This window comes from Anguilla anguilla, chromosome 14, assembly GCF_013347855.1.
Source record: "Anguilla anguilla isolate fAngAng1 chromosome 14, fAngAng1.pri, whole genome shotgun sequence".
Classification (NCBI taxonomy): Eukaryota; Metazoa; Chordata; class Actinopteri; order Anguilliformes; family Anguillidae; genus Anguilla; species Anguilla anguilla.
This window is the reverse complement of record NC_049214.1, coordinates 3,307,532-3,368,479: the sequence shown is the minus strand read 5'-3', so window position 1 is coordinate 3,368,479 and position 60,948 is coordinate 3,307,532. Positions and strand designations below refer to the sequence as shown.

Genomic DNA, 60,948 nt, shown 5'->3' with positions numbered 1-60,948 from the left:
AGCCGTGCTATTGCACCACACACAGTTACAGTGTATGTCACTAGTGTATGTCACAACATTTTATCAGATAAACAAACTAGATTTCTTGTATGATCTGATATATGTCATATACAAATGGAAAAAACATTAATCGCTTAATTTATCATTGAAAAACAGCACTTACCAAAGAAAACTACATAAAATATAAAAACATAACTTTTTTTCCACAAGAATAACTCTCAATGTCAGCAGTAAATCATAAAAGTTTGATTACTGGGCAGAATATACCTTTTAAGTATAAAGTAAATGCTTAAATCAAATTCTCTTAGATTTCTTTATGTGAGTCTGGTGTCTTCCAGGCAGTGTTCGAATTGACTAATGACTTGGGAGGTTCCCTACAAAATGATTCCAAAATACTGAGGGTGTCCCATACCTTACTGAACCTGTGTTTAGCAGTTGTCTATGACCATGAAATGCACTTTTTGTACGTCGCTTTGGATAAAAGCGTCTGCCAAATGAATTAATGAATGTAATGTAATACTGATGGGAGGTTGGATTTGAGAGCGTGATGTTTGAGGTATGGCTATTCTGTTAATAAGCCTTTCTTGCCGTCCTATATCAGTGTCTTCCCCATTCCCGATAAATAAGAACAAACAGCAGATGGCACTCTTGAGCCCTGACACTCTGTTGGAATGTTTGGGCATGACAGAAAATGAGATGAATTTATCAAATAATCCATGACAGTTCTTCACATTTAGGCAGTTAGGCAGATGCTTCAACACAGTTGGCACACACAGCTGGTTCTGTTAAAGACACATTATTAGGACATCAACTGTGCTTTGCAAGATGACAAGATCTTTTATGTAATCTACGACATACATTATACAAAATGGATATTTCAATAATGTCTAAATATCCTTCATTCATATTGTAAGTTATGATTTGGATGGGAGGTGCACTCTTATATATACTGCAGAGAGGTCAGCAGTCTTTAAGGTATCTTAGAGAAATAACTGCAATGACCAGAGATCCATACTCTTCCTCTGTACCCTCTGATTTCATGTAAACACACAATTGAGACACAACGTAGGCTGTTTATTCCTGTAAAAACACAATTCAGACACAACTTAGTCTGTTTATTCTTACTTCTTTACTGTTTCAGGTGGTGTGGTGGTGCAGTGGATAGTACTGTTATCTCACCACAAGACATTTTTGTGTGGAGTTTGGATGTTCTCCCTGGGGTCCCTTTGGGTACTCCAGTTTCCTCCCACGGTCCAAAATTATGCAGGTTAGTTTAACTGGAGACTCTGAATTGGCCGTAGGTATGAGTGTGTGGGTAAATGGCATCTGTGATATGGACTGTTGACCTGTCCAAGGTGTATTCCTGCCTCTTGCCCAATGCATCCTGGGATAGGCTCCAGCCTCCACACGACCCTGACCGGTCTGCAGGCCGAGTACAGGTGAGTCCAGGTGAGTCCTGAGCTGTGTACCTGCTGCTGTGATCCCTTCTCTGTCTGACCCCCTCCCAGCATCCTCCCAGGCTGAATAAAGCTAAACCTCAAAAAAGGAGGACAAACTGTCTGCTCTCCTTTTAAAAAAAATAAAATAAAATAAAATAAAATAAAAATAAAGTAGCTTCCCCTCCCATGGCACCTCTTCCCTGGGGGGTACTGTGAGTAGCCAGAGGGCTGGACGCATTGTCTGCAGGTTGCACGTTTTAAAAAAAATGCATGCTTCTGTTTGCAGAGCCATTCTGGGCCAGGAGTACAGTCCCCTGAGGCGTTGTTTGGGACAGACAGCGTCCCGGGGGGGGGGGCTCATCACCCCGAATCTTTTCTGGGGTGACCAAAGCACCAGGGGGATGGTGATTACCAGAGCAGTCATCCTGTACAGTACTGCTAACACAGGGTGAGTCTGGAAATAAGACATTAGGCCCTGATCATTTGGCTTTCCTCTTGTAGTGTGGAGATGAACTAGATTTGAATTAGGGAAAGTATGGATTTGTTGCAACTGATGATTCTTTTAGGCACTGAACCCAGTGTGCATCTTATGAGCAGACGTTCGGTCCAATGAAGCAATGAAACCATCAAAGCTTCTTTGGCACTTCTTTTGACACAAAGCACCTTTCTCAAAAAAAAAAAAAAAAATTGCTGGATGGGCCAAAGCAGGTATTAAAATCTATCGCCTTCACAAGCTTGGCCTGCAGGGGGGGGGCGGGGGGGGGGGCGGGTTAACCCGGTCCGCTGCAAAAGACATCTGTCACAAGCTGCTGGGAGAAAGAGCAGCTAGCAAGGTCAGGCAAGTTCCCCTATCAGACAATATGGTCGCTAGGAGAAACAATGACATCGCTGAGGATATTATGGGGTAGCTGTTACAGAGAATGAACAGGTTTTTTTGTGGTTCGCAATTCAGGTGGAGGAATCTATAGGTGTGGGATACGGGGTGATGATGTTAGCATACCTGTGATTTGTTTACTAAGATGACTTGCATGAACACATACTACCTGTACGGTGTGTACAGGAGGGCATGTGAGGTCAATGACCTTTCCCCATACAGTACAGGACCAAAGGTGTCATAGTGAAGGAGCTTGGGTAATGTAGTCTCGTAAGGGAATAGGGTAGAGCCTTATAAGTGAGGAGGTGAGGACCTTGAAGTCAGTTCTGTACTGTAAGGGGAGCCAGTGGAGAGGAATCATAACGGGTAAATATGATCCTTACTGGAGGTGTAGGGGAGGACTATCCTGCCTAAATTTAATCCTGCACTACTTGTATCTGTGGAAGAAGTCTGGATGGACCTCCTACAGGTAGAGCATTACAGTAATCCAGGCGAAATGTGATAAAATCAGGGACAATCAAATCTGGCTCTCGGTGGCTAGGAAGTGCCGCTGATTTTTGTTCCTCCCCTCTGATCATAGATTGATTTACACCTGACGCACCAGGTGAGCGTAGATCTCTGGCCAATCAGTGACATTGGCTGGACTGCGGACCATCGGGCAGAAGAGAAAACCAGAAATTTAACTGACTTTGAGGGCCACGATTTCCCCGCGATAAAGCGCAGAACGTTTCCCAACATCTGCGAGGGTCAGAAGCGGCCTGACGTGGAAAACTACATATCAGGGCCATGATTCTGATTCATGATTCTGACTCATGATTCCGATTCATGATTCTGACTCATGATTCTGATTCATGATTCTGACTCACGATTCTGATTCATGATTCTGACTCACGATTCTGATTCATGATTCTGACTCATGATTCCGATTCATGATTCTGACTCATGATTCTGATTCATGATTCTGACTCATGATTCTGATTCATGATTCTGACTCACGATTCTGATTCATGATTCTGACTCATGATTCTGATTCATGATTCTGACTCATGATTCTGACTCATGATTCGGTTTCATGTCAGCGGTTAGCATATCCCTCGAGGACAGAATAAAATGAGTTCTAAAGAGTCTCGAGTCTGGCGGAGAAACACGTGTAATCTCTCTCTATCTTCGGGATGATGTATTCCCCAAGGTCCCCCGGGATTAATGTCATTAATAAAATGTCAGAGCTTCGGATTCATTTTCCCGTGATCAGCTACGAGTCAGAGTCAGATCTATATATATTTTCGGACAAAGAATGGCATTCATCAGCGTTCAGTTATCACCGTATGGTCAGATAGGTTAAGTGGACTCCTGTTGACAGATGGTAGTGAATCTGTACCATAGACGTTCAAGGCATAGCCTGAGATAAATGCAATTTTCCTTCCATGTAATGTTCCACGTACATTAACAAATCGACCACCCCTTTCTCTACCGCTGGCCCCTGCTGTGATTGGTCAGTATGTGACGATGTGAAGGATGTGATCGGTGGGTTACTCTTATGAAGCAACTCCTTTGGATTTGGATGTGTGAGAAGTATGAGGCCAGCAGCCATCGTGTGATATTTTTTTTTCTGAAATGAAATTCCTTAGGATGTTTTTCTTCATCTCATGGTCCCTGGGAAGAGAAAAGAGAATTAATAAATACAAAATGAACGCATATATTACATCCCATTGAGACTGCCATCCCTCCCCACTAACCCACGATATTACATCAAAGGGCAGAAATGTAAATCCCTTCCCTCCTTCTTTCCCTGCCTGGTTAAGCCTAAATCTGAGACTAAACTCAGGATTGGCCATTTTGGCTACTTTAAAATCCAAACCTAGTCCCGTTCCAGTGTAAGGCTGCCACTCTTTTCTCTGGTTTTGAGAATCAACCTGGGTGAAGTGCTATATCAGGTAGGTTAATTCCGTAAAATTGTCGGTTAATGTTGCCGTTAACATTACCACCAGTTTCTAAAACCGGCCAGGATTAAGGCATCGTTGCTGCCACCATGTGGCCATTCAAAGGAATGGCAGACAATTTGGCTTTTAATGGCTAGCAGTGAATGATAAGGCACATTAATGTAATTCTCTCCCTAGTTAAGAAAAACGTTTGACAAAGCTTTTATTTTGGAATGATGTGACCAGCATCACCTATGCGTGCAGCCTGGATCCGAGTGGCAGGGTCAGGTGGAGGGGTATTTTCACTAGCTTCATAGAAACCACTATGTATTATGTAGAGGAAGCACAACACGTGGTCTGAATACAATGGGTATCATTCACGAAACACGCGTACGATCATATTTGATCATAAACTGTGTGTAAGAACGTTTTGGCATTCATCATTTTTTTCTTACCTGTATTTGTTCATGGCTGTTTCTTTGTGCTAATCGCATGAACAGGATTGTGCATAAAATTTACGAACAGTCAGCATGCACAAGAACAAAGGTCTGCACGTGTGCCATGTTGTTTTTTCGTAGAAACATTTTTAACAACAAAAGTAAGAACAATTTTAGAAATATTTTTATGAATGAGGCCCATTGTGTGCTGGTGGGTGCACCACTGTCTGTGAAATGGACAACATTTGCATCCTTGCAAATGGTGTGTGTGTGTGTGTGTGAATCCATGTAAAAGTCACTAACCATATCGGAAAGAGTCCCCTCATTGTCTGGGGACACCATTGCATCATTCTCATTTTCCCATGTCTGGCTGTGAATCTAATTTCCCTTTCTTCTTGAGAACATTGAGTCCCACTCTTAATGACTACAGCTATTTCACCACATTACACTAAAATAATAGCTAGGTTTTATTTGTCATCTCGCCACTGTGCACTCCAAAGTCTGTTTTCAGTTATTTTTTTTAAATCACAGAGGCCCCCCCCCCCACTGTAACCAATGACATGTAAGACAGCTAACAGAGGAAGCCATAACAGGGCCATGGACACAGGGTTGCCAGGTCCCCAGTTTTTAACCAGATAGAATGTCCAGGTTTTCAAATGATTTGTACATGTCTGGTCTGTAGTCTGGACCAGACTGTATAATGTCCAGTCTGAGCAATTGATTAAAATACATGACCATTAGCTTGCAATTAATTCTTGTCTCGACCACCCCCGGTCCACGATTTATTGCAACATGTATGCCCCTCCTCCAAGATCTGTGAAAGGTTCCAATAGCCATAAACCTAAAGCCCCCCCCCCCACCCAGACTGCCGTTGCTTCTGAGAGACACCCCCACCCCCCCAAGTTCCCCGTCCTGTTTCCAATCAAGCTTCTAACCAACTGTGTATGTTGTCTGGTTTTTTGTTTTTTGTTTTTTTACAAAGGGCAACCCTACCGTAGACTTGGTGAACAATACAATGGAATCACAGCAGTGTTCCGAAACGATGATGCATGGATGGATGACATCACAGTCATGCTCATTAAACCACTGTGTGGCTCTTCAGACCGGGGGGGGGGGGGGGGGGGGGGGGGCAGAAGACACGTCCCCTCCGCAGGAAAGAATGCTTTAATATGGGGATTACGACAAGTATCGACCCAGCATTTGAAGGGTAGGAGTGCTCCAAAGCCCTTTAATGGTGGAGCTTGGAGCACTTTCATTTCATGCCGATTACCTGCACAGAAGCGAAAGAGGAGTCTCGGAAATGCCGTTGATGAAGCATCGCATCGCACAGGTCTCGGGTCTGTTCTTGGCGTCGTAATGATTCAGTGAATCAGAATCGCGCCTGAATCATTTCTCCTCATCCTCCTCCTCCAGGGCGTGTGTTACCCTGAAATCATGCGTCTGAAGACGAGGCGTTTTACGCGCCAGAGCGTGTAGTAACAAGACCCGCCCGCCACGTCATTCCACACATGGCCATGAGTCAGACCTCCTGCGAGCCAGCAGCATTTTTAACAGCTTTTTTTTTTTTTTTTTTAAATAAATAACACTTAAACTGAGCTTAATGACAGACATTCTTCACATTACAGAATCCCACGCAAACATAAGAGTAACACGACACTTGAGTCACACCTAAGGTCACCCATGAGTAAATTATATAGACAAGACACAAATAAAGATATAAAAAAAGGAAACAAAACTATAAACACCCTGTAACAGGATACTGGGCTAGCACGCATGGCTAGCGCCACCCGTATGTGCCGTGGCATGGAGTCCAGCAGGGTATGAAATTCTGCCGGATGAATATGCCACTCTCCCATGGGAGAGCCAATCAAATCACACCTAGCTGATGAAAGTGGGGGAAAGACCTTTGAAGGCTTGATTCATTCAAGAACATTCCATGCATGCTCAACTGAGCTCCACAGATATGGTGACCGAGAGGGAGAGGGACTCGTGGCAACTGTCACCATCACGCTCTTCAAACGTCAGGCGCCGGTGGTGCTCCGTGAGCGGGGACATTTCGATAGCCATTATAGTCGGCAGGAACAAAATACTTTAGCCAGCACTACCATCTCTAAGGCATGAGATCTCAGACTCAAATCATACAGGGCCGCTGTGTGGCAGCTGGTTTTTGATGTTCTCCTGCACATAAGTGCTTAATTTAAGTCATTGATTAACTAAAGAGTCTGCATGCCTTGTTTCAAAGATCTAAATCGGATGCTGATTGAAAGAAAATCACAAACACCAGCAGAAACCGCTTACCCTCGGGAATGTAGTTTGAGACCACCGATTAAACGGGAGGAGAATTCCATCCCTCAAAACTCCAACTACCAGAATCCTTCAGCGTTTGAACTACTTGTACGCTTCCTGTATGTCCCACCTTGCCCATTCACTGATTGCAGTCACGTCGCTTCTCGCACAGAAATTAAATGCTGTAACATAATGAACACCCGTCAGTCCAGAAGCTACACTTTCAAAAGAAAAGCAAAAAACATTTTATTGAATGAATTGACCTGCATCACTGAAAAGAGAACAATGTTTTATTCTAAAATGCCTTTTTACACATACATACAAATCTGACTCTTTTTTTTACAAAAGAAACAAACCAAATTTAAAGCTGGAAATATTGCAAAACAACTAGTATCAAATGTTTCAAAAACGATTTTAAACCTACCACATTCAGCACCTTAGTCGGTTTGTGTCCAAATACAAGATTTACAAAAATACGACAACCTTATAAATTACAGATGTATGAACACATACAAACTAAAACAACAGCAACATATTATTCATCCTTTGAAAAACAATGAAAATAAATACATTAAGGCTTGAAACCCATGGTAAATTTCCTGATCGCATTCTTTTCAAGAGAAGTTTATTATATTGCCAATAAATACCAGTTTCATTGGTTACTAAAGGCAATTTCCTTTACTTGTCTGTCACTAAGTAACTATACACATATATGAATAAACATTCATGTTTGCATTTCCATACTAGATATGTACATTCTCCTGTTCAAGATCCCCGGAAAAGGGACAACTTCAAAATTTTACAAAGATACAAAGACGACATGTCAAAGTGTACACTGGCGTTTCTGAGGAACGACGAAACGTCAGAAAGTAAGCGGACAATGAGGATGACCGGCAGTGTAATGCCCTGGCTGTGAGGACGAGCTGGATCGCCAGGGCTTCGTATAATTGATATATACAGTTACTTGGTTAAATAAAGGATCGACCTGCATTAATCAGGTTGACTTCGCGTCTCCAGCTCGATTAGAGCACGCGCAAACCAGCCCCGGAAGCGCGGCTGGACTGCGTTATAATACTGAAGGTTTGCTTTTAATAAGCAATTAAACGTGTAATATGAACCGTAAAAAACTTATGGTTGCAAGTGCATGGACATCTTACACAAAAATGAAAGGTGCATCACTTACGACAAAATGTCCTCTTGCCTTTTTGCGTAAGCATATTTCTTAATATTAAGTTACATCGTCATAAAAGGATACAGTTTTTTTTTTTTTAATCAAGGCAAACATTCAACAAAGTATTAGCTGTCCCGTATTTTACTGTTAACTACGTACTTGAATCATAGAATCTGCGCATAGTTTAAGTGACCGTGCGGAACTTACTATACGAGTCGCTGTAAAATTGGAATCAAATGCACAGGGGTCCGAAAATGGCATTGGGGCTGGCGTCCCGCGTACGCTGGGTCAGCAGTTACATGATGACGTTGCTTCACACAGGGATACATTACGGTTAGGCAAAGTCCTTTTAAAAAAAAAAATCCAGTTATGATCTTATCATTTTGCTTTTTTTTTTTTTTTTTTTTTTTTTTTTTTAAATTAAAAGTAGCTGCACAAACGATTTGTTCCAATGGTATCAGCTGTTACATTCGGCAGATAATTACAATCCAAGATTTGGAAACTGAATAAAATGATCTGTCCAGTGAAATGCTCATTAATGGTTTCAAGTCGAAATGGCTCCCAGAAATAGCGTGTTGGATAATCAGTGGTTCTTCTTCCCGACTTTGATAAATACAAAAATAATTGATGCCCTGAGGCCTAGAGTTGCCAAAAAAGTACAGCATTTAAGTTCGCACAATACAATCTTTTGAAGAAGCGTCAAAATGAAACAAAAGTGAAAGTAATATATCTTTGGAATCAATATTAAGGACCCATTTTCTCCACTTGAAACATCCAGAATACATTCTCTAATCTCTAACACACCACTGAGCATGACCTGAACCTTCCAGTTTTCTTCAGAGAACTGCCACTAAACCCCTTGTTGAAATCTCTAGTACCGTGTGATCAACGACACCATTCCCAAAAAAAGACGACCAGGCAGATACACCAACATCTGATTCACAGCGAAACATTCTCAATATGCTGAGCCAGTTTAGAAAATAAAAAAAAGCATTTAAAATCCTATTTATTACTCAGTCCATTTGCTGTACCTTATTTCCATCTGTTCAGTCCGTAACAAGGCACACTCTCTTTTTTTTTTTTAAATATAAACTTCAGGCTACTTTAAGTTTCAGTCGTCCGTATATTGCGTATTCCACATCACTCAAACTGTCAGTACGGTGCCGTCCCCCTTGTCTTGCCCCGCCCCCTGTCCATGGCTCCGCCCCCTGCCTATGTGGCCCCGCCTCCCCTATCCAGCACTCTCCTCTCTCACTCGTGCGCAAAGAATGCTACGTCGCAATGTCCAGAGCCCCGCTTCAAAAACAAAATCCAGAGTCCAGCCAATCGGCACGCGGGATTTGGCTCGGGGGGAGGGGTTTCGGGGGGGGGGGGGGGCGGAGCCTCAGGGCCGCGCGCACTTGGAGGTGGTCAGCTTGAGCGCGCCGCGGCTGTGCAGCGTCTTCAGCGTCTTGAACTCCAGCGGCATCCTGTGCGGGCTGGCCTTGGAGAAGTAGCGGTACTTGAGCGCGTCGTAGTAGTGGTACTTCACCGGGTTCCCGCCCAGGTCCTTGGGGAACGGCCAGAACCCGTACAGGTGGATCTCGTCGCAGAAGCGCGTCGCCAGGGTGTACATCAGCAGGCCCGTGCTCGGCCGCTTGATGTTCACCTTGTTCGTCAGCCAGTACCTGCAGAGCAGACGGAGTTTACGCGGGTGCTCAGCCACAGTCAAACGCTGAAACCATAAAACCACACCCAGTCTTAGTCTTACTCTGCCATTACCCACAATGCTAAAGTGCTAAAACCACACCCTTCACCTTCCAGTCATGCACCCACCCCGCATGGCACGCTGGATTACTTTAGTCTTACTCTGTCATTACCCACAATGCTAAAGTGCTAAAACCACACCCATCACCTGCCAGTCATGTGCCCACCCAGCATGGCACGCTGGATTACTTTAGTCTTACTCTGTCATTACCCACAATGCTAAAGTGCTAAAACCACACCCATCACCTTCCAGTCATGCACCCACCCCGCATGGCACACTGGATTACTTAAGTCTAATTCTGTCATTACCCACAATGCTCTGGTCTAGATGTTCTCTTTAATAATGCATTAGTAATCTGTAATGTAGGAGTCTAATGCATATAAAACAATGAAGGGAGCTCATAACAGAGCAATTAGCTTCAGTGGATACACGCTCTGCTCTGTAGTGGGGAATGGGCGGCTTTGATGGTCTGTACTGAACACTGGCCCACCGCATTCGACGGACATGGCCGGGTCTGTTGTGTGATGTACCGGCTGGATACCCAAAGACACGCCTTTCACATTAGTCGTACTCAACCCGGCATCCATGTTTATTTTCATCCCGTTCACTATCCCTGTGTCAGGTCGGCAGCAATTTTCTATATAAACACCACTATTAGCCACTCCACTTAGGATATAGCACCGTACAGGCAGCCATTTTTTTATATAAACACCACAATTAGCCACTCCACTTAGGATATAGCACCGTACAGGCAGCCATTTTTTTATATTAACACCACAATTAGCCACTCCACTCAGGATATAGCACCGTACAGGCAGCCATTTTTTTATATAAACACCACAATTAGCCACTCCACTTAGGATATAGCACCGTACAGGCAGCCATTTTTTTATATTAACACCACAATTAGCCACTCCACTTAGGATATAGCACCGTACAGGCAGCCATTTTTTTATATAAACACCATAGTTAGCCACTCCACTTAGGATATAGCACCGTACAGGCACGCCTTTACAACATATTAAACATCCAGCATCACCGTCAGGCAAATAAGTAAAAAAAAATAATGACATTGTGGACATTTCACCATGACAACCACATGTTGCCCAGCGGGCAGACCTCATTTGCATCCCCCAGCGAGGAGTTGGCGGTGGGGGTTGGGGGGGGCAATTAAGTGGGTCGTCGTCACGTCGTTTCTGGGACGTGTCACAAAGTCCGAAATGCGTTCTCGCCCCAGCGTTTCCGCGTGCCGCGCTCCTGACGGCAGTACGTATCGGGACACGCCGGAGCCGCCGGGCCACCGCTCCGCTCCGCTCCGCTCGTCTATATTTAGCCGCCGGAAGGCCGGCTCCACGAAGACGCGATCGAAAGGGGGCCTGACGCCCGGCTGCCATGACAACCCCTAAAGAGGAGATGCATCCTCGGATCCGAGCTGCCATCTTCCAGGCCTCCGGGGAACCGTCCGGATATTCCCAGCGACCGTAAAATAAATCAAACTGTACGCCCGCCCCCTCCGCCCTCCCCCCCCCCCCTTCAATTAAAGTGTAACGCCTCCTAACGGTGACGCTGCTGTCAAAACGACTGCTCTCGAAGAGCCTGTTATTAAAGAAAGACAGAAAAAATCAGAGGGTAATGTAATTATCGGAAGATCAATGAAGGCGTAATAATGTGTACGCAAGCGGCTGAAAAAGATGAAGAGCGAAATAACGGTGGCAAGAGAACGCAATCTGGACAAAGTCGCAATTACAAAAAACAGCCTTTAAAAATATGCAGGCTGACACATAAACAGTATTATTAAGTCCTCTCCTATTCCTCCCGTGGAAGGATGTTTCATGTTGGATTTCTTTTTCCTCCCTTTTAATGCTTTCTGTCCTTTCTTTCCGCTGACCCCCCCCCCCCCCAACCATATTTTTATCAGCGGTCATTGCCACAACCTCTGCTGTCAGCCCCCCAAAAAAAAAACCCCCCAAAAAAAAAACAAACGGGCATGTGCCGTCCTCTGAAGCATGTGATGTCGGCCACTGCTTCCCCACCGCAGACAGGCTCACACAGAGATGAGTCAGAGGAGCGCGTTTTAAGTAGGCCGCGCGCATCTGGTCGACCAGCAGGGGTCGCTGCCGCACAATCAAAGTGCCAGCCAATGGGAAGCCCTCTCGTCCCTCGCTCTTTGAAACCGCGGGCCGCAGTATCGCAACGGTAAAAACAGGGAGGCAGGAAGGGGTTAAGTTTTTTCGCCGAACCTTCCGGTAAGGGCTGGGCTCCTTAATGCGCGGAACGGCCGTCTGGCCGTTAATGATGATTAAAAAAAAAAGACTGAGCCTTAACTGTGTGCTGGAGGCAGTCGACAGCATTACACAGAGAGGAAATGGTCACAAGCAGCCCCCCAGTGAGGGGGCGGGGGGGAGGGGCGAGGGGGGGGGGGGGGGGGGCGAGGGGGGGGTTATAATTTGTAAGAGGCACTTTGTGTACTTGCCAGACCCACAACTGCAGTGATGGTTTATTACAGTTTATTATAAGGATCTCTGTTCAGGGAGTCTTCCAGGGATCCACAATAAAATTCAATGCAATTACATTCAAATATGCTAATGCCAACACAACATACACGCTCATGCCGCACACAACATAGGGGGAAATAAAATCACTGAAAATGGGCCTCCCTTGGTTCCTGAAGGGGGACGGCACATTAATCTACAGGACATGCTACAGTGCTACGAACGGAAAGCTTGAGAATGCTAAAGCGCTAACTGTAGCCCACTCAGCTTGTGTGTGTGTGTGTGTGTGTGTGTGGCATTGGAAGGATGCAGCTGATGCGTTTCGAGTGCTGTTCAGCCTGGTCTACCTGCTCCATCCGAACCTCCCAAAATAACGTGGCTATATTTGACTTCATACAGAAAGCCTTAATGGGGACTACATGCGGGGGGGAAATTATCCCAAAGTTGCAGGCCTTGAAGAATCTTTTGCGCATTTAAATCACGTTCATACACTGAAACTGTCTCACACCGAGTCATTTTAGACACCCCTCCCTGGATGAAACCCTCTTTAGCCACTTTAATCCAGAGGTGTCCAATCTTATCCGAACAGGGCCGGTGTGGGTGCAGGTTTTTTTTTTGTTTTAACCTCGCACTAAGACACCTGATTCTACTTATCACTGTCTTGATTGAAGACCATCATCAGTTCATAGTGTCATTGAATTAGGTGTTGTAGTCCTGGGCTGAAACAAAAAGCCTGCACCCACACCGGCCCTGTCTGGATAAGATTGGACACCCCTGCTTTAATGGGACACCAAAAGCCAGTTTTCTGCATCGGGCTGGGTTGTGCAGGACGACACATTCAAAATTATGAAGCTGGCAACAGTACTTCATCGCCCTTTACATTCGGAGCTTGCCTTCTATGGTAAATATGAGCTTCTCTGGACCTTCACTGAGCTCCACAGCACTCACAGCCATGAGACGCAAATCTCCTTTCTCACATGTCCTCTCCAGGCCACCGTAGTTGGTGGCCCGTCGCTTCTCTAATTGTGGTCTCAGATGTAGCTTGTAACAGGAAATGCTTTCCGACCGCACGGCACGATAATCAACTCGTTTGTCACGGGGTCAGTTTCATTATCCGTGTTGTAATGGAACCGTAGACTTTGGTGTAAAAAGAATTACATTTTTAACTGATTTGACCTTCAAAAACGCATGCATGAAACCACTGGGTAAGTGGCAAAACATGAAATCAAGGCCCTTTTCTTTTTTTTTAATCTCTTTTTTTTTTTACAAATTACAAAGAAGGTGGGTATTTTTTTTGTTTTTGGGCGGAGGGGGGTTAGATGGGCTGAAAGAGGTCCACACCCATCATAGTGAAACGGCAAGCGTCTGCTCAACAGGAAACACATTTATGTTGTCAATGACGACATCTGAGTTGAACTCCTTTTAAGGTGCATCGTTGGATGTCATACTTTCACTGCTGAAAGCAAGCACTTTCTTTTTACAACGTGAAGGATGTGGCATTTTATAACCCCCTCTTGTATTCTTGCTCCTTGCTCGTGGTTTTTTGCTGATGCTACTGGCGCTCAGAAGTGTATCTCCACAAATCAAGAAATAAATTGTTCTGTTGAGCATTGCCACACACTTGTGAGAAATACAAAGAGAGAGTGAATGTCCCACGCTCCAATCTTCGAGAAAAATAATGAAAAAAGGGAAGGAAAACAAAACAGTTGTAAAAGTGTTGATGTGTTTTTTTTCTCTCAAGAATTTCTGCAAACTTTTATTTTGAACTTGCTAATCGCTTGCCACAGAATTCTTTGGTAATCCATCATGTACTTTTGTAGTAGTGCATTGAGTAGTTTTTTTTTTAAGTTATCAAAAGCCAAGTAAAAGTAAAAATCCTAAGTAAAATAAAAAAAAATTTAATTCACTTATTTGTATTGAATCAATATTTCTGCCTAATTAGTGTTCCTAAATATAGGTTAAGTTAAAATGTGTACATTTTTTTAAAAATTGTCAAACTATATTTTTTTAATCATTTGCTACAAATTAAAATTTATAAGATTTTTTACTGCATATCGCCTAGTTAATGCAGAAAAATGGGGCGACATAGCTCAGGAGGTTAAGAGCGGTTGTCTGGCAGTCAGAGGGTTGCCGGTTCGATCCCCCGGCCTGGGCGTGTCGAAGTGTCCCTGAGCAAGACATCTAAACCCTAACTGGTCCCAACGAGCTGACTGGTACCTTGCATGGCAGCCTCTCACCGTTGGTGTGTGAGTGTGTGTGTGAATGGGTGAATGAGAGGCATCAATTGTAAAGCGCTTTGGATAAAAGCGCTATATAAATGCAGTCCATTTACCATTTACCATTTAATTTTATCTAGAGATCATTCTGACCGGACTACTTTGCTAGGTAAAGAGTGGAGGGATATAATCGGATGTGAAATGGTGATCGATCACTTATGTTTAACAATATAATCGTAGCTTCTTTTTTTTTTTTTACAAAAAAACGCATCGTTCAATTCCAATACACACAAATTCTGTATTTCTATTAGATTTATACAACTGTTTGTATATTTAGTGTTATTTAGTGAGATATTTTGTGTTATCTAACTGTTTGCATATTTAGTGTTATTTAGTGAGATATTTAGTGTTATCTAACTGTTTGTATATTTCGTGTTATTTAGTGAGATATTTAGTGTTATCTAAATGTTTGTAGTGTAATTTACCTCTGGATGAAACTATGCTGTAGGTTAAATACAGAAACGGAGATGTGTTCTTTCTTCATAATGTCTGTAATTACCACATTAGGACAGCATTCTCCACAGAAGCGCCAGGTTTAGTAATGAAAGATTGAACAAATCTGAACAAAAGCGTGTTAGACTGTGCAGACGTGTGCACATTTTCAGACTCTGTCATTGGAGAGGGCAAGCCTTTTCCCCTCTCCCCCCCCCCCCCCCCCCAGCCGTTAATCCACAGTGGGTAACTCACCCGCTGACCACGTGCACAAGCCTGAGCAAGGGGTTGGCTGTGTAGGCGGGGCGGTGTGGGCAGGGTCATGTGAGAGGGGCTATGTGGGCGGGGCCAGTGGGAGGGGCCGTGTGGGCGGGGCCGTGTGGGAGGGGCCAGTTGCTCGTCCACGGCGGCTAATTCACCCTCTGACCGCGTGGACGAGCCGGAGCAAGGGGTAGGCCATGTGGGGGCGGGGCATGATGGGAGGGGTCATGTGGGGGCGGGGCCAGCCATGTGGGGGCGGGGCATGGTGGGAGGGGTCATGTGGGGGCGGGGCCAGCCATGTGGGGGCGGGGCATGATGGGAGGGGTCATGTGGGGGCGGGGCCAGCCATGTGGGGGCGGGGCCAGCCATGTGGGGGCGGGGCATGGTGGGAGGGGTCATGTGGGCGGGGCCAACCGTGTGGGGGCGGGGCATGGCAGGAGGGGTCATATGGGGGCGGGGCCAGCTGCTCTGACTCACCCTCTGACCGCGTGGATGAGCCGGAGCGAGGGGTAGGCCGTGTGGGAGCGGGGCCAGCCGTGTGGGGGCGGGGCATGGCGGGAGGGGTCATGTGGGGGCGGGGCCAGCCGTCTCTGACTCACCCTCTGACCGCGTGGATGAGCCGGAGCGAGGGGTAGGCGGTCCGCACGCGCAGCCTGTGCCGCAGGATCAGGTCGTTGACGCACTCCACGTGCCGCTCGCCGCCCTTCACCATGAAGGCGGGGATCCACAGCACGCTGTCGTTGAGCGCGCCCAGCCGCCGCACGAACCGCTCGCGGTCGCTGTCGTTCCGCAGACCGCCGTAGGCCCGCTGGATCACCGACGGGTTCATGGTGGTGAAGTCCGACCGCAGGCCCACGTCCTCCGCGAACTCCTCCAGGGGCGCCAGGTTACACCTGCGGCGGGACGAGCGAGAGAGAGAGGTTACACCTGGTACACCTGGGCGGGACGAGGGAGAGAGAGGTTACACCTGGTACACCTGCGGCAGGACGAGGGAGAGAGAGGGGTTACACCTGGTACACCTGGGGGGGGACGAGGGAGAGAGGGGTTACACCTGGGGGGAACGAGGGAGAGAGGGGTTACACCTGGGGGGAACGAGGGAGAGAGGGGTTACACCTGGGGGGAACGAGGGAGAGAGGGGTTACACCTGGTACACCTGGGCGGGACGAGGGAGAGAGAGGTTACACCTGGGGGGAATGAGGAGAAGAGGACAAACAACAGGAAAGGTGGGCAGAAAAGGAAATCTGTCACTCAGTTCAGTTCTGTTTTCCGTTGGGATGCCGTTGGGCTGTGGGACTAGACTGAGGGCTCCTCTGTGAATCACCTCAGTCAATCTTTATTTTGCTTAACGTTTGCGTTCAGAATAGAATTAAGTCTGTCACACATTGCATGTGAACACCGATGAAATAGCAGTGGTGGAAAATCCAGGTTCAGAAAGTCGAAGTCCTCCCCAGTGTTTTTGTTCCAGTCACCTGGATTAGCACATTAGCATGAGGCAGAGCTAATTAGCGATATCAGCTGGCTGAGGTTGTGAGTGGGAGAAACACACGGCAGGACTTTTACTTTCTGACCTCTGGAACGTTCCACCTCTGAGCAAATGTGTCGCTGTTTCTCTCGCAGGGAGACACCTCCTGACAGGTGGACCGCCCGCCCCCCCCCACCCCCCCCCCCCCCCCACACCACCGTCTCAAGAATTTACAGCCGGTCCATTTCCGCCTGACGTGTTTATGTCTGAACATTAGAATGTTTCCGGTCACAACGCTCCGCTCCTTTGCGCTGTGATTGACAGGAAGGCGTCTCGTTCATGGAGCCAGAATGGAGCCCGTTAAATATCAGGCGAAAGTTCAGCAGGCGGGAATGTTAAAATGTCAGATCGTTTTCGGCCATTAGAGACACGCAAGATCGCGCATGTTTTTAAATAAAATTACAAGATACAAAGTTAACTTTTTAAAAAGAGAAAAAAAGAGCGCGCAGACAGTCCTCGCTGCTTGTGAAATTCTTCTCTGCTGATTCAGACGGGGGCGGAGCGGACAGCAGTACAGGTACAGGTGGGATCACGGAGCAGAGCCACGCCCACAGGGTTGGATTGGCAGTCGAACAGCCGGACACCCCATGGACAGCCGCCCCCCCCCCCCCCCCCCCATGGACAGCCGGCCCCCCCACGCGCTGCGCCACACGAGCTCTCTGTTCGTTTATAAGTGGCCGTGCAGCGCTTCCTCTAATCACTGCAGGCATGGGGCATTTATTTAAATAATTAATCACGGCTCTTCGGGGAAAACACAAATCACAAATCGTAATGCGGAGAAGAGAAGAAAACAAGCGACGTTGCCGCGGCGTCGAGCGGGCGGCCCGCGTTCGGCTCGGCACCGCCACGAAGAGAGCACTCTTCAGATGCCTCCTCAAAAGCCCCCCGCTAACCCCAACATGTTTAATAATACACAGAGCCCTCCAAATTTATTCACACTCTTGAAGAGGATGCGCCGGGAGAGCTCTGTAAATATAGGCCAGTACTTGTATTATTTATTTCATACAGTCTTTTTTTTTCCTTTTTTTTTTTTGTTCGTCATTATCAAAAGGTGTGAATCATTTTGCGAGGACTGCACTTCGCACAGCAGGCACCTTCAAAAACACTCATTTCTGCAGCACAGCTCCGGTACAATAGTGTCTCCCACTGTCTAGCTTTTCAGCACTGGAAATGCACTCTTGTGTGGCTGCACTGAGTAACATGATGCGTGTCTGGTAACCCTTTAAGGTGTGAGGTCACAACTGCGCAATTAGAATGCTCTTAACTGAACATTCCTAATGCTGACGTCACAGTCGCCGCCGGTAACTGAAAGCAACGGAGTTCTAGAACACCGACATTTGAAAGTTGAAAAAAAAACATTCCAACGAGAGGAAAAAAAAAAAAAAAAAACCTACCCTCTTCAAATGGTTTTCAATAAAGGAATTAAATGGAAAATGGTGCGTTTTTTTTCAGATTCGATGAGAACACAGGAGGGAAAATGGGGAGGGGGAGAAAAGCAGCGCAGGATTATCTGTGAGCGCCTTACCGTATGACGAAGTCGTGCCCGTCGATCTCCCGGCCGCAGCCGCTGTTGAGCAGGACGCCGGAGTTGCCGACGACGGCGCAGGTCCGGAAGCGGCGGTTCTTCATGGGCGACACGGCGGGCAGCAGGCTGTGCAGCGCCCGCGACACGTTCAGCGTGCGCCGCCGCTCCAGCACGTAGTGGATGATGTCGCCGGGCTTCAGGCTGCTCTTCACCACCGACACGTCCCGCTCCGCGTCCAGGAAGCGCAGGACGTCCTTCCTTTTCCGGAAACGAACAAACACACACACACACACGCACAATCAATACACACACAAAAATGTTTTAAATGATACACGGCAATATAATTAAGCCGCCAACCCTCCCCAGGATAATGGGGGATATGGGCACCCAAACAGCAGCACAACTGACCTGGTTTGGCCGCTAGATTTCCTTCACCCAAATTAAGTTTCCTTTTGTAAATATCTCATTATATCATTCAGTAATCAACATGCATCAGCAGATGCTGCAATCATACTGCATCCAAAAAAAAACGTTTAAGCACTGAAGCAAAGCACACATTTTGCACATTCTGTCTTTTTTTTTTTTTTTTTTTGGAGAAGCTAGATAAAACATAGGAAACTACACTTATTTATACACTTATATATCTTTCATATCCTCATCACTACTAAACAATGTCCAACATTTCACATTCCAGTACACGCTAATGCCAACTGTAGAACAGAGATGGAAACACCCGAGACATGACTAACTGGCCAACAGCGAGGTAGCCAGACAGAAAAATGGCTTATGAAAACCCGTCAACCCCTGGAGATAGCTGTTTGTTATCTAAAAACTGCATGGGCTTCGGCTAACGCGCTAACTAGCGGCATGTAGAAAATAGCTGGTTGCTAACTGGCTAGGTTGGCGACGAACTGACCTTAGCTAACGAAGATCGCTGACTAGCCATTTAGCTAGCTGGAAGATCTGCACAACAAATCGTTCAGTGTTTCTCCTTGCCTTTGCTTACTTTTTGCTGTCCATTGCGTTATTACCGTACTCTATAAACGGTCCTGCTTCCAGGCCTAAAAAGCCCCTTTTCCATACGGCCTCTATGGTTTTGCCTTTATCACTGTGGACTTTGTGCATTCCTCCTTCTACAACAATGTACGTTTGTTCCTTTTTCCATATTCTTTATTTCCATGGATGTTTTTTTTTTTCCGTTGTTGTTGATGTTTCTTTAAATCCCAACGTGAATGAAAGACGGTAAGCCAAGCATTGTTCTTTTGTCTGGTTTGTCTGTTCGCCCACGTGACACAGGGGCCACCCACAGCACAGGGGCCACACACAGGCTGGGCGCATTATGGAAGGCATCCAGGTACACATAGGACCCAGCGCACTGCACAGCACACACTTTCCAGGCCGCTGTCCAAAAATGACCCCTGTGAACCAACAGCAGCCTGTAACTTCCAGACCACACGTTAGAAATGGCCCACATACAAACATCACAAGGCCCCCCCACATGATTTCAACGCATATATTTTTTTTTTAGCTTTGTTAGTATTTAAATAACCTCCTAAAAACTCAATAAGAATAACAGAGCACTTTCAGACAATGACCTCACTGGGATTAAGACAATATTAGCGCAGGACTGCGCAGTCTTGCGGCAGCGTACTCGACGTGCGACTCGGGCACCGTGAGCGACAACTCGGGCTGCTCAGCAGATGTCGTCACGGTTACGTTCGAACAACAAGGACTCCTGCGAGGAGGAAGCTGCCGGTTCTTCGGGAAGACGACCCCTGAACCGTCACCCGCTCAGCTGAGCGCGCCGAGCCGTCGGGGGGGGCGAGGGGAACGGTCGAGCCTCGCGGTCCGTCGACGGGGCAAAAGCCTCCTGTGATGCGCAGGTACGGATAACCACGCAGACAGAGGCACCGTGCGTCAACGACAGCCGGGGAAAGAAGAAATAAAAAAAAAAAACAGACTGGCAAGCGCTGGTTTCAGACGAGAACCAGAGCTAGGCCAAACGTGGATCCAGCATCCGCTCTTCCCCGCGCTATCCTCCAGCAGGCACCTCGCGAAAAAAAAGAAAAAAAAAAAACGCTCGAAAATGTGGAAAAGTGACATCTGCTGTGGAGCAGTGCATCTGCCGCTCCGGATCCCAGCGGGCGGCGGCAGCGCCAGTTTCCGAGCCTCTTTGGAGGAAACCGTCGGGGTACAGCGACGGGCTGCACTGTGCGGAGGGGAACTGCTTTGAAGAGGGGTTTTTTTTTTTTTTTTTGAGTGGAGAACAGAGGATGAAGAGGCATGAAGGACGACAGAGGTGCCTCTGATCTAGATGACCCTCGATAGGCGATGGACCCAGGGGCACCACCAGGGATTTTGGGCCCCGAGAAAAGATGTGAAATTCAGGGCCCTTGGAATCGTCCTAACCCCTGCAGGCCCGCATCCTTAGCCCCCTCACTTATATCTTGTAGAACAAAGCGTGAAACTCTCTTAGGCTTACGTTCACCACAGACCTTATTTTCGGCAGAGAAACGAAATCCCTTTGGGGGAACAAAAGCACTGGAAATCTACCGAGGGAACCCATGACTCATGAAACCCATGAAAAATGCGAACTTACTTCCGGGTTTCAGGGCTACAAACTGTAACACTCTATTGATCCACAGGGAAGTAACTTAGCTCAAAGCCAAATTCAGAGAGGACGAAGGGAACATCAGGCTTGATCTGAGAGAATTACCCCCCCCTTTCCCCTTCCCCTTCCCAGAGCTGTCCTAAATACCCCAGCAGATCACGTGCCTTCTTTGTGAGCACGTAGCCTGGAGGAAAAACCCTTTCTCCACCATGAACGTCAGTAAGTGCAAGTGCAGGCTGGGCGGGTCCAGACTGGGCGATGCCATCTTGAGAGTTTCGATCACCACTTCCCCCCCGAGCAGATGTGGTTCGGCCGTCTGAACAGAGGGGAAGTGCAGTCAGGTTTCCGCTAACAAACAGAAGCCCGAGTTAAAACAACAGCCAGGGACGACTGAACAAAACGTTCACAAGTTCATTACATTACATTCATTTGGCAGACGCTTTTATCCAAAGCAACGTACAAAAAAGTGCATTTTCATGATCGTAGACAACTGCTGAACACGGGTTCAGTAAGGTACAATTACTTATTTTGTACAGCTATTTCTAGCCGAGAACAATGAACACTATTCTGGTCTAACATCTGCAAAGCCAACTAGGCAGAAGAATAAGCTACAGTATTAGGACAAGTTCAGGACTGCGTTTAATTTTTTTTTGGGGGGGGGGGGGATTCTTGCAGTATCCCCGCCTATGAGAAGACACCATCAGGCCTCGCCAGGCAATTTGAGTTTGAGGCACCTCAGCCACAGTCTATGGGGGCAGATCAAATTAACTTGGGAGTGAAATTAAGATGGTTCACATTTCGTCAAGGGGAAGTACTCGCACTGAGTCAACTGGTAATATGAAACACATATTCAAATGAAACATACCTTCAGAATTTAAAAAAAAAAAAAAAAGAAAATCCTTTACTGTATGTATCTCAAATTCGACCACAAAGAATTGGTGGTCCTGGGCCACCCCATTGAGTAACCTGGCCGCCCCAAAGAGCCAGTGGGAAAAGAAACGGTCTGTCTCCCGACAGTAATTATCCTGGAGCCCTGCCAGTGGAATGTGACAGAACACTGCCCCCTCAGAACAGAGTTAATCAATTCACGCTCGGTCGGTGGAATCTGAAAAGAGCCTCGGGCTTCACTGCGGAATATGCATTTTTTTGTGCACAATTTAATTTTATGAAAAATAATAATAATTTTTTTTAAAACTCTCTCATCCTTAAAAAAAAAAAAAAAAAAAAAAAGATTTTTCCCCAATATGGAATACCCAATCACAGAAGCAGACCTGTGCCATTGTTGCATTACCAGCCAATCAGCTCAAGGTGCGTTGAGTAGTCTGGACTCCCGATGGAAGCCCCCCCCCCCAGTTCCTGGCCAATGATAGGCCCGTTTGAGCATCACACAGTGGGCCACTCCCCAAATTCAGGCAGGGCTTTTCTGGCTGAACCAGCTGAAACACTACATGTAAGCAGATGAACGTGCAAAACACTCCATTTGAACCTTCACCTCCATGTACTACCGGGTGCGGTCATGAGGGTTTCACGACAAAAGAAAAAGAACTGATACCAAAGACACTGAGTGGAGTGATGCAGACAGCAGAGATCATAAGGGGATAAAGCTAAAAGGTTCCAGGCGGAGAGGAAGAAATGTTTTCCTGGGAATTTGACGAAAGGCTACGGAGGAGGTATCCCCCCCCCCCCCCCACACACACACACAAATTCCGCCCAGTTCCCATCAGAGTTTCAGCAATGCGCTTGAACTGAAACTCAGGCGCAAAACATTGTTGCACGGTGACTGTTCCTCGTTTGGCTGTGACCCTCGTGAGGGGGGAAGAGCGCTGCGCCGCTGCAGCTGGGGAAGTTGTCCGACCGCAGCGACGAGCGTTCTTTAGAAAAACGTCACGGCTTGCTCGGTCATCCGAATTACGCAAAGTCACCCACACAAAGCCCTTTCCCCCCGTGAACCCGAGCCCGTCTGACCCAGTCTTAAAACAACAGCCTTGTCCCCTAAATGCACTCATTCTGAATGCACAGTTGGTGGGGGGGGGGAGGAGTTTCTGCTGAAACAATGGAAACAGGAACACCTTCAGCACAGAGCAGAGAGCATACATCCATCCATCCATTATCTATACCCGCATACCCTGGGCAGGGTCCCGGGGGGGTGCTGGAGCCTATCCCAGCGTGCATTGGGGGAGAGGCAGGAATGCACCCTGGACAGGCTGCCAATTTATCGCAGGGCACACACACCATTCCCTCACACACTCATACCAATGGGCAATTTAGCGTCTCCAATTAGCCTGACCTGCGTGTCTTTGGGACTGTGGACTGTAGGAAACCAGGGTACCTGGAGGAAACCCACGCGGACACGGGGAGAACATGCAAACTCCACACAGAAAGGCCCCGGCCAGGATTCAAACCCAGGGCGGGGAGCGCACTTCTCCTACCTTATCATGAGGACCAGAGAGGAGTTGAGGTGCCAGCCCTGGACCGTGTGCTGGAGAAACGGGGCCATGCCTTTCCCCAGTGCTTTATCAGAGCCGTTCACCATCAGCCTGGAACTCAGCTCATTATCACTGAGGAGGAAATAAAGGGAGAGGAGAGAGGGGGAGAGAGAGTGAGGCAGAGAGAGGGTGAGTGAGGGAGGGAGAGAGGGAGAAGGAGAGAGCGGGAGAAGGAGAGAGAGGGTGAGGGTGAGTGAGGGAGAGAGAGGTAAAGAGAGGGGGAGAGAGAGAGAGAGAGAGGGAGAGGGAGAGGGTGAGGGTGAGTGAGGGAGAGAGAGATAGAGAAAGAGAGAGAGGGGGAGAGAGAGAGAGTGAGAGGGGGGAGAGAGAGAGAGAGAGAGAGAGAGAGAGGGGAGAGAGAGAGAGGGGGAGAGAGAGTGAGAGAGGAGGAGAGAGGGAGAGAGAGAGAGAGGGGGGGCGAGGGGGAGAGAGGGAGAGACAGAGCGAGAGAGAGGGAGGGAGAGAGAGGGAGAAGAGTTATTAGCCGTTCACACACGAGGCTCACGGCCCAGTCCGGGGACGTGAGTCATGGACCGGTCACGCTGTTTTAAGCGGCCTGCTGAGGCGGGGTAAAAAACGAAGCGCAAAGTGAAAAGAAGCCATCGCGGCAAGCGGCAGCACCGCACGCTGCACGTCAGCCTTCAGCGCCGCTCCGCCCCAAAATGGCCGCCGTCCACTCTCTTTCACTATAATGTCTGACACCAACGTCGTCATCATCATCATCATCATCATCATCATCATCATCATCATCATCATCATCTTCATCTCCGGAGCCCACCAACCAGGAGCGGAATTAGCGGTGGATATGGTGAGCGGCCGTGAGGGGACGGGTTCTGTAGGGGGGTAGAACCCAATTTCGGCCTGAAAAACCCTGTTTAATGGATGTTGACGAGCAAAAAATCAATTTTTTCGCAGCACCACGGTCGGCATCTGCCCCACTCACAAGCGGGATGGGAGCGGGGGGGGGGGGGGGCAGGTGTGGCTCATTTCCAGTAAACCCAAGTGCTCCCCGTTGCCTAATTACGGTGCTCTATGAAAGGCCCAGCTGCCAAGCCAAGGAGAGACACACATTTCTGCCACATGGCCATTTTCTTCTGTCCGTTTGACGGTGCCTCTATTTTCACAACATTTTTGCGAATCATTTTTCTTTAAGCGCAAGGAGTGAATAAAAAGCGGGGAGCCAATCACAGAAGAAGGATATTTTTTTGGCTCATCACGTGACCACCTGCAGCATTATTGCCACACCCTACGAATGGCCAACTTTAACCGTTCTGTTGTGTTCTTACGCGAACACCCCGTTTCCACGGGGTCAAAACTGACTCATCCTCACTCCACCCCCCCATGATTCGATCCCCGTGATTCAGCCTCTTCTTTGAATTTCAAACCCTTATACCAACATTTTGCATGTAGAAACACTGTAGAAAAAGATCTCACACACACACACGCATGTAGAAACCTGTCACTCATCTATATATAGGTGAATAACTGCTTTCCTACTTCAAAGACCAGAGAGACTGTATTTCTTCAGTCTACACCACTCATTTTTCCAAATAAACACACAGCAGAATTGATTTTTTTTACTGTTCTAGTGTGCCATTTAACTTTGATTATGACTTCTAACTTCATAACTGCAGTGTTAAAAATGAATCATCAGACTATCTTTGTACACCGATTTTGTACTGCTTTTATTAGAATATAAAAAGGGCAATGTTTAACTTTCAGAGTCATTTTTTTCCCCTGAGTACAACAGGAGGGTTAGATCATGTAATATAAGAAAAGTACATTGTATCAACAGCATCTTAGTACCATTATAATCCCGAAAAGATATTCTAGGTATTATGAAGTTTATAACAATCCTGTGTAGTATTTACAAACATAATTTTGAATAAATATAAATATAAATATTAATGTTTCAAAAGTTTCATTTTTGCTTTTGACTTGTTCTATAAACTGTATTGTAGAAAAGATAAAATTTCAGTAGTCTCATTCATTTTTATGGAGATCAGAGATCAGCCCATTTTATGTGGAAATGGCGGTGGAGGGGGGGGGGGGGGTCAGTATGTGTATCAGATAATAAAATCACCAAACACTTTTAAATCTAACATTTCTATGGATTAAGAAATAACAGCCTAAATTGAAACATGAATTTCTCCCATTTTCTCTGGTACTGATGTGGGTTCTTCCTCAGGGGTAGCAGAGTGGTGTTATGGTTAGGTAACTGGGCTCGTTGTAACTTTCAGATCGAAGGTTCGATTCCCAGGTGAGGCGTTGTCGTTGTACCTTCGAGCAAAAGGTACTTAACCTTAATTGCTTCGGTAAGTATCCAGCCGTATAAATTGATTACACGCACAGAATGCAAGTCCCTCTGGATAGGAGTGTCTGCTAAATGCCTGTAATGTAAGTGCAGAACTCAATGGAAAACAGTAACCCAACTTTTTTTTTTTTTTTTGTTTTTTTTTTTGTTCCATGACTGAATTCAACTGATGAATGAGTTTACTGACTAAGGTAAGAACAGTGAAATATAGCATTAAATATGTCGTTAGTCACGCACGCTAACTCAGGATACAGTCACAGAACTCATGACACCGTGCCCTTTCGACTGCCCCCTGATGACTTCAGAAGATGTGTCTCCACTGTAATCTACACCAAGCCACCGAAAGGAAATGCAGTTATTATTTCACAGGCCAATGCCAAAGAAAGTCTGAAATTGACTGACCTTTAAATGAATGAATCACAGGCGCACACACACGCACGCACACGCGCACACACAAACCACAAACCCACACGCACGCACACGCACACACGCACGCACATGCGTGCGCACACACAAACACACACACAGAAAACCTGCAGTAACTTAGGATGCATTTCAAGGAATGGATAGAAGTTAGGGATAATAATGCATTCCAGTAAGCGCTTATATTCAGTGAATGAAGGGAAAGATTAGAGAACCGAGATTCTGTGGCTCATGATTTCTGGCTGAAGCCTTTCTTTGAAGTTTTTTTTCCCCATCGGTTCACACACAGCTACTGTCGCTCAATATTCACCCCTGGAATCAACGTTCTTCCCATTTAGTTCATTCATTCATTCATTCATTCATTCAAAAACCTAAAAAAAAGATCAACTCCCACATTTAATCATTCAACTAATCCCTCTAGAGAACCGATTAGCATTGGGAGCACTCATTAGTGTTCCGGAACTTTCCAAAGTGAACGTCCAGACCATTTCCCAGACACCTGGGCTCCTCAGGAGCGTAATTAACCAATCAGAGGGAAGCTTGGCCTTGGGGAGAGGAAAAAAACACCAGCTGAGGATGTTAGAGAGCGCACGCACACAGCGAGGGAACATTAACCCTTTAAATCCCACACGGTTAACCCTTTCTATAAAAAGTGCAGCACTGTGAACGCATCGCGTCTTAAAGGCTGCAGTAGCACCTGTAGGGCCAACATGCCCGGCCTTACACATCGACGGCCAGTTTCTCAAAAAGAACCCAAATCTCGAACATCCAGATCCCTCCATAATGAGGTTACCTGTGGACAAATCTGAAACGTTCACACGAATGGTCCGCAAACGGTAAATTTCAACACAATTTTCACCGCAGAAAAAATACCCACCCGTTTCAATTAACTTCACTTGGTTTTAACGATAATTGATTTAAACTGGAACAGTGGCCTTGTCATAGAATATCTTTGAAACTAGAATCAACTGCATTAGCTTTAATTTGAAAGAAAATCCAAAGGGCTTATATTAGAAAGTGTTCAAATTTCATATTAAATAACCTAACCGCATAACAACATTACCGTTATTACGCCTGTATATCAACATCGTTTACAGTATATTCAGCTTGCCACCCTGATAAAGGTTTCTCACTCCAAAAACACCATCAACACAGCATTTCAAATCCAGGCAGTCTTTTATATCGCTTTATACCCCCAGCATCTGTTTATCACCTCCAGGAACAAGCATACACAAACAAACGAGGAAGAGAACTACCTCAAACAGACAACACGATTGTCAGAATTTGTTTCTTTTAAAAAAAATAAAAAATAAATAAATAAATAAAAATTTGATTTCCACCGAGGCAGGCAGCCGAATTTAAGGGGAGCAAACATCCGACAGCCGCGCGAAAGGATGGCTCCCGGAGCGGTTTCTTCGGCAGAAAATTGAAAAAAGGGGGGGGGGGGGTAGCCGTCCCGGTAAACCAATTAGCGGGCGGCGTGATGAAGTGGGCATCGAGCGCCACGCTGGGGGGCTCGGCAGGACGCTTCGTCTCCGTGGCGGGAAAACAGAAAGGCGGGCAGCGGGAATCACACCCCCCCACTCTTCTCTTCTTCGGGGGGGGGGGGGGGGGGGGGGGGCGGCTACGGCCTTGTGTAAACCATTCCGAAAAGATCACACACAGACATGTACACACACACGCACGCACACACACGCACACGCACACACAGACACACGCACGCACAGACACACACAGAAGCATGGGATCACACACACACATACAAAGGCATGTATACACTAAAGCATGGGTACTTTTGCACACAGCTAGGCTAAATCTGATGTCTGAAGAGACAGCCAGCCAGTCAGATTTGTGAGGATGGGGCTAAATTCAGTTTAGAATGGGCTTAAACCCAAAAGATTAGAATTCAAACGACAGTTACCCCCGTCCCCGCCTCCACATATAGTTGACTCATTTTGGTTCTTTTAAAATGGAAACATACTATTTTCAGTTCCACCTGACTGCTTCCTCCCCTGCAGTTGTGATTTTTAACCAGCCAACTGCCATCTTCACTACAGACTGCCACCACCTCCAACCAGCCAACTGCCATCTTCATCATAGACTACCACCAGCTCTAACCAACCAACCGCCATCTTCATCATAGACTGCCGCCACGTTCTAAACAGCCAACTGCCATCTTCACTACAGACTGCCGCCACGTTCTAAACAGCCAACTGCCATCTTCACATCAGACTGCCACCACCTCTAACCAGCCAACCACCATCTTCACTACAGACTGCCTCTACCTCAAACCAGCCAACCACCATCTTCACTACAGACTGCCTCCACCTCTAACCAGCCAACTGCCACCTTCACAACAGACTGCCATCATGTTCTAAACAGCCAACTGCCATCTTCACTACAGACTGCCTCCACCTCTAAACAGCCAACTGCCATCTTCACTACAGACTGCCTCCACCTCTAAACAGCCAACTGCCATCTTCACTACAGACTGCCTCCACCTCTAAACAGCCAACTGCCATCTTCACTACAGACTGCCTCCACCTCTAAACAGCCAACTGCCATCTTCACTACAGACTGCCACCACCTCTAACCAGACCCCTCCCTTCAGGCCTCAGGATGCGTCTCATAGATGACAGGAGCGCCTGACATCTCACAAGCGACCCGCTCTCTAACGTGTGACCCGCTCCCACCTGGTCCCGCTGTTCCGTCGCGACCTTCGCCCTCAGCTAGGGTCAAACCGGGCACTCACCTCGCGCAGAATGACAGCACAGCAGGCGGGCTGAAGCATGCTGGGATATCGCATTACAAGTAATCTCCGCCGGGATTCCGCATTATGATTCATGCCCGCCGGGACACCACATTACAATTCATAACCACCGTACATAATTACCACATTTGAATTAATACCACAAACACAAAATCCCCACTGGTGTAACAACTCCACCCACCTCCCCTCCCCTCTCCTGGCCCCTGGAGTTCTATTACCCACCGCAAAAAAAAAAACAAACAGAAAAATGGCAGAGGCTCCCTTTTCACCAGTCAAGCGTTCAGCTGCTGTCCATCAGAGTGAAGAGAGGAGGGTGGATCGGCTCAGAATTCAATGACAGTTTTCTTTTTGCCAGCTGAACCTGGGAAATATGCAGTCCTGCCCATTCATACGGCCACTTTGCAAGATGACAGCTTGTCACAGACTGCAAACAGATCACAGTGCCCGACGCACATGACGGATATGTAATATTTTCAGCACCAGCTGAGGCCCAAGGAAATGCATGATTGTTTTTTTTATTTTGATTTTTTATATAAATAAATTTGGCACCCAACGTCCAATTCCTACTCTAATTTGGAATACCCAATATGCAATGTCCAATATCCAATTAGCCATTTGTAGTTATGTTCACACAATTCATTTTTGTGGGGAGAAAATTATAGCTAAATTAGTTTTCTGATTTAGCGTATTCCTTATTTCCAGAACCAGTTTAGCTGGCATTTAATGCATAGTTTTGTCTTGCTTTCAGCATTTGCCCACAATATAACTATTTTGGCAAGTATTGTTTTGGTCTTAAAACACTGAACAAAGAGCTTTAATCAATAGACTTTTATTTTGACACCTTAAAAGCACAAACAACCAGAATATAAAAATGTAAAAAAAACAAGTCGTATATTTTTAGACCTTTAACTGAAACGACCTTGCAGAACTGAAACTGATATTCAGGCCCACTTCAAACCCCACTCAAAGGCTGTTGATTTCTTTCCAGTCCTGTTCCAAAGATAGTAACCAAGTGGGCCGAACCCCAAAAAACAGTGTCACCCCAAAGCATCGAGGTACAGGGGGGTGATCTGAGTGTCGGACCAGACCCCTTTACAATACGGTTCCAGGGTGTGGATGAGCCCCAGGGTGGGGTATCAAACCACGACTGTGACAGGGGCATGGAACCCATCAGGGGGGCAGATAATTACCCATAGCGCTACCCAAGGACGGGGGCAGTTTTAGGCAGACGGACATCATCAGTGTCTGCTCACACCCCATCATGTCTGATCTTGTTCGTTTTGGTTTTTTTTTTTAAAGAAATTTACAGAAACAAGTGCGACATAAAACTACCACCAATTTTGAAAAAAAAACCTAGCTTCCCCAACAAGCGCACTCAAACTTTTGACTGGTGCCGTACCTTGATTGTTATGCAAATAACCCTTGCATTTCGCGATGCGGAGCCGTTTTTTGTTGACCTACTTGCGATTCTGTCGCTCCGTACAGGCCCATGCGTTAGGCTGTACTTGCATTGACACGGTATATTCCTCCCACACCGAAATTACTTTCAAAGCCTTTCCATGTAGCAAAACGGAACAAAACAATAAATATGCAGGCTTTAGGGACCGGATTAAATACGAACGAACAATCAAAGCAAGATGTGATAAGAACCGGAAATTCACAGATTTATTTTTAAAAAACATACGGAAAATCTGTGGTTGTGTTGCGCAACCGCCTACTGCACGCGCGGGTTTCCATCATTCCGCCGGTTAGCACAGCTGCAACTCTTCGCATTGATTTTCACCCACAGAACTTCTTTTGCCTCCGTTTCGCAGATGGTATATTTAGGCTACCCTTCTCTGTGACATCTGAATCACGAACAAACACAACGAGGGGTTCTAATGGCATCGGTAACAGCATTTTAGATCGCTATAAAAAGAAAATGTATGTATACATTTCCCAAAATTATACTACACATAAAAATGCGATCCTGCGACGGTTAACATTCTTATAATTGCATAAGGCTGTTCAAAATCCTCGAACGGGGCGACATAGCTCAGTAGTTAAGAGCGGTTGTCTGGCAGTCGGAGGGTTGCCAGGTCGATCCCCCGCCCTGGGTGTGTCAAAGTGTCCCTGAGCAAGACACCTTACCCAAAATTTCTCCCAACGAGCTGATTGGCCCCTTGAATGGCAGCCTTTCACCGTTGGTGTGTGTGCGAATGGGTGAATGGAGAGGCATCAATTGTGAAGCGCTTTGGATAAAAGCGCTATATAAATGCAGTCCATGTACCATTTGAATAGTGACCTATGTTTAGCGTGTACAACAGGTATGACAGCAAGTACAGCTTATACGACGCCCCCTTATGGGGGTGACATAGCTCAGGAGGTAAGACCGCTTGTCTGGCAGTCGGAGGGTTGCCGGTTCAAACCCCGCCCTGGGTGTGTCAAAGTGTCCTTGAGCAAGGCACCTAATCCTCAACTGCTCTGGCGAATGAGAGGCATCAATTGTAAAGCGCTTTGGATAAAAGTGCTATATAAATGCAGTCCATTTACCATACAATTAATTGGACTTCAATAAAAAAAATAAACGTACTCGGGCTACAAAGAAAAATGGATAATTCAGCGCCTTATTTTTGGAAACGGGTCATACAGAACGGTGGGGTTTCCTTTTAGGCTCCGTGACGGACATTTCAGGCACCCAGAAAGAGAAAGAATTCCATTAAAACTGACAGCGCGCTCTCCGGCAGCCACAACAGCTGAAAGCTGACAACCCTCCAGACCTTCGACGCGTTTTTTCGGGCAGCGCAGTTCATTTCGGAAAAGGACAGACTCACTGGGAGGGCTGTGACTGCATTTCAAATGCCACAGCAAGCTGTTTCAAGGTCACGGTAACCATGCCGGATGTGTCGCGCAGTCACAAAGGGGATATTTAAGGGGATTATGTCTCCTCCGCAACTTTCCTTTTTGGTACATGCAGTATGTACCTGGGATGAACTTGCTAAAACAAGGTAGAGATTTCGGCCACTTAAGTATTCTGTCTAATTTACTAAAGCGAGCCCTAATTGTGGCTCTTATCTGGATGATGATTTTAAGGTCTGAAAATGGAGGCAATTTGTTGATTGGTGATATATCCAAGCTCACATTCAATACATGACAAGGCTAAAGCCAGGGTATGTCACGCAAAAGCCTGTGTCTGTGACCCTAAAACCTGTGTCTGTAAGACTATAGCCTGTGTCTGTAAGGCCAGCCTGTGTCTGTAAGACTATAGCCTGTGTCTGTAAGGCTAAAACCTGTGTCTGTAAGGCTTTAGCCTGTGTCTGTAAGGCCAGCCTGTGTCTGTAAGACTATAGCCTGTGTCTGTAAGGCTAAAACCTGTGTCTGTAAGACTATAGCCTGTGTCTGTAAGGCCAGCCTGTGTCTGTAAGACTACAGCCTATGTCTCTAAGGCCAGCCTGTGTGTGTAAGACTATAGCCTGTGTCTGTAAGGCTAAAACATGTGTCTATAAGACTATAGCCTGTGTCTGTAAGACTATAGTCTGTGTCTGTAAGGCTAAAACCTGTGTCTGTAAGACTATAGTCTGTGTCTGTAAGGCTAAAACCTGTGTCTGTAAGGCCAGCCTGTGTCTATAAGACTATAGTCTGTGTCTGTAAGGCCAGCCTGTGTCTGTAAGACTATAGCCTGTGTCTGTAAGGCCAGCCTGTGTCTATAAGACTATAGCCTGTGTCTGTAAGGCCAGCCTGTGTCTGTGACGCTAAAGCCTGTGTCTATGTCTGTAATGCAAGCCTGTGTCTGAAAGTCAAATTTGTTAAAAAAAATTTTTTTAAGGGGCATGAGTGGGCAATGGCTATGCTAAAACTTCTGATACCAACTGGATCCTCCACTAGTCAGTAAACAGAGAGGAGGGCAAGGAAAGCAGGAGTTCAGTATCTGGCGAATCTACAGAATCTGTGTGTCAGTTCTCTCCACACCCATCTCATTTTCAAAGGTGCTAAATTGAAAACGACAATCCTATTCTTCCTTATCACAGGAAGGCATTCTTGCATACTCCACGGGAGTGTTGTGCTTTTGTTCCTAAACTTTTGAATTCAGTTCTGAGAAATCTTCACATTTTTTTTTTACATTTATTTTCCCATGCAGTGTCCATGTCATGTATCCCTTCCTGTTTCAATAAGGCGAGGATTAGTTTCAGCAGTGCTGCTTGTCCGCTCGTTTAAAATACACATCACATAGCAGTACGGTTACAAGGTAATAAATTTCCCATCGGAAAGAGCAGGCCTGCATGAATTTCACCAATATTACACTGTCGGAACTGGTCACTGTCAATATGAGAGTCTTTATTCCGGATGCAAAAGTACCAGATGAATCCAAATGCATAATACATAATAAGATGAACTTAGGTTAGACTTCCCAGGTAGGCTACTTGAAGTCTGGTCATTGGGGTGGCAGTGTAGTATAATGGGTAAGGACTTGGTCAGGTTCGATTCCCAGGTAGGACACTGACGTTGTACCCTTGAGCAAAGTGCTTAACCTGCATTGCGTCGGTATATATCCAGCTGTATAAATATGTAAAAGTTGTGTAGGTCACTCTGGATAAGAGCTTCTGCTAAATGCCTGTAATGTAATGGTCATGCCAATACTACACAATAGGAAGTGGTTCATTTCTGTACACAACACCCTGCAAGTCATCATGGTGCTGTTATGTGTGCGGTTATCCACAGCAGTGTGCACAGAAAAGGATTTTCACACACCATCTATAAAGCAGGACGCTTTATAGATGGTGTGTGAAAATCCTTTGCTGTGCACACTGCTGTGGATAACCGCACACATAACAGCACTATGATGACTTGCAGGGTGTTGTGTACAGAAACATTTACTGAAGCAGCGCAGGTTAGGAACCTTACCCGAGGGTACAAAGGCAAAGGCAGGGAGAATTGAACCTGCAGCCCCCCCAGTTCCTTTACCGCGATGCTATACTCCTGCCCCAGTGCAAGCCGTTATGACATCGCTGTCTGATTCAATGAGGAGAAATTCCAGAAAACTTTTTTTTTTTTTTTTTTTTTCGGAAGTTGTTACAGCTGCATCTTGCGGCGCTAAAAAAAAAAGCACAGTGTCCCAGGTGATGCCAGGTAGAGCACATACACACACTCGCTCGTGCTCTCTCTCTCTCTCTCTCTCTCTCTCTCTCTCTCTCTCTCTCTCTCTCTCTCTCTCTCTCTCTCTCTCTCTCTCTCTCTCTCTCTCTCTCTCTCTCTCTCTCTCTCTCTCTCTCTCTCTCTCTCTCTCTCTCTCTCTCTCTCTCTCTCTCTCTCTAACTCTCTCTCTCTCTCTCTCTCTCTCTCTCTCTCTCTCTCTCTCCTGCTGCAGGAGGAGGAGAGGGAGTACGCGCTCTGTTCCTCTGCTTCTCTTTCATCCATTTTGTTTGTGTAAACACACGGAACGGGAATTCCACCACATCAGAATGAAGCCAAGCCAAATGTGAAATTGCATCACTCGTTGCTCATTGGACTGAAGCATCGTGATGTAACACCCACCAGCTTACATCACACAGGGTTTGCATCGCTGCAATCCATCCGGGATGGCACTGCCTGCTAAATAAGCCAAATGTAAACTGGGTGTCTTTGCCTTCTGTGAAATGGGACCTGTGCCAAGCTGCCCTCATCGACGGCTGAGCTCTTCCTCTGTCTGGCTCATTGCAGAGCTACTGAGCACACTGCAGAGCTACTGAGAACATTGCATAGCTACTGAACACATTGCAGAGCTACTGAACACATTACTGAGGTTGTGAACACATTACAGAGCTACTGAACACAATGCAGAGCTACTGAGCACATTGCAGAGCTACTGAACACATTACTGAGGTACTGAATACATTGCAGAGCTACTGAGCGCATTGCAGAGCTACTGAACACATTACTGAGGTACTGAACACATTGCAGAGCTACCGAGCACATTGCAGAGCTACTGAGCACATTACTGAGGTACTGAACACATTGCAGAGCTACTGAACACATTACAGAGCTACTGAGCACAGTGCAGAGCTATTGAGCACATTGCAGAGCTACTGACCACAGTGTAGAGCAGTGGTGTCAAACTTGTGCCATGGAGGGCCGTGTGTATGCAGGTTTTCATTCCAACCAATTAATGCTGCCTTAATTGAGTCCAATTACTCATTCAGCCATATGCGTTTAACTGCATTGAAGCACAGAATATAAGAAAAAAAATTTTTAGACAATGCGGGTCACCATAGACGTCGGGTCACCATTGTGCACAAACCTGCATCCCTAATTCAGCAAATAATTTAACTAATTATATAATCAAGATCTGAGGCTGGAATGAAAACCTGCATACACACGGCCCTCCATGGCACGAGTTTGACACCACTGGTGTAGAGCAACTTAACACATTACAGAACTGCCAAACACAGTGCTGAGCTACAAAGCACATTGCAGAGCTACTGAGTACATTACAGAGCTACTGTACACCGTGCTGAGCTACTGAGCACCATGCAGAGCTGTTGAGCATATTGCCAAGCTGCTGAGCACGTTACAGACCTGCTGAAAACCGAGCTGCTGAGCAAATGGCAGAACTGCTGAACACAGTGTAAAACTGCTTAGCACACTGCAGCGCTACTAAAGACATTACAGAACTGCTGAACACAGTGTAGAACTGCTGAGCACACTGCAGAGCTACTAAAGACATTACAGATCTGCTGAACGCGATCAGCGGGATGCCCGCCGGTCGTCAGTCTGTGGATACGAGCGGATTTAGAATAAACCTGCCCGGCCATCCTCAACAGACATGTCGTGTTTTGGCCATTAGGTCTGAATGAGCAACGCTGGCCACGGATTAATTCATGAATTTATTCATGATCAGTCAGTGTGCTCTCAGGACAGAACAGTACTGATCCATAGGAACAACGCCGGCACTCTTTTCTAGCAATATCCTTGACAGAGTGAACAGGCTAAAAATACCCATTGAGTCAGTAGTTTCGTTCCCTTTGTGAACATCAGCGTTAGCCTACTTCAGATTGAAGACACTGGAGATCAAGATTTAAGGTACCCCGCACCGATAGCTGTGATGGTTCATTTGAAATTTCCAGGAAATAGATAAAAAGAAATTTTAAAAAATATTAATAATATTTACAACTAATAATAATTATTTACTACTTCTTTGAAAAGCGAACAAAACTAAAAGGGAAATGGTCTGCAAGTCAACATTTTAAAAGACCAGCCGAACGAATATCATTCACAGAGCATAAATGTCATCCGCTTGCCAGCAACATTTTTTACCCTTACAATCACCATGGTGAAAAAAGCGCACCAGGGGAAAGGGAGGGGGCGGGGGGGGGGGGGGGGGGGCTGTGTTTCTGTGCACCGAATCCTTCACCCACGACCCGTGTTCTGTCATGGACATCAATTCAAAATGGCCGTGGCAACAAGCACGGGGGTTAAAGCGGCAGGGCTCGTCCTCACTCTGTCAGACAGCGGCGCCCTCGTAAAAAAACAATGTGGCATTTTTACACTTTCGTTTTTTTATATCGCCTGGGTCAAATCCTGTTTAGCTATCTGTCATGTAGGAAGAAAACGTAAAAAAATGTTTAAAAAATTTTAAGAATTCAAATGGAATTCTGAGTGAATGGGGGGGGGGGGGGGGGTTATTAGGGTCACGATTAGGATTAAAAATATCCTTATAATTGCAACGCCGATGCCGACCCATCAGGGTGCCATCTTAACTGCAACACAGGTCAGTTGCACTGCATGTTTCTCCAGCTGACGTTTAGCAGTGCGGCTCCGTTGGCATCTTCAGCCTCTGTGCACTAGCCTCCCTTACGGTTTAATCAGCTGCCCGTCTCTGTCACAGTGACAGGACCTGAAAATTGTCCGTTGGGGGTGGCCAGGATGGGACCAGCCGTTATCTTGGGAGTGGTGCCACAGCTGGTGCTACAGTAAAGCTGTTTCAGTCGATAAAATGTTTATTCAATTCAATATATAAATATGTTTTTGTTTTTTTTTAATGCGAAAGCCAAAACTCTTTAAAATTACACTGACTGCCACAATCAAACATGGCTGGAGTAGATGGTGGCAGTTCACTGGCATTCTGTGGTGTCAGAAGCGTCAGACTCATCGACTCCCGGGCCAGAGTGTTTTCCTGTTTTTGCTTTGAAGCCTCGTGCAAGAGCGTGAGTTGAACGAGAAAAGGAAACCGCAGATCTTGCAGATTATTTTCGCTCACAGGGCAAACGTCAGGGCTGCTCTCTACCCTCCAAACGCCACCTTCTCCTAACTGCCAACACACAGGCAGGCACGCACGCACACGCACGCACACCCTGACACGCACACACACAGACACACACATGCACGCACACACACACAGACACGCACACACAGACACGCACGAAAGCACACACACACGCACGCACGCACACCCGCGCACACACACACACACACACACACACACACACACACACACACACACACAGACACGCACACGCACACACAGACACATGCACGCACAGACACGCACAAAAACACACACACACACACACAGAGACACGCACACACACACGCAGACACACACAGACAGACAGACAGACAGACAGACAGACACGCACGTGCACACACGCGCACACAGACACACGCACGCACAGACAGACACGTACGGACTCACACACACACATACACACACACACACACACACACACAGACACGCACGTGCACACACATGCACACAGACACACGCACGCACAGACACACACACAGACACGCACAGACTCACACAGACTCACACACACACAGACACAGACTCACACACACACAGACACGCACGCACACACAGACAGACAGACAGACACGCACGTGCACACACACGCACACAGACACACGCACGCACAGACACACACAGACACACACACAGACACGCAGACTCACACAGACTCACACACACACACACACACACATGCACGCAGGCACGCACGCACGCACGCGCACACACGCACACACACACACACCAGGACGGCCACACAAGCTGTAGCCTTATCTCCCTCTCAGAAATCTAGCTGCTTTCCCGACCATCCACAACACCTCCAGGAAGAGATCGAGCAAGCTTTGTGCTTTACAGGCCACGCAACTGACCATTCAAATATTTGTGGGACATAACATAACAACAGCAGTCTAGAGATGCAAATAAAGCTTGCAGCTTCAAGCACACAACGACTCCAATGGACCCTGAGCAAGACACCTCTTCTACAGTAAGTTTAGTTAGTAAAATCCAGATGTGCAGAAATTATTATTACTATTATTATTGTTAAAGCAGTATCATGTACACAATGCAGGCTAATCAATAATTCACACCACATGTTATTCGGACTAAACTGCTTTTGTTGGTGCGCCCTCCACTTGGACAAATTCTGTTTTTCTCGTCACTTCCTGATGAACTCAAGAAGGTAATTTCCATTCAGACATGTTTGCACAAGATACAAATCACATTTTCTTTCCGTACCTATCGAATGACATCAGGGTCTTGCCAAATAAGCACACACTTTCTCCCATTCTTTTCCTCTCCACAAAATAGCCTTCAGTAGTCTTCAAGTCAACATTCAGATGCAACTAGCTTTGTGATGAAAATCACTTTGTATTTTTTCCCCCAGAACAATTCTTGGATAAACCTGGTTGTTTTCACCATACAAGCGGTCACGGGCACACTACAGTATGCGATCAAGAAAACTGTAAACTGGCCTACAAGCTGTGGAGGTAACTTTCTTTAAAAGGATCACATTTCCTGCAGCACAGCCAAAAAAAAAAAATCTAATTCTTTTAGTATATTAACTTTACGGAAGTGTCACCTTTAACAGCGTTTTTATAAATCACTATTTTCGTCAACGTCTTTGGAGTCGTATACAAAGCCGTTAAATAAGGTCATTTTAAAATCTCATTGAGTGATTTTATTTGTAAATTACGACGGAACTGTCCCAGCGTAGTCTACCTGAGTAACGAGCCAACCTAAGAAAAGAGAGGGAGACAGACGGTCTGATTCATTCGCACAGCACACGTTTTCCGCAATTCACACTAAAAATGGAAATAACTTAAGTATTCCTGCGTAATTAGCCTACAACACGAAAATTGGAATACACAAACGTGCCAGATGAACACGACTGAACTTGACGGGACTAAGTATCTGAGCGATAAATGTGAGAGCAAATTCTGGGCAAACAAAGGAATACATGAGTCCGTCCCAATACAATTACCAAGGGCTGGACCATTTGCAGGACCCTAGCTTCTACGATACACACTGCTAGCTAGCTGTCTATATAAATAAATGCAACACTTTTAGACAAAGAAAGAAAAACAATGCACAGTAAAGACGTACTCCTTATATCGTTATGGGGGGGAAAGGCATTTCATATCACATCGATTCACTGGTAGATCAATAGGCTAATTAAGAAGCCCTATAGTGGCAATAGAGAACGTAGCTTAGCTAACATTACCCCGTGAGTTGAGCTTCCTGATGTTCATCACTTCTTGTTATTTCTTTTGTCTTATAGAAAATCAGAAGGATGCTTATCGTGCAGATAGTCCACCGTTTCCGCGTCAGTCGCATTTTGCAAGCAGAGTTAAATGAAGATAAGAATCCTTAATAGTGTCTATTTTTTATTAAATCTAACATTAGCCAGATTTTTTTCTTGCTCGCTTGTGGCAGTCTCCTCGCTGTTGCACGCATTACCATGACTTACTCAGCAGCTGCACAGCTAACCCGGCCTCCGAAACCCCGCTCAGTGATTGAAATGGCATTCGTCCAATCACATTATCCTATTTCACACATGCAAATAGAACGGACCGCGTAGCCAATGAGCTACGGAGATAGGTGTGTACGCTGGTGTTTGAAGTTATGAGATCAGTCGCTGACTGCGCGAGCAGAGCGGCGAATGTAATAGATATGACGGCCGCGACGGAAAGTTTGAGTACCGTAGCACAGGCCGTGGTGTTTAGGTAAGTTGTTGTAATTTGTAGATTTTTGGAACGTTTTTGGTTATTTTATGAGCAAATGTCTTTAAATAGATATTTAGGCTACATTTATTGATGGATACAGTAGCTGGTCCTAAAAACAGCTGCTACGACTACTACTACTTCTACTACTATTACCACTGCTATAATAATAATAATAATAATAATAATAATAAAACGGTAACGGGCAGTAATTAATAACTACTAGTCTACTTCAGGGAGTAGTAACCCTTGCGAGGTGTGAGCTCAGCTGGCTCGAGCTGGCAGTGCCCAGTAACGGCTCAGGAGCACGAGCACCGATACAAATATGACAAAGCTGCGCACCACTAGATTTTCATGTGGTCACGCGGATAAACAAGGACCATGATCGAGGAAGCAGGCTTAAAATAATAGCTAACACAAAACATTCTCGCAATGTTGCTGCCATGTAGTGGCAATGTTATAACATTGTTTGCTGGGATATCTAGGACAAACTCTACCCAACAAGGAGTACCAGAGGACAACCATTCAAAGGACATTCTTCAAAGAGACCTTCTGAATACTAACGCCCAAAACAACCCTTGAACAAACATGACAGAAATGGACTGAAATGGGATGAGAATAAATAAATTATGGAGGCACGCTATGCTGCCGCTTCTAAGCCATCAGAAACAACCACCACCATTGAAACATACGATGTCAAGTCGAAATGACCAAACTAAGCGATCATACCACGATGCTAGCAAACTAGCCAATGAGGAGGGAGACTTAATAGAGAGGAAACAGTCTCTGGGGCAAACGGCTCACTGACACTGATGCTCCCTGATATCATAAAAGCGTATGCTAGGCAAAACACCCTCCCGCCCATCACCTAGAATTCAGCAACTGCAAAAGAAGTTAAAAATACTAACGATGACACCTCTTGATGCTACAACTGATAGCGGTGAACTAACGCGAAACATCACGGAAACACACACGGCCGAGAGTATGGAACTGTGAAAAAAACAACAAACGGCTGAGACAAGATTCTTGCCAAAGATAAAGAAAGATCGCTGCGTCAGTGCTGCAATCGACACTGCTAATAACGCTATTAAAGAAACCAAAGAAGACATCAACGTAACACCCAGCGTGATTGACATCTGCCAAAGTGAATATGCTGTTACTTCAACACTCACTGACAAAATAGTTCCAAAACTCAAAAGAAAAAAACAAGAGAAAGGAGACCTTCTTGGAAAGCAAAAATTGAGAAGAAGAAAAAAAAGCCTTCAATCTCAAGTGGAATATCAGTCTTGACAGTAATACAGAAAGGCTCAAACATCAAAGAAAGAAAAAGAAAACAAATTGAAAAATGTTATGGCATCAAGAAGGCTGAAGACTTATCACCTGCCAGAGAAACGCTAAAACAGCGAATTCAAGCGGAAGCACAAAGAGTCTGAAGATTTGAAAAGAGAAACAAATATTTCAGGCAGAATGAGACCTTCAAAGAGGATGCAAAAACAAAGTTCTGCTGAGAAATAAAAGAAAAAAGATTGATGTGGATGAACCGCCACCACCTGGAGAAGTTGTCGACTTCTGGAGTAACGTCTTTCCAAATGACAACTCGCTAAATAAAGACACAGAGTGAATAAAAAACAAGAGGACTTGTGCAAAGATGTGTACAGCCAACCACGGAGAGCAGTGAATGTTGAACATACTACCTATACCATCAATAAAACCGGCAATTAAAAATATTCTGGGGAAGACAATGTTTGAAATATCTCATCAGCATCCACAAAGTCCTGCCAAAAGTGTGCAAAAAAGCATCAATCAAACCCCCCCAGCAGAAACACCTGAATGGCTTATTGTGGGTCTTACGTATTTACTACCAAAGACTGAAGATACAAAGCCATGTGTACGGTCTTCACATCTATGATAATTACAGGAAGAACACACACACTCTACCATCAGAATACAAAGGATGCAAGAGGAGAAGCCATGGATGTACAGTAAAGACCACCTCTTGATAAACAAGATAATTTTGGGTGAATTTAGACCAGGAAAAATAATCTAAAGAGGGCCTGGTTAGACTACGGAAAGCTTTTGGCATGGATCATAACGTGCATGGAAGTCTATAAGATCTGTCCTGCGATGACCAACTTCATTGCAGAAAGCATGAAAACTTGGAATACAAATTTACACCTCAACCAGTGCTGAAGGGTCAATAACATTGGGGCGTAATAACATCAAAAAGCATCTCTCTCCACTTCTACCTTGCTCTCGTGCCACTGAGCTCACAGCTAAATGAAAGGACTTAGAGTGAGTTATAAAACCCAGAGTTAGAAAGTTAACTCCCTTTTCTACATGGATGAGTTTAAAAAAACCTATGCCCAGATATGACAATCACCAGCTGGCCGGCCCACTGAACATTTGTAAATAAATTTAGTGTCACAATTAAAATGTATTTATTTATTTATTATTTATTTATTATTTATTATCCTTTATTTAACCAGGAAGGTCCCATTGAGATACAATATCTCTTCTGCCAGGGAGTCCTGGTCAAGATGGCAGCAGGAAAATAAAAGTTTCATATTAAAAACATGGCTAGAGTTCAAGTTTTACTTTACAAATGTGATGCCAACACCTGAATCAAAGAACAAGAGAGGGCACGTACAAGTACATTGGAGTCAGTGAAGGTGGCTGTACACAACACGCTGTCGCGAAAGACAGAGTGAGAAAAGACCTCTACCGCCAAATTATTCCCAAAAGTGAGCATAAAGCTGCCGACGGATTTGAGGCCATTTACACCTGAGCTGTCCCAGTAGTCACATGAGGTACTTTCAAGAAAATAAACTGAAAAATGAGCGAAATCAAGAAGCCAGACACTAAAACACAAAAAAATAAAATAAAATGAAATTCCTCATCATCACAAAAACGCATCGTCCAAGGGCCGATGTAGACTGACTCGACCTCCCCAGGAATGCAGGTGGATGAGAGGCCTCCCCCAAATAAACTACACTGAGGAACGTGATAATCAATGAATCGTTGCATTTAAATAGCACTTTTCTGAACGCTCAAAGTGCTTTACAGTCATGAGTGGGACCTCACCACATCGACCACCAATGTATAGCATCCACCTGGGTGATGCACGGCAGCCATTGTTGCACCAGATTCACTCACCACACATCAGCTGAGGTGGAGAGGGAGAGAACATTTTTATAGCCAATTAAATCAGGGGATGATTAGGTGGCAAGTTTGAGAAAGCCAGGTTGGGAATTTAGCCAGGACACCCAGGACAGCCAGGGGCGACTTAGCTCAGGAGGTAAGACCGATTGTCTGGCAGTCGGAGGGTTGCCGGTTCAAACCCCACCCTGGGCATGGCGAAGTGTCCTTGAGCAAGACACCTAACCCCTAACTGCTCTGGCGAATAAGAGGCATCAATTGTAAAGCGCTTTGGATAAAAGCGCTATATAAATGCAGTCCATTTACCATTTACACCGGGGAACCCCCTACTCTCTGCGATGAGAGTCATGGGATCTTTAGTGACCACAGTGAGTCAGGACCTCGGTTTAACGTCTCATCCGAAAGACGACATTTCCTACAGCACAGTGTCCCCATCACTGCACTGGGGCATTGGGGTTTATTTGGCCAGAGGGGAGAGTGCCCCCTGCTGGCCCACCAACACCACTTCCAGCAGCAACTTAGTTTTCCCAGGTGGTCTCCCATCCAAAATACTAACCAAGCCCACACTTGCTTAGCATCAGCCACTCAGCAGGAGCAGGGTGCATGGCAGTGTGGCTGCTGACTGCTATAATATGCACAGATAGAGAACTATCAGCCAACGGGCCGGACGTAGTGATTACACTCCACAAGGATAAATCCAGCAAATGTACGGACATGACAGCACCATCAGACCAACACCTCAATAATGGTCGGGGGGGGGGGGGGGGGGGGGGGGAGACAGTTCAGATATAAACACCTAGAGATTGAAACAGCCAGGATGTGTGGAATGAACCCGTAATCATCGGAGTGCTTGCGGGTTATCAAAAAAGGGATTGGAGGAGTACACGGGAAAGATCCTCGGCTCAGTCAACCTCCTTGAGCTAAAGAAGAAGATCGCCCCTCCTGGAGCAGAGCACATACCGCAGAGGGTCCCATCGACCGCAGAGACTGACCGCATGGTGCCTCACGATTCGGCCCTGGGCCTGCTGCTGGAGCTTCACGAGCAAGACATTTCAGCTAGCACTTTATTATTATAACAACAACAACAACACTAATAATAATAATCACCGGGGGTCCAACAGTTTAACCACCAGGGTCCAAGTTGAACTATGCGGTTGTTCCCTGTACTTGGACCGGTACTTCTCTCTAGGGGTTTCGTCATACTTGTTCCTGGTTATGGTTATACACTTTGTTGTACGTCGCTCTGGATAAGAGCGTCTGCCAAAAAATGCCTGTAATGTAATAATCCTCATTGTCATCATAATCCTAATCCAAATCATAATCATAATAATAATGAAATTACCACTGCTGCTGTTGATATTGGTACTCTGTAGTGGACATACTAATCACGGTAGTACAAGTGGGAGGAGGATGTAAAAATATCCAGAGAGACTTTTAATGTACAAATTACTACAGTACAATTTATATATACTGTATATGCAAAACAACGAAAATTATGTAAACACCTTTTTGACTCATATGGAACCATTCTAACATACACACACAGCTGAATGTTCTATATTTTCAGGTTTAAAAATGATATGTTAATCTATGATATTTACCGACTACAAAGATGTGAACAACAAGGATGTAGAACACAGGTGTCAAACTCCAGTCCAGGAGGTTCCGCAGTGTCTGCTGCTGTTTTTTTTTTGGGGGGGGGGGGTATTCTCAGCACAAGCGTCTCATCGAAGTCATTGATTGGCTAATAATGAATCGACACGCCTTGTTCTCAAGGCTAAAATTGGCGGCTGCTTGGAAGGAAAACACAAAAAACCCCGCGGGGGACTCGGTGTGACCGCACCTGATGTACAGGGACAGTAAATGATGACCTCCTGAGCTATGGGGCGACATAGCTCAGGAGGTAAGAGCGGTTGTCTGGCAGTCGGAGGGTTGCCGGTTCGAGCCCCACCCTGGGTGTGTCGAAGTGTCCTTGAGCAAGACACCTAACCCCTAAATGCTCTGGTTAATGAGAGGCATCAATTGTAAAGCGCTTTGGATAAAGGCGCTATATAAATGCAGTCCATTTACCATGACCTCCAGTCGATGAGGCGCTGAAGGGGGGTCTGAAAGAGAACGGGGCTGCGACGGGCTGTCGGACGTTCGGTAAGCAGCGTGGGCCGAGCGCGGGAACAGGGCGAGGCCACGCCTACCGGCGGATTTACGACGGGCAAGGGCCCCGTAAGCAGCTGAACCTGCAAAAGCTTTGGTAAAATGGACTGCATTTATATAGCGCTTTTCATCCAAAGCGCTTTACAATTGATGCCTCGCATTCACCAGAGCAGTTAGGGGTTAGGTGTCTTGCTCAGGGACACTTCGACACGCCCAGGGTGGGGATTCGAACCGGCAACCCTCCGACTGCCGGACAACCGGTCTTACCTCCTGAGCTATGTCGCCCCTTTCATCTCATACATGCCGAACGCCAATATGTAGCATTATTCCACTGCCTGGAAACGGCAGTCGGGTGTGTCGTACGCTGGCTGGGCGCGGTGGAGCCTGGACACAATTGCTCACCGTGTGGTATTCCAAAAAAAAAAAAAAAACAGTTTTTCCCACGAGCTCTCAACGAAACAGATGTGTTCTCAAAGAGTAAATAATTTCTGATATTTTAAATATGTGTGAGTTGAACATATATATATATATATATATATATATATATATATATATCCATCCATTATCTATACCTGCTTATCCTGCTTAGGTACTCTGGTTTCTTTTCATAGTCCAAAGACTAGGTTAGGTTAATTGTCTAAATTGCCCATAGGTGTGTGCGTATGCGATGGACTGGTGACCTGTCCTGGGCGTATTCCTGCCTTTTGCCCAACGAATGCTGGGATAGGCTCCAGCGTGACCCTGACGAGGAGTAAGCGGGTTATCAGATAATGGATGGAAGCTTGTGAGTGGGTTGGTGGGTTCCAGCATAGGGCCCCTAAAAGGGTAGAACTGGCACTGCCTTGACTCACTGCATTCTTGAAATAAAATTCCGTCTTATTTTAAAAACAGAACAACAAAGGATGCTATCCATATAAAACATTCCAAATGCCAAACTAACACTACTTAAGTCTCATAGTCAATGTTATCTAGCTGCCAAACTAGCTACACAAAACAGATTCAGCCCCTTCTGGAATACACTACTGAATACCTACTTTATAATACTATATCCAAAATAGCAAAGACAGGAGCTAGATAACAGCAGCCTTGATGATTATATCCAATGTTTACAGTACAGTCCCAGAAAGCTCGTTAAAATATGAAATGCCTGGAGTTCAACTTTACCGGTGAACAGAGAATTGTAAGAAACAATCCAAAGAATGAAAGAGTGATTAATTTCAAGAAATGAAGTACATAGAACTCATTGTTTTAAAATGGCAGATTCTATGAATTGTAGAGAAGGCGCCCACACAACAATAAGGGAACATCCCTAAATATGCTGAGGTTCTGAAACTGAAACTGAGACTATTTTTGTTTTTTTGGTACCAAATCTGGGAAATTAACGTTTAAGATGGTGGGACTTGTAACTAAGAAAACAAAACTGGAAAACTATGATGATATCAGTAAATCAGAAGGTGGGAGAGAGGGAGAACAAAAATCTGTGCATCGGATGCATAGAGGAAACAGCCAAGAGCAGCAATGAGTGCACAGAGAAAATAACTCCAGTACAAAGAGGATTTTAATAAGTTATGAGATGGCCCTTCAGCTGGGTAAGAGGAGATGCAAGTCTGGGCAGGATGGGGAGTACTGCAGGACTGAAAGTGCGTGGTACACAACGAAAGCAGCACAAAAGTCACAGAGCAATTAAGACACAAGATTTACAACTTCCCACATAGAAAAGAAGTGAGTGGGTTATAAATAAGCAAACAAAAAAAGCTCTTGCCTATTGAGTAAAAGAAAACAAAAACAAAATAAAAGTAGCAAATGCAACAGAGAGTCTGACAGAGCAAACAGTGGACTGTGTTTGAATCAGATCTTTTGATTGATTGATTGGTTGATTGGGTGATTGGCTGATTGATTGATTGGCTGATTGATTGATTGAGAACTCTGCTGGTGACGCAGGCTTCCCTGAGGCCTTGTGAGGGCTGTTGACAGTGTAAATTGAGGGAGGCTGCTCGGGGTAAATGGAACCTCCGATTTACTGGCAGGAAATTCATTATGGCACGGCAGGTGGATTTCCTGGTAACTGCTTCCATTTTCCCTGTAGTTTCTGGTCCACGCCCATTTCAAGCAGGCATGTTTTAGACACCTGAGACCGGTTTTTATTTATTGTTATTTATTCAAGTTTATTTGTCAGGGACGATGTACCTACAATTTTTAACATACATTGCAAGCAGTAGAAATCTGATGCATCGTACCACACATGGCTAGAAGCTCATTTTCACATGCAGTCCCCTGGGCAGGTACACAACAATAAAACAGACAAGACCATCACGGCGAATGCAAAATACAATAAAACACGTATAATAAGGCATTAGAATACAGCAACAGAGCAACATCGGCTGACAACTAAGCTGGAACTGACCACAATGGCATCCGATGCCCGGGGCGACATAGCTCAGGAGGTAAGACCGATTGTCTGGCAGTCGGAGGGTTGCAGGTTCAAACCCCGCCCTGCGCATGTCGAAGTGTCCTTGAGCAAGACACCTAACCCCTAACTGCTCTGGCGAATGAGAGGCATCAATTGTAAAGCACTTTGGATAAAAGCGCTATATAAATGCAGTCCGTTTACCATGTGATAGCATGTTAGCTATCGAGTGACTCATCGCTACTTCCTGTTTGTTTTATCACCTTTGCTCATAACAACTCCTTTTATAAAACTGAATGGGTGAGCAAATATCTGCAGAAGGAGCCGGTTGCGGATGACAGCACATGAGTGAGTTGGTCAGCAGTACGGGCAAGTTAATGTCTAGTAGGCCCTTAAAAAAAACCCTCTACCCTCCACATGGTATTACAGGCCCGATACATCGGGCAAAATACTGTATAGCAGTCCAACTTATAGCTGGCCAAAAGAACCCCAGACAACATAATCAACATAATGCTTTCTTGGCTAGGATTAGGCCGCTCTATAACTCTGCCAACAAAATCTGCAATTGCCATCAGTTGATTTACTGAAGGCAGGTATGCCTTTTCAAATAAATAAATAAATAAATAAATAAATGACACAAGAAGACAATACAACGCACAAAAGTCACCATGACCGGCTAAGGTACAATGATGCGAAACAGCATTACAATGCAAGACTTTTAATCCAGGAAGACAGCTGAACCCCACCAGTGGACCATCACAACATTGGTACTGTTGACAGCTATAAGTTTTGGACAGCTATAAGTTGGACAGCTATAAGTTGCTTGATGGTGTCTGGCCTGTAGTACCTTGTGCAGGATGGGGTTTTTTTTAGGGCTTACTAGACAGAAACTTGCCCACACTGCAGACCAATCTGATCACGTGTGCTTTCTCTGCTGCTATTTGCTCACTTATTCAGTTCTATAAAAGGAATTACTATGAGCAAGGCGATAAACCAAACAGGAAGTTGAGATGAGTCATTCTACTGGCTAGGTGCTTCATGTCATGTCCAATTGGGTAGTTCAGTGATTTTAGAATTCTTGTGGATTTGATGTGTTTTGGTTTATTTGTACGTGTATCTCAGCAGGTCATTGTAGCTGTCGTGTGCTGTATTTTCTCTTGCTGCATTTTTGACACTCTGTAAGGGAGACGTGTATCTGTTTACTGATTTTAAGGCATACTAATATTTACACCCTGTCGCTTTAAGATGAATTTCTGCTTTATGACATGATTATCTAAACCTGGTCAGGGGACCAACTGATGCAATTTAAATGGGTTCTCTCCTACTGTTTGCCAGATCCCTGATGAAGGACAAGGTGACCGAGACGTTGTTTCACTAATAAATTCCTTTCTAAGTGAGACAAGGGGCTTCACTCACAAAACATGCGTACGATCACATTTGATCTTAAACTGTATTAAACTGTGTATACGTTTCCAAGAATATTTCGCCATTCGTCATTTTATTCGTACCTGTATTTGTTCATGGCTGTTTCCTTATGTTAATCACATGAACAGGACTGTGCATAAAATTTACAAATAGTCGGCATTCATCATCTGGGATATGCACAAAAAATAAAGGTCTGCACATGTGTCATGAATCCCATGTTGGGTTTTTGTAGGAACGTTTTTAAGAACAAAAGTAAAAATAATTTGAGAAAAGTTTTCCTGTATTGTGTGGGACTCCACTTTTCTTTAATATTCTTTTTCTCATCAGGCGGACCTGTCTGATGCAGGTGTGGAAAAGTCTTTTTTTACTATTTAAAAAAAAAAAGAATCCAATGACATTTAGTTCCTCAACAAAATCAATTTGAAAGTACCCTGTCTGCACTTATATGCCTTTTGGTCCTGTGTAATGTGTTTGTAATGAACAGAACATAACTTTCCGACCGCTCCTGGTTTTCTGCTGCCTGGGAGAGCCATAACTCCAGCTTTCTGTTTTTCGATTAGGATCAGGCACTCAAGCTAGGTATCGATCTACTTCCTGCAGAGCATGCTGGGTATTGATCTACTTCCTGCAGGGCATGCTGGGTATTGTTCTATTTCCTGCAGGGTGGAGGCCACCCTGAAGAGTGCAATCAAAGGCCAATATTACTTTGCACAAGATTACGCATTTCTGTATAATCCAGGGTTTAGCAAATTGCACTATAGAGTGGTTTAAACTATTAGAGTTGTTTCTCATTACATGAAATATACCCCTGCAAAAAAGAATGCATTAAAATGTAATCATGTAGAGAATTTAAATGCCGTTAAAAAGCCATGTTTAAATAACCTAGAGTTACAAACTGATTTGGAGTTCCTTGAACAGTGCTTTCTTGCTTTAGACAAGAAAGGCTGGTCCTGGAAATGTGCCATTCTGTAGGTTCTCACTCTAACCCTAACAAAGCACGCAGCTTCATTCAACAGCTAGAGATCTCATTGAGCTGCTAATTAGTTGCATCAGATGTGCCAAATTAGGGTTTAAATGAAAACCTGCAGGATGGTAGATGTCCAGGAACAGGGTTGGGCAGCCCTGCTTCAGACCACAAGCTTCTGAATCCCCTGAAGCATCAAAACGATCCTTCATTGCACATAAAACCATCAGGGCAAAATATAAATTTAAAATGACATCATATGAAAACATCAGAAAGTGAACAATTCCTTCACAAGTGATTAACAGCAAACAGTAGCAATAAACAGTAAATTTGCAGATAAAAATCCAAATTTAGACTTTTTTTTAGGTTTTAATCTGCACAAAGAAACAGAATGAGCGACAAAGACCGCGAGGCAGTTATAGAAAAACTCATTACCGATTTCAAGAACATTATGTCTGCTGGAAATGTTTTCAGTGAAATGGCAGAATGAATTGGACCTTTTTCAGCGAAATCTGTGTAAATTGGATCCAGTGATGTAACAGGAGGGGAGACGTGGACGGGTTACGCAACGGAAGCCAGCCAACGTGAAGCGTTTGTGAAATTGCACTGTGTTTTTGGAGCGCTGAAAGCATCTTGACGGCTTGTTTTTTACGAAATTCAAAAACACTCTCTCAGTCTCCACGCGTTGGAGAGAAACGGGACGTAATGGGTCTTAATTCCAGTTCGCGCACAAGCTTCTTTGACTTCACTTGTGGGATTTTAAAAGCCATTCTACAGCCCAGACAGCGCACTGAAGAAAGAAATAAGATGGGGGGGGGGGGGGGGGGGGGGCGAGCGGTTAACTCAGCCTGGGGGGGCAGACAGGATTGTCTGCTGTTGAACTGGAGAGCTCAAGGTGTGAGCCTATTGCGGATCGCATTACAAAAGGGTAAATGCAGCTAAAGGCTTCTCAGTTGGAACTGGAGGGGAAAATGTTTTCTGCCTTCTTGGCAAAGCGTTCTGTCTCCACATTTATTTTTTAACGCCTCAGTGTATGTTTTTTTTTTTTATCTTTCCTTTCTCTGTTAGGTTGTAATTAAAGGTTACGGTTTATAAAAGAGCCACTATTTCCTTTCCTCTTACTCAATTATTACTTTTATAAGGAGCCAGAGTGTAGTTACTTTGTATTCTGTAGGGCCTGTGAGTGAGTGGATTCCCAGTACAGTGTGTGTGTGAGTGTCTGTGTGTGTGCGCGTGTGCATGTGTGTGTGTGTATGTGTGCGTGTGTATGCGTGTGCGTGGGTGTGTGTGCACAGATTCCAGCTAGAATGAAAGAAGGTTAAACCACTCTTTGAATTGCAGTAGAGTGTTTATCCATCTGCATAAACAAAAAGATGATATAATGCTTCACGAAGAGGGCAACTTTTGTTTAACATCCTCTCAAGAGGAGGCATGCTTTTAATTATAAGTTCTATGAGCTGTTATTCTGACCCACAGTTTATATACAGTATATATATATATATATATATATATATGCATATGTATACTTTTTTTTCCTTCAAGGTCATTGCCGAAAGCATTGGCCAAAATGTCACTTTTTGTTGGTGCTCTAATTAACATTGCTCACTTCAATGTCATTTTTTTCATGGATGTGGTTATCAAAGTGCGTTATATTTTACAATCCAGCTTCCCAGAGGAAATCTGCACCGTCTAATTTCAGGCAATTAATTGAACTGCGAGTGGAACTGAACACTTATGAGGCGTGTTTGAAACAGAGAGTTTCCATGAACAATGCAAGGAGGCCAGCCGGTGGTTTCCGCATATTTCCTCAGCTGTGAGGTCACCCTGCCGAGCGTAAAAAGCACAGACATTAAATATACAAACTTTTCCTTTTTCCCTCTCTGGCCAGTGTGGACTTTCACTGGTTTATTGCAAAGTTTACTTTTTTACAGTACATTACATTTATTTAGCAGAAACTTTAATCCAAGGCGACGTACAAAAGTGCATACCAAAGGTCATTGGAACAACTACGAAACACAGGTTCGATAAGGTACAATACTCATTTTCTACAGTTATTTATAGCCAAGAACACAGTCCAGTTCACGCAGCGAACATTATTCTGACCTAATCTATGCTAAGTCAAACTAGTGGGCAGTACAAGCTACAACATTAGGACGATAATACAAAGTACAATAAGTGCTGGAATGGATGTACATGTAACATGAGTTGCATGAAAGAGGGGGATTTAAGTTAAATGATCCGCAGAGTGGTGGCAGTTAGTCCAGGTACAGTCTGAAGAGATGTGTCTTCAGACCACAGAGGAAGATGGGAAATGAGGGTGTGGTTCGAAGAGGGACAGGGAGTTTGTTCCAGTTTGTTTTTCAGCTCTTATTGCCTCATTGACAGTAAGATGAACTTGTTCTTCGCCGGTGAAACTGTTTTTACTTCACACAGTAACGCACAATAACAGGTCCTCAGTAACAGCGACACACTGACAGTTCCCAAACGTTGAACATGGTCAGTATGTGTACACACATTTGAAGCAATGAAAAACATTTTTTCCCAGTCTTGATGGATAAGCGATGTGAGTCTACAATGTCCTAGTTTGACTTAGCATTACTCTCTGACCTAGCCTACGCTTACTGAGTGAACTGGACTTAACATGTTCAGGGCTATGAATAGCTGTTACATAACGAGCATTGTACTTTATCGGACCTGTGTCCTGTAGTTGTTCCATTGACCTTCGGCATGCACTTACTGTATGTCGCTTTGGATAAAAGCGTCAGCCAAATAAATGTTACGTGATAAAACGTAATGGTTCATTTTTCTCAATTAATGGCACGCAAAACTTGTAAGACTTGAGAGCAAAATTATTAGTACTACTATGGCAGACAAAAAATGTATTGACAGAAACAACAACAAAAAAAATAATAAATCTTATATTTTTACTTGACACTAATTCAGACAAGAAATATATCACCATTACTGTGAAAGCATATTTGTAGAACTGGAGAAGCAAAAGCATTCTGAACAGAACATCTGTCAATTTGAGAGAGCTACAGGGCTGGCATATGCAAATTTGTTCCAGAAGTCTTGTGCTTCATTCCGGTGCAATTTTGCAAACCTGATTATTCCAATTATGACCATGCATTCCAAAAATGCAGGAGGAAAAATATGGAATAAAATTAGGTTTTCAAACATATATAGTCTGGCTGCTGTGCACTTAAAATATATTTATATATATATATATATGTTGGTAATATTTTGCAAAACATCAAATAACCCTTCTCTCAAGTCTATACACTCTGACTTTTGTAGGTCTCATCCTTGCCTTAAGATATCCAATTAATCCAAAAACTACAATTTGGACTAACTGAAGACGGCAATGGAGAAAATTCCTCCCAGAAAATCATAGAGCTAGACTCCAAAAGCAGGCTCCCCTATTGGTCGCTGGTGTGATGTAATCAGAGACCACCCAATCAGCACTGCCACACCTGCTTCACACTTTAGACAGCTGTCCAGGCTGGTGGTCTGCTTGTCCGTCTCCATTACACCCCTGTTTTTTACGGCTCTGCTCTTTCTCTGAAAGCCGTCGTGCCTGCTGCATCCACACACACAAAATCCTCCTCCCTGGGCACTCCCAAACCATTCTGCCAGGCGCTGCCACTCGAAACTGTGATCTTTCTCACTGCAGCTTCACACCGCTTCTCTTCTTCTTTTTTTCTGGTTCTTTCAGGAGCAGAAGCGACGACAGACCTCTGTCGATAAAGGTATAGTTTACCCCCGCTCGTCCGCCTCCTCTCCTCTGACGGCCCCCCAAAAACAGCGTCGTCAGCTCTGCGAGTCTTTCCGGCAACATCTCTCTCGGACGCCCTTCGCTCACGTAACGCGGTCACTTTATGAATCAAAACCGGTTTTCTCTCATAAAACACGTAAAGATATGCGCTGCATGTCACCCCTGTTAAATATGGGGATCGGGAAAAAAAAATGTAGATAGCGATGAGCGCGAGCTCAATTGAGGCATATTTGCCTCCTCCGATTGTGATGGAATCTTCAGTCATCGTAGTTCCAGCTGGTCGAGAGCTGAAGACACGTTCTAATTGGCTAGACACGGGGTGCTGGAAAGGGGGACCTCCTGACCTTTGACCTCCCCCCCCCCCCCCTCGTTTTTTGCTTTTAACAAGAGCAAGCCTCTCGATTTGGCTCTGATATTTCGACATTAAAAATAATACAACGTTGTACGTATATTTCTGATGTGGCCCTGCTCTCCAACACCCCTCGACCCACCCCCCCCCCCCCCCCCAGTTAATTTTGTCATTTGTGGACCCCGTAACTTGTCCATGTTGTTTTCCACTTTTCCTAAAAGGTGGCACGCTTGTTCTGTGATTGATTGGCAGCATGGCATCTTGGCATTCGCTGCATTTCCGGAGCCATAGATACTTCTGCCCTGAAGCATTCAATGGGCAGCCTGCCAAACACCCGGAGAGATGTCAACCGGGAACTGGCCAGTGACAAGGAGTCGGTGCTTCTGTGCCTGTGTTTGGTGTGTGTATGTACGTGTGTGTGTGTGCGTATGTACGTGTGTGTGTGTGTGTGCCTGTGTTTGGTGTGTGTGTGTGTGTATGTACGTGTGTGTGTGCGTATGTATGTGTGTGTGTGCATGTGTGTATGTGTGTGTGTGTGCGCACGTGTGTGTGTGTGTGTGCATGTGTGTGTGCGTGTGTGTGAGTGTGTGTGCGTGTGTGTGTATGGATGTGTATGCGTGTATTCACACATGTATGTGTGTGTCTCTGCATGCATGTCTATGTAACTGTGTGTGGGGATGTCTGTGGTCATGTACCGACTGAAGAAGAACTCTAAAGCCACCAATATGGGTTGTCCTCAGTGTTCCAACTCCTGCTCATGCCCTTCCTAAAGTATGGTAAAGGCAGTTGGATTTGAGATAACAAAAGCACAAAAACATCTGCTTCTGTAAAATGGCGAAACACACACGCATATAAATACCATGAAATAAAAGCTGATTGTCTGATTTTTATCTCAAATCCAAATTCCTTGAGTAAAAAAAACAACAACAACAACAAAAAAAACAAACAAAAAAAAACTCACTCTACCTCTAACCGTACTTTTGAAGGGCACTCCGTAGGTGTGAATCCTGCTCACTCATCAGTGCTCACTTTCCAGCACCCCCCCCCCCCCCCCAAAAAAATGCACCTGCGCAAGGCCCCGCCACACCTGCGTCTCCGTGTTCTACCTGCACCTCAGAGAGTTTCAAACAGGCACCATCTGTTCCGAAGACTGCCAGAGACTGGCTCCTGTATCCGTGCTTTCCGAGATCAAAGTCAGCGGCGCGGGTCTCTGATGTTTGCCCTTGTCTTTAATAGAGGTCGTTCCGGCGGAGCGTCCCCAGGAATGTTTCCTGCGCCGCACCACCGGCAATTTATCTCCGGAATGAACGACTGAGCGCACGCACCGCAAGCCACCCGTCTGACACAATAAAAACAAACAAAAAAAGCCGATCTCGCTGAACACTTCCCTGCTTTCTGAAAGCGTTTTGTTTCTAACACAGCCAAGTGTGAACAATATTCTCATTTACCGCGCACCTTTACCACGACATAGGAAAAGGATAAGATCGGTAATTTCCCAAGGTACCTCTTATTCACGTAAACACGGTCCTGAATGACTCCTGTCTTTTATAAAGTGGTGTTTTGTTTAAATGGTAGTCGCACCGAATAGGGAAGAAACTGTCAGAGTTCACTGTGGAAAAAATGCCGCTTTCTTTCGCCGGAATGTCGCACGCTGACATCAACCCAAGCCGCTGCTTCTGTTATGACGGATGAATGAATGGGTTCTTGACTTCGAGTTCCTGTTCACAGTTCGCGCTTGTTTACTGATCTCTGTGGCAGCCATTGGCAATCAGGCGCAGATGGCTGTCCCGAAGCATTTTAACTACTTAACTACTTATACTCTGACTAAATATTGATATTTATTTAAAATTTGGTTTTGAAGCCAAAAGGCTCTGCTGCAAAATTATCCGGTAGACCCTTGACCCCATATTTTGTGAACGGAGAGAGGCAATTCTAAGCTGTAGCCATCAATGTATGTGACCCTAACAGACACGGAATAAATTTGCCATGTCTTATAAACAGTAGGACCTTTTGGAAAATATAATGATAACATGTTTAAAAACAGATTTATCTGCTGTTAGGACTTGGTGGCGATGTGAATCCATAGACCTGAAAGAGGGCGTATTTTCTATTTCACATCCCCGGACATATTTAAATATCTGAAAGTGGCAATAATTTGTATATTTTCACTATTTATTGTGAAGTGTTGCAGTATCTTATCAGATTGTGATAATCTATGCTGCACCAATTATATTGGGGTAAGCTTCATTTCTGTAAGGGGGGGGGGGGGGGGGGGGGGGGTGTCCTGAAATAAGCTATCCACAAAGAGAAAAACATAAACGGTCACACTGTTTGACCCTTTACGGTGTGAGGTCACAAATATGTGATTGGAGATTTCTTAACTGAACATTCTGATGCTGATGTCACAATCATTACGATTTCTTAACTGAACATTCTAATGCTGATGTAACAATCACTACTGGTAACTGAAAGCAATAGAGTTCTAGAACACTGACTGAATACTGAAATGCCCCCATATTACATAACTTCTCCCCACACAAGTAACAGGTAAAGCAAAAAAAAAAGAAGAAGCAAGAATATTAAATGTGTTTAACGTCAATTAGAAATTTCTAAATTCAATTAGAAAACTGAATAATGGCAATGTCAATGGGGTATATTGCATTTACGTGAATTCTGTCAAGATTACAGCCTCCGGAAAGGTAGCTACCCGCAGATCCTGTCAGACACATAATACAGTCACCTCATTCATTTGTAAAATGGAAGCAGCGCCCAACTGAGTTAAATTTTAAGTTAATTTTCATGGTGCTGGTTTTTCCACTCACATTAAGTTTTTCCTCTTTGTTTGGTGCCCCCCCCCCCCCCCCCAAGACAGATGGGGACGTAGATGACCGCAAATGTCAGCTATGCCTAGAACCGGCTCTAATTGTCAGGGACATGAGTCTCTAGTCTTCATTTCAAGAATCGATATATTCTACTATGCTGAAACCCTCATTACAAGGGACATTCAATAAAAAAATAAAATAAATAATACCTCTGAAAACTGCAAGTTTTATTGTCATCCATACTATTGTATTTTGTCAAAAAATTAGAATACCTCAACTCAGGAGGGTAACGAGCCAGAGGAGGTGCTTCTGTGCAATGAATTATGGGAAGCTCTGATAACTCTGCCTCCATCCCCCTCCGTGCAATGAATTGTGGGAAGCTCTGACGACTCTGCCTTCATCCCCCTCCGTGCAATGAATTGTGGGAAGCTCTGATGACTCTGCCTCCATCCCCCTCTGTGCAATGAATTGTGGGAAGCTCTGATAATTCTGCCAGCACCTCCCCTCCTTGGCCTGTGCTAAGACTAGTTTAGTAGTGCCCCACGGGACCCATTGTGTTTTTGCCAAATTAGGTGTCACCTACAAAGTGGCTGGTCACATGGACAGGAATTAACTGTGGACTGTGGGGCACGTCACTGATTCTTCAGGCAAAATGTTTTTTTTGGTTTTTTTTTAAACAGCTGGCTGGAGTTCATGGGTGGAAGAAAACACATGGCAAGACTTTTACTTAATCTGACCCGTGGACTTTCCATCTCTGACTCATCCGCGTACACAATCGCAAATGCTTGGTGAGTTACATCATCTCCGTGTGCGCACAGCAAATGTTTGGGCTTTTAAAACTTCAAAATGGACTGCATTTATCTAGCGCTTTTATCCAAAAGGGACGCCTCTCCACGCCTTTCCTCCACAGCTCGGAAATGTTCGTTCGTGTTTACGCTGCAGCTCTCATTCCAAACTCTGCTGTCGTTTCGGGAAAGCGCAGACACGCGTGTGTACTCCTCTGACGCACGTGATGTCAACCGCCACCTTCTTATCACACTGCAGTTCACAAGCGGGGCGTTCTCTCTTCATGTGCAGCTCAACCGAGGCATGCCCGCAGGCGCACGGTCAACCTGCAGGGGTCACTGTTGAGCAATGAGATGGATAGCCTCAACAGTACATTCAACTGTTTAATAATGAATCCTGTATATAAAATGAAACTTCTGTTACATTTAGAGCATAAAGCTCTGGCTCATGGCTGATTTTTCTTCTTTTTTTAATGAGATGGAACAAATGACTGGGCTATTTAAATCATCTAGAGCAGTGGTCACATGGAAGCCTGAAACAGATCTGTCCTTGTTATGCAGCCCAGCTGTACAACTCCACAAAGATCTGCAATGTTTAACCAATCTTTGCAGTTGCTAGTGTGGGACATTTCTCAAAACAAGAAGAAGAAAAAAACAATCATTTTTTAAAATGAAAAGCGTAATTGTAACCAATAAAAAAATGGCCAAATATTTCTCAAGGTTAAATTTGTAGGCTATTCTCATTTTTCTTTTTTCGAAAGAAAAAACACATTTCTGTTCTGAGTTCTTCTTTGCAGCATAGTCAATATTGCCAAATGCTCAGAGGATTGGTACAAGGAATGGAAAAGTTTACACAGACACAGCCTCACACGCCTGAGTTTGCTTTTCCTCTAAGTTTCCTTTTGTTTACTGGGTATATTACCTTAAGGGCGTGTCGCAGGCAGTTTTTTTTTTTCTTTTGTCTTTGACTGTGGTACTTATTGGGCTCATTTTAAAAGCCCAAACCGATGTAGCATAATTTGTCCGCAAAAGAAGCTGCAGCCGCGACATTATACAGCTAAAATAAAAACCAATGGCCTCGGAAATTCTTGTTTTGCAAGAAGCCGAGGAAGGAGTCCTTCGTTTTTATTTCTATTAGCACGGTCTATAACCTCCTGAAACCCAGCAATTCGTTTTTGTACCTCGTAGGGGACACGAGTCTCTGGTCTTAATCTCAAGAACCACATATTCTACTATGCGGATGCCTACACTGCAAGTGCGAAATCAATAAAAAATAAAATAAATAATATATTTTAAAAATGTTTTCACTGCAATGTTTTTGTCATCGAAAACACTTGTATTATGTCAACAAACAAAAAAAAACGTAATTTTTGTCTGTGAGGTCTCAAGAGGATATCAAACTGTTTCTATTTTCTGAAGCAGGTGGTTTTAGGACGGAATGAGGGGAAAGCCAGCAGGCTTTTCAATCCCGCAAGGCCGGTGCAAAATCGATTAGCCTACAATTCAGCCAATTTGGTTCAAAAAGCTACAGTCGGCAATAGCCTACTGACACAAATCTGAAGAGCCTGCTATACACGGGCTTTTTCTGTCACAAACTCGTGGGATTGAGGTGCTGACGTTTTTTTCCCCCACAAAAGGTGGTATCAATGTTAAAACAGTAAGAGATAATCAATCCTGAGAAGGGCCAGCTGCAGATGTCTTTCTTCAGTGAGTCGTCCGTCATGTGAAACCATTCGTAAATGAGGCTACCTTCCAAAGACAAGCAAGCTTCTTCTGCTGACAAGCAAACAAACCAGTCCTTCCTGAAATAATAACGTGAGCTAATTCTGGGATAGCCAAATGGCCACTCGCTGTCTCAGTAAAATAAATCAATAAATAAATGAAAGGCAGCAATATATTGAACGTATGCGGGGGGGGGGGGGGGGGGGGTCATGATAAATATGCGGCACAACTTTTAATGTATTTTTCCTTTAATAATTGCAATTTGTAAAAGTGGTAATATTTTGGAGGCTACATTAGCCCATAAATTGTCAAGCGTCGCAATATCATTACGATACATTCAGTTTCAATATATGCAGCAGGTTCAATTTCCGTGAGCATGGGTACCCTTTCACAGCACGTATGGAATTACAGCCATTATGGAAACCGGGCCGGGAGAGCAAGACGTCTACATTCAACTCGGAATGGGCGAGCTGCTTGTGCACTCTCACATTATTAGCGAGCTAAATTGCATGTCGCTCCACCTGTGGCTCCGGCTAATACCTGAGGTAATGGCGTCAGGCTCTCCGGCCCTCCCCACGCGGATCGATTTTACGTCACGCTGCACTGCGCGAAATAACATTTAACTGACTGATGACCGCGGCCTGCGACTGACTCACTGACTAGGTCCTTCTCATCGAAACGCGTTACCGCGCCTCGTAGGCTATTTTATCGAGTGCGACGCCGTTACCCCCCGGGGTTGTGTTCGTTCCCTCTCCGTTACGTAGAACGTGATGTTTACACTGAACATTGCTTTTACATGTTTTGCTTTGTTTTGTTTTTCTGTTTTCTTCCCCCCCTCCCGACATATTTTATATTGTTTTCCGCTGCTGCCGACTTGGCTTCTGTGTGTCCTCCCGGTGTGGCATTTGCATCAGATGCTGGGCAACATCAAGGCCCCTTTCATATCCTTCCCTTCTATTGTTCTTTTGTTCCCGTCTCTCTGTTTTCTTCTTCTGTGAAGAAGGAAACCAAGGCTACCAAGGTAGTATATTCTTATTCTACTGAAAGGCAGCGTGCAGATGTGTGGTCATTGTACCACTCCCATCCCCCATCCCCCCCACCCCCCTCCCCTGCACACGGCTTCAACCTACCGCGCACATCAGCCTGTTCTGCTTTCTTCTACTTTTTAAAATTAATGCTCCAGATTGACTGACCTTTAAATTATCGGAATGGCTCATCCTATTTAATCAGCCTTACTAAATCAGCCAATCCGCGCGCCGTATAGATCACCGAACGTGTCATGCGCCTCGGCGGTATTGATTAAAATAGACTGCTCTATACCCATCTGTTGATTTTGTGGCTGGATGCTCTGCGCATATCGCCCATCCACAAATTATATTATGCAGTTAAATGCAAAAGTATTGGGACAGCCTTGTCAAATTGGTTCTTTTCCATCTGTACTGCTG

General features: G+C 45.1%; 1 protein-coding gene and 1 long non-coding RNA gene across 2 annotated transcripts; one reads left to right on the top strand and one right to left on the bottom strand.

Moving 5' to 3' along the window:
* Nucleotides 1–7,223: 7,223 nt before the first annotated feature.
* On the bottom strand, nt 7,224–39,731 carry st8sia4 (ST8 alpha-N-acetyl-neuraminide alpha-2,8-sialyltransferase 4). The gene is made up of 5 exons (XM_035391488.1): nt 39,449–39,731; nt 23,422–23,550; nt 18,382–18,639; nt 15,934–16,227; nt 7,224–9,793 (listed from the first exon to the last, which is right to left on the bottom strand). Exons 1-5 carry the CDS (start codon nt 39,559–39,561, stop codon nt 9,511–9,513), a joined length of 1,077 nt encoding a protein of 358 aa, XP_035247379.1. The 5' UTR covers nt 39,562–39,731; the 3' UTR covers nt 7,224–9,510.
* LOC118212941 lies at nt 38,124–49,098 on the top strand. Its single transcript, XR_004762332.1, has 3 exons — nt 38,124–38,212; nt 38,612–38,714; nt 48,997–49,098. It is a non-coding gene; the product is annotated as an uncharacterized LOC118212941 (long non-coding RNA).
* The last annotated feature ends 11,850 nt before the right edge of the window (nt 49,099–60,948 follow it).

What these genes read in the sequence shown, in the direction of transcription:
- st8sia4 (XM_035391488.1), bottom strand. Translation starts at nt 39,561, where the DNA reads ATGCGACTGACGCGGAAACGGTGGACTATCTGCACGATAAGCATCCTT. An exon ending in TCTCTGGTCCTCATGATAAG is followed by an intron (nt 18,640 to 23,421) that starts GTAGGAGAAGTG and finishes TTTCCGGAAAAG; the next exon opens with GAAGGACGTCCTGCGCTTCC. An exon ending in CTCATCCACGCGGTCAGAGG is followed by an intron (nt 9,794 to 15,933) that starts GTGAGTCAGAGA and finishes TCTGCTCTGCAG; the next exon opens with GTACTGGCTGACGAACAAGG.